Raw genomic sequence first — 72089 nt, 5'->3', positions numbered from 1 at the left:
GGATAGGATAGGATAGAGGACAGGATAGAGAATAGGATAGGCTAGAGGATAGGATAGAGGATAGGAGACGATAGTGGATAGGATAGAGGATAGGATAGGATAGAGGATAGGATAGAATAGATGATAGGATAGGATAGAGGATAGGATAGGATAGAGGATAGGATAGGATAGAGGATAGGATGGTGGATTGGATAGGATAGAGGATACGATATTATAGACCATAGGATAGGATAGAGTATAGGATAGGATAGAGGATAGGATAGGATATTGGATGGGATAGGATAGGATAGAGGATAGGATAGAGGATTGGATAGGATAGAGGATAGGATAGGATAGACGATAGGATCGGATAGAGAATAGGATAGGGCATTGGATAGGATAGAGGATAGGATAGGATAGAGGATAGGATAGCATACGGTATAGGATAGGATAGAGGATAGGATAGTATAGTGGATAGGATAGGATAGAGCAGACGATAGAGGATAGGATAGGATAGAGGATTGGATATAATAGAGGATAGGATAGGATAGATGATAGGATAGGAAAGAGGATACGATAGGATAGTGGATAGGATAGGATAGAGCAGACGATAGAGGATAGGATAGGATAGAGGATAGGATATAATAGAGGATAGGATAGGATAGATGATAGGATAGGAAAGAGGATACGATTGAGGATATTATAGGATAGAGGATAGAATATGATAGAGGATACGATATTATAGAGGATGGGATACGATAGAGAATAGGATAGGGGATCGGATAGGATAGGGGATTGGATAGGATAGAGGGTAGGATAGGATAGAGGATAGAATGGAGAATAGGACAGGATAGAGGATAGTATAGGGTAGAGGAAAGGATAGGGCATTGGATAGAATAGAGGATAGGAGACGATAGAGGATAGGATAGGATCGAGAATAGGATACGATAGAGAATAGGACAGGATAGCTGATATTATAGGATAGAGGATAGGATAGGATAGAGGATACGATATTATAGAGGATAGGATAAGATAGAGGATGGGATCGGATAGAGGATAGGATAGGATAGAGGATAGGATTGGATAGATGACAGGATAGAGAATAGGATAGGGTAGAGGATAGGATAGAGGATAAGAGACGAAAGAGGATAGGAGACGATAGAGAATAGGACAGGATAGCTGATATTATAGGATAGAGGATAGGATAGGATAGAGGATACGATATTATAGAGGATAGGATCGGATAGAGCATAGGATAGGAGATTGGATAGGATAGAGAATAGGAGACGGTAGAGGATTGGATAGGATAGAGGATAGGATAGGATAGACGATAGGATCGGATAGAGAATAGGATAGGGCATTGAATAGGATAGAGGATAGGATAGGATAGAGGATAGGATATAATAGAGGATAGGATAGGATAGATGATAGGATAGGAAAGAGGATACGATAGGATAGTGGATAGGATAGGATAGAGGATAGGATAGGATAGTAGATAGGATAGGATATAGCAGACGATAGTCGATAGGAAAGGATATAGGATAGGATAGGAGAAAGGATCGGATAGAGGATAGGATAGGATAGAGGATAGGATAGGATAGAGGACAGGATAGAGAATAGGATAGGGTAGAGGATAGGATAGAGGATAGGAGACGATAGAGGATAGGTGACGATAGAGGATAGGATAGGAAAGAGGATAGGATAGGATGGAGGATACGATATTATAGAGGATACAATAATAGATAGGATAGGATAGGATAGAGGATAGGATAGGATAGGGGTTTAGATAGGATAGAGGATAGGATAGGATAGAGGATAGGATCGGATAGAGGATAGGATAGGGGATTGGATAGGATAGAGGATACGATAGAGGATTTTATAGTATAAAGGAGTGGATAGGATTGAGAATAGTATAGGATAAAGGATACGATATTATAGAGGATAGGATAGGATAGACGATAGGATCGGATAGAGAATTGGATAGAGGATTGGATAGGATAGAGGATAGGATAGGATAGAGGATAGGATAGGATAGATGATAGGATACGATAGAGGATAGGATAGAGAATAGGATAGGCTAGAGGATAGGATAGAGGATAGGAGACGATAGAGGATAGGATAGGATAGAGGATAGGATAGGATTGAGAATAGGACAGGATAGCTGATATTATAGGATAGAGGATAGGATAGGATAGAGGATACGATATTATAGAGGATAGGATAAGATAGAGGATGTGATCGGATAGAGGATAGGATAGGATAGAGGATAGGATAGGATAGTAGATAGGATAGGATATAGCAGACGATAGTCTATAGGATAGGATATAGGATAGGATAGGAGAAAGGATAGGATAGAGGATGGGATAGGATAGAGGATAGAATGGAGAATAGGACAGGATAGAGGATAGTATAGTATAGAGGATAGGATAGGGGATTGGATAGAATAGAGGATAGGAGACGATAGAGGATAGGATAGGATAGAGGATAGGATAGGATTGAGAATAGGACAGGATAGCTGATATTATAGGATAGAGGATAGGATAGGATAGAGGATACGATATTATAGAGGATAGGATAAGATAGAGGATGTGATCGGATAGAGGATAGGATAGGATAGAGGATAGGATAGGATATTGGACAGGATAGAGAATAGGATAGGGTAGAGGATAGGATAGAGGATAGGATAGGATAGAGTATACGATAGGATATAGGATGGGATAGGATAGGATAGAGGATAGGATAGGGGATTGGATAGGATAGAGGATAGGATAGGGTAGAGGATAGGATAAGATGGTGGATAGGATAGGATAGAGCAGACGATAGAGGATAGGATAGGATTGAGGATAGGATAGGATAGTAGATAGGATAGGATATAGCAGACGATTGTCGATAGGATAGGATATAGGATAGGATAGGAGAAAGGATAGGATAGAGGATGGGATAGGATAGAGGATAGGAGACGATAGAGGATAGGATATAATGGAGGATAGGGTAGGATAGAGAATAGGATAGGATAGATGATATTATAGGATAGAGGATAGGATAGGATAGAGGATACGATATTATAGAGGATACGATAGGATTGAGGATAGGATAGGAAAGAGGATAGGATAGGATGGAGGATACGATATTATAGAGGATACAATAATAGATAGGATAGGATAGGATAGAGGATAGGACAGGATAGGGGTTTAGATAGGATAGCGGATAGGATAGGATAGAGGATAGGATCGGATAGAGGATAGGATAGGGGATTGGATAGGATAGAGGATACGATAGAGGATTTTATAGTATAAAGGAGTGGATAGGATTGAGAATAGTATAGGATAAAGGATACGATAGTATAGAGGATAGGATAGGATAGACGATAGGATCGGATAGAGAATTGGATAGAGGATTGGATAGCATAGAGGATAGGATAGGATAGATGATAGGATACGATAGAGGATAGGATACGATAGAGGATAGGATAGAGAATAGGATAGGCTAGAGGATAGGATAGAGGATAGGAGACGATAGGGGATAGGATATTGGATTGGATAGGATAGAGAATAGGATAGGATAGAGAATAGGATAGGGTAGAGGATAGGATAGGGTAGAGGATCGGATGGGATAGAGGATAGGATACGATTGAGGATATTATAGGATAGAGGATAGAATATGATAGAGGATACGATATTATAGAGGATGGGATACGATAGAGAATAGGATAGGGGATTGGATAGGATAGGGGATTGGATAGGATAGAGGATAGTATAGGATAGAGGATAGAATGGAGAATAGGACAGGATAGAGGATAGTATAGTATAGAGGATAGGATAGGGGATTGGATAGAATAGAGGATAGGAGACGATAGAGGATAGGATAGGATAGAGGATACGATAGGATTGAGAATAGGACAGGATAGCTGATATTATAGGATAGAGGTTAGGATAGGATAGAGGATACGATATTATAGAGGATAGGATAAGATAGAGGATGTGATCGGATAGAGGATAGGATAGGATAGAGGATAGGATAGGATATTGGACAGGATAGATAATAGGATAGGGTAGAGGATAGGATAGAGGATAGGATAGGATAGAGTATACGATAGGATATAGGATGGGATAGGGTAGGATAGAGGATAGGATAGGGGATTGGATAGGATAGAGGATAGGATAGGGTAGAGGATAGGATAAGATGGTGGATAGGATAGGATAGAGCAGACGATAGAGGATAGGATAGGATTGAGGATAGGATAGGATAGTAGATAGGATAGGATATAGCAGACGATAGTCGATAGGATAGGATATAGGATAGGATAGGAGAAAGGATAGGATAGGGGATGGGATAGGATAGAGGATAGGAGACGATAGAGGATAGGATAGGATGGAGGATAGGGTAGGATAGAGAATAGGATAGGATAGATGATATTATAGGATAGAGGATAGGATAGGATAGAGGATACGATATTATAGAGGATACGATAGGATTGAGGATAGGATAGGAAAGATGATAGGATAGGATGGAGGATACGATATTATAGAGGATACAATAATAGATAGGATAGGATAGGATAGAGGATAGGACAGGATAGGGGTTTAGATAGGATAGCGGATAGGATAGGATAGAGGATAGGATCGGATAGAGGATAGGATAGGGGATTGGATAGGATAGAGGATACGATAGAGGATTTTATAGTATAAAGGAGTGGATAGGATTGAGAATAGTATAGGATAAAGGATACGATAGTAAAGAGGATAGGATAGGATAGACGATAGGATCGGATAGAGAATTGGATAGAGGATTGGATAGGATAGAGGATAGGATAGGATAGAGGATAGGATAGGATAGATGATAGGATACGATAGAGGATAGGATACAGAATAGGATAGGCTAGAGGATAGGATAGAGGATAGGAGACGATAGGGGATAGGATATTGGATTGGATAGGATAGAGAATAGGATAGGATAGAGAATAGGATAGGGTAGAGGATAGGATAGGGTAGAGGATCGGATGGGATAGAGGATAGGATACGATTGAGGATATTATAGGATAGAGGATAGAATATGATAGAGGATACGATATTATAGAGGATGGGATACGATAGAGAATAGGATAGGGGATTGGATAGGGTAGGGGATTGGATAGGATAGAGGATAGTATAGGATAGAGGATAGAATGGAGAATAGGACAGGATAGAGGATAGTATAGTATAGAGGATAGGATAGGGGATTGGATAGAATAGAGGATAGGAGACGATAGAGGATAGGATAGGATAGAGGATACGATAGGATTGAGAATAGGACAGGATAGCTGATATTATAGGATAGAGGATAGGATAGGATAGAGGATACGATATTATAGAGGATAGGATAAGATAGAGGATGGGATCGGATAGAGGATAGTATAGTATAGAGGATAGGATAGGATATTGGACAGGATAGAGAATAGGATAGGGTAGAGGATAGGATAGAGGATAGGATAGGATAGAGTATACGATAGGATATAGGATGGGATAGGATAGGATAGAGGATAGGATAGGGGATTGGATAGGATAGAGGATAGGATAGGGTAGAGGATAGGATAGGATGGTGGGTAGGATAGGATAGAGCAGACGATAGAGGATAGGATAGGATTGAGGATAGGATAGGATAGACGATAGGAGCGGGTACACAATAGGATAGAGGATTGGATAAGATAGAGGATAGGATAGGATAGAGGATAGGATATTATAGAGGATAGGATAGGATAGAGGATACGATATTATAGAGGATAGGATACGTTAGAGAATAGGATAGGGGATTGGGTAGGATAGGGGATTGGATAGGATAGAGGATAGGATAGGATAGAGGATAAGATAGGATAGGATAGAGGATAGTATAGAGAATAAGATAGGTTAGAGAATAGGATAGGATAGAGGGTACGATAGGATAGAGGATAGGATAAGATAGTGAATAGGATAGGAAAGATGATATTATTGGATAGAGGGTACAATATGATAGAGGATACGATATTATAGAGGATAGGATAGGGGATTGGGTCGGATAGAGGATAGGATAGGATAAAGGATACGATATTATGGAGGATAGGATAGGATAGACGATAGGATCGGGTACACAATAGGATAGAGGATTGGATAGGATAGAGGATACGAAATTATAGAGGATAGGGTAGGATAGAGGATCGGATAGGATAGAGGATTGGATAGGATAGAGGATAGCATAGGATTGAGGATAGGATAGGTTAGAGGCTAGGATACGATAGAGGTTAGGATATAATACAGGATATGATAGGATAGAGGATAGGATGGGATTCAGGATAGGACGGGATAGAGGATAGGATAGAGGATTGGAGGGGATATGGGATAGGGTAAGATAGAGGATTGGATGGGATAGAATATAGGATAGAAGATAGGATAGGATAGAGGTTAGGATAGGATAGAGGATAGGGGATTGGATAGGATTGAGGATAGGATTGGAGAGAGGGTAGGATAGGATAAAGGATAGGATAGGATAGAGGATAGGATAGGATTGAGGATTGGATAGGAGAGAGGAAAGGGTAGGGTAAAGGATATGATAGGATAGAGAATAGGATAGGATAGAGAATAGGATAGGGTAGAGGATAGGATAGGGTAGAGGATCGGATGGGATAGAGGATAGGATACGATTGAGGATATTATAGGATAGAGGATAGAATATGATAGAGGATACGATATTATAGAGGATGGGATACGATAGAGAATAGGATAGGGGATTGGATAGGATAGGGGATTGGATAGGATAGAGGATAGTATAGGATAGAGGATAGAATGGAGAATAGGACAGGATAGAGGATAGTATAGTATAGAGGATAGGATAGGGGATTGGATAGAATAGAGGATAGGAGACGATAGAGGATAGGATAGGATAGAGGATACGATAGGATTGAGAATAGGACAGGATAGCTGATATTATAGGATAGAGGTTAGGATAGGATAGAGGATACGATATTATAGAGGATAGGATAAGATAGAGGATGTGATCGGATAGAGGATAGGATAGGATAGAGGATAGGATAGGATATTGGACAGGATAGATAATAGGATAGGGTAGAGGATAGGATAGAGGATAGGATAGGATAGAGTATACGATAGGATATAGGATGGGATAGGGTAGGATAGAGGATAGGATAGGGGATTGGATAGGATAGAGGATAGGATAGGGTAGAGGATAGGATAAGATGGTGGATAGGATAGGATAGAGCAGACGATAGAGGATAGGATAGGATTGAGGATAGGATAGGATAGTAGATAGGATAGGATATAGCAGACGATAGTCGATAGGATAGGATATAGGATAGGATAGGAGAAAGGATAGGATAGGGGATGGGATAGGATAGAGGATAGGAGACGATAGAGGATAGGATAGGATGGAGGATAGGGTAGGATAGAGAATAGGATAGGATAGATGATATTATAGGATAGAGGATAGGATAGGATAGAGGATACGATATTATAGAGGATACGATAGGATTGAGGATAGGATAGGAAAGATGATAGGATAGGATGGAGGATACGATATTATAGAGGATACAATAATAGATAGGATAGGATAGGATAGAGGATAGGACAGGATAGGGGTTTAGATAGGATAGCGGATAGGATAGGATAGAGGATAGGATCGGATAGAGGATAGGATAGGGGATTGGATAGGATAGAGGATACGATAGAGGATTTTATAGTATAAAGGAGTGGATAGGATTGAGAATAGTATAGGATAAAGGATACGATAGTAAAGAGGATAGGATAGGATAGACGATAGGATCGGATAGAGAATTGGATAGAGGATTGGATAGGATAGAGGATAGGATAGGATAGAGGATAGGATAGGATAGATGATAGGATACGATAGAGGATAGGATACAGAATAGGATAGGCTAGAGGATAGGATAGAGGATAGGAGACGATAGGGGATAGGATATTGGATTGGATAGGATAGAGAATAGGATAGGATAGAGAATAGGATAGGGTAGAGGATAGGATAGGGTAGAGGATCGGATGGGATAGAGGATAGGATACGATTGAGGATATTATAGGATAGAGGATAGAATATGATAGAGGATACGATATTATAGAGGATGGGATACGATAGAGAATAGGATAGGGGATTGGATAGGATAGGGGATTGGATAGGATAGAGGATAGTATAGGATAGAGGATAGAATGGAGAATAGGACAGGATAGAGGATAGTATAGTATAGAGGATAGGATAGGGGATTGGATAGAATAGAGGATAGGAGACGATAGAGGATAGGATAGGATAGAGGATACGATAGGATTGAGAATAGGACAGGATAGCTGATATTATAGGATAGAGGATAGGATAGGATAGAGGATACGATATTATAGAGGATAGGATAAGATAGAGGATGGGATCGGATAGAGGATAGTATAGTATAGAGGATAGGATAGGATATTGGACAGGATAGAGAATAGGATAGGGTAGAGGATAGGATAGAGGATAGGATAGGATAGAGTATACGATAGGATATAGGATGGGATAGGATAGGATAGAGGATAGGATAGGGGATTGGATAGGATAGAGGATAGGATAGGGTAGAGGATAGGATAGGATGGTGGGTAGGATAGGATAGAGCAGACGATAGAGGATAGGATAGGATTGAGGATAGGATAGGATAGACGATAGGAGCGGGTACACAATAGGATAGAGGATTGGATAAGATAGAGGATAGGATAGGATAGAGGATAGGATATTATAGAGGATAGGATAGGATAGAGGATACGATATTATAGAGGATAGGATACGGTAGAGAATAGGATAGGGGATTGGGTAGGATAGGGGATTGGATAGGATAGAGGATAGGATAGGATAGAGGATAAGATAGGATAGGATAGAGGATAGTATAGAGAATAAGATAGGTTAGAGAATAGGATAGGATAGAGGGTACGATAGGATAGAGGATAGGATAAGATAGTGAATAGGATAGGAAAGATGATATTATTGGATAGAGGGTACAATATGATAGAGGATACGATATTATAGAGGATAGGATAGGGGATTGGGTCGGATAGAGGATAGGATAGGATAAAGGATACGATATTATGGAGGATAGGATAGGATAGACGATAGGATCGGGTACACAATAGGATAGAGGATTGGATAGGATAGAGGATAGGATAGGATAGAGGATAGGATACGGTAGAGAATAGGATAGGGGATTGGGTAGGATAGGGGATTGGATAGGATAGAGGATAGGATAGGATAGAGGATAGGATAGGATAGAGGATAGGATAGGATAGAGGATACGATATTATAGAGGATAGGATAGGATAGGATAGAGGATATGATCGGATAGAGGATAGGATAGGTATGAGGATATTATAGGATAGAATATGATAGAGGATACGATATTATACAGGATACAATACGGTAGAGGATAGGATAGGGGATTCTATAGGATAGAGGATAGGATAGGATAGAGGATACGAAATTATAGAGGATAGGGTAGGATAGAGGATCGGATAGGATAGAGGATTGGATAGGATAGAGGATAGCATAGGATTGAGGATAGGATAGGTTAGAGGCTAGGATACGATAGAGGATAGGATATAATACAGGATATGATAGGATAGAGGATAGGATGGGATTCAGGATAGGACGGGATAGAGGATAGGATAGAGGATTGGAGGGGATATGGGATAGGGTAAGATAGAGGATTGGATGGGATAGAATATAGGATAGAAGATAGGATAGGATAGAGGTTAGGATAGGATAGAGGATAGGGGATTGGATAGGATTGAGGATAGGATTGGAGAGAGGGTAGGATAGGATAAAGAATAGGATAGGATAGAGGATAGGATAGGATTGAGGATTGGATAGGAGAGAGGAAAGGGTAGGGTAAAGGATATGATAGGATAGAGAATAGGATAGGATAGAGGATAGGAGACGATAGAGGATAGGAGAGGATAGAGGATAGGATAGAATACAGGATAGGATAGGATAGAGGATAGGAGACGATAGAGGATAGGAGAGGATAGAGGATATGATAGGATACAGGATAGGATATAATAGAGGATAGGATAGGATAGAGGATATGATAGGATGGAGGATAGGATAGGATTGAGTGTAGGATAGGATAGGATAGAGGATAGGATAGGATAGAGGATAGGATAGGATAGAGGATAGGATAGGATAGAGGATAGGATAGGATAGAGGATAGGATAGGATAGAGGATAGGATAGGATAGAGGATAGGATAGGATAGGATAAAGGATAGGATAGGGGATTGGATAGGATAGAGGATAGTATAGGATAGAGGATAGAATGGAGAATAGGACAGGATAGAGGATAGTATAGTATAGAGGATAGGATAGGGGATTGGATAGAATAGAGGATAGGAGACGATAGAGGATAGGATAGGATAGAGGATAGGATAGGATTGAGAATAGGACAGGATAGCTGATATTATAGGATAGAGGATAGGATAGGATAGAGGATACGATATTATAGAGGATAGGATAAGATAGAGGATGGGATCGGATAGAGGATAGTATAGTATAGAGGATAGGATAGGATATTGGACAGGATAGAGAATAGGATAGGGTAGAGGATAGGATAGGATAGAGTATACGATAGGATATAGGATGGGATAGGATAGGATAGAGGATAGGATAGGGGATTGGATAGGATAGAGGATAGGATAGGGTAGAGGATAGGATAGGATGGTGGATAGGATAGGATAGAGCAGACGATAGAGGATAGGATAGGATTGAGGATAGGATAGGATAGACGATAGGAGCGGGTACACAATAGGATAGAGGATTGGATAGGATAGAGGATAGGATAGGATAGAGGATAGGATACGGTAGAGAATAGGATAGGGGATTGGGTAGGATAGGGGATTGGATAGGATAGAGGATAGGATAGGATAGAGGATAGGATAGGATAGAGGATAGGATAGGATAGAGGAAAGGATAGGTTAGAGAATAGTATAGGTTAGAGGATAGAGGATAGGATAGGATAGACGATAGGATGGGATAGTGAATAGGATAGATTAGATGATATTATTGGATAGGGGATACAATATGACAGAGGATACGATATTATAGAGGATAGGATAGGGGATTGGATCGGATAGAGGATAGGAGACGATAGAGGATAGGATAGTATAGATGATATTATAGGATAGAGGATAGGATAGGGGATTGGATAGGATAGAGGATAGGAGACGATAGAGGATAGGATAGGGAATTGGATAGGGTAGAGGATAGGATAGGATAGAGGATAGGATAGGATAGAGGATACGATATTATAGAGGATAGGATACGGTAGAGAATAGGATAGGGGATTGGGTAGGATAGGAGATTGGATAGGATAGAGGATAGGATAGGATAGAGGATAGGATAGGTTAGAGAATAGTATAGGTTAGAGGATAGAGGATAGGATAGGATATTCGATAGGATGGGATAGTGAATAGGATAGATTAGATGATATTATTGGATAGGGGATACAATATGACAGAGGATACGATATTATAGAGGATAGGATAGGGGATTGGATCGGATAGAGGATAGGAGACGATAGAGGATAGGATAGTATAGATGATATTATAGGATAGAGGATAGGATAGGGGATTGGATAGGATAGAGGATAGGAGACGATAGAGGATAGGATAGGGAATTGGATAGGGTAGAGGATAGGATAGGATAGAGGATAGGATAGGATAGAGGATAGGATAAGATAGAGGATACGATATTAGAGGGGATAGGATAGGATAAAGGATACGATATTATAGAGGATAGGATAGGATAGACGATAGGATCGGGTAGACAATAGGATAGAGGATTGGATAGGATAGAGGATAGGATAGGATAGAGGAAAGAATAGGATAGCGGATACGATATTATAGAGGATAGGATACGGTAGAGGATAGGATAGAGGATTGGATAGGATAGAGGATAGGATAGGATAGAGGATAGGATAGGATAGAGGATAGGATAGGTTAGAGAATAGGATAGGATAGAGGATAGGATAGGATAGAGAATAGGATTGGATAGAGGATATGGTAGGATAGAGGATACGATAGGATAGAGGATAGGATAGGATAGACAATAGGATAGGATAGAGGATAGGATAGGATAGGGGATAGGATAGGATAGAGGATAGGATAGTATAGATGATAGGCTAGGATAGAGGATAGGATCGGATAGGGAATAGGATAGGATACAGGATAGTGTAGAAGAGAGGATAGGATAGGATAGAGGATAGGATAGGATTGAGGGTAGGCTAGGATAGTGGATAGGATAGGATAGAGGATACTATATTATGGAGGATAGGATAGGATAGAGGATTGGATCGGATAGAGGATAGGATAGGATAGAGGATAGGATAGGATAGAGGATAGGATAGGATAGAGGATATGATAGGATAGAGGATAGGATAGGATAGAGGATAGGATAGGATAGAGGATAGGATAGGATAGAGGATAGGATAGGATAGAGGATAGGATAGGATAGAGGATAGGATAGGATAGAGGATAGGATAGGATAGAGGATAGGATAGGATAGAGGATAGGATAGGATAGAGGATAGGATAGGATAGAGGATAGGATAGGATAGAGGATAGGATAGGATAGAGGATAGGATAGGATAGAGGATAGGATATGATAGAGGATAGGATAGGATACAGGATAGGATAGGATAGAGGATAGGATAGGATAGAGGATAGGATAGGATATAGGATAGGATAGGATAGAGCATAGGATAGGATAGAGCATAGGATAGGATGGAGGATACGATATTATAGAGGATAGGATCGGATAGAGCATAGGATAGGATGGAGGATACGATATTATAGAGGATAGGATCGGATAGAGCATAGGATAGGGGATTGGATAGGATAGAGGATAGGATAGGATAGGGGATTGGATAGGATAGAGGATAGGATAGGATAGAGGATAGGATAGGATAGAGGAGAGTATAGGAAAGAGGATAGGATAGGATAGAGGATAGGATAGGATAGAGGATAGGATAGGATAGAGGATAGGATAGGATAGAGGATAGGATAGGTTAGGATAAAGGATAGGATAGGATAGAGGATAGGATAGGATAGGATAGAGGATAGGATAGGATAGAGGATAAGATAGGATAGAGGATAGAATGGAGAATAGGATAGGATAGAGGATAGTATAGAGAATAAGATAGGTTAGAGAATAGGATAGGATAGAGGGTACGATAGGATAGAGGATAGGATAAGATAGTGAATAGGATAGGAAAGATGATATTATTGGATGGAGGGTACAATATGATAGAGGATACGATATTATAGGGGATAGGATAGGGGATTGGATCGGATAGAGGATAGGATAGGATAAAGGATACGATATTATGGAGGATAGGATAGGATAGACGATAGGATCGGGTACACAATAGGATAGAGGATTTTATAGGATAGAGGATAGGATAGGATAGAGGATAGGATACGGTAGAGAATAGGATAGGGGATTGGGTAGGTTAGGGGATTGGATAGGATAGAGGATAGGATAGGATAGGGGATAGGATAGGATAGAGGATAGGATAGGATAGAGGATAGGATAGGTTAGAGAATAGTATAGGTTAGAGGATAGAGGATAGGATAGGATATTCGATAGGATGGGATAGTGAATAGGATAGATTAGATGATATTATTGGATAGGGGATACAATATGACAGAGGATACGATATTATAGAGGATAGGATAGGGGATTGGATCGGATAGAGGATAGGAGACGATAGAGGATAGGATAGTATAGATGATATTATAGGATAGAGGATAGGATAGGGGATTGGATAGGATAGAGGATAGGAGACGATAGAGGATAGGATAGGGAATTGGATAGGGTAGAGGATAGGATAGGATAGAGGATAGGATAGGATAGGATAGAGGATACGATATTATAGAGGATAGGATACGGTAGAGAATAGGATAGGGTATTGGGTAGGATAGGAGATTGGATAGGATAGAGGATAGGATAGGATAGAGGATAGGATAGGATAGGATAAAGGATAGGATAGGATAGAGGATAGGATAGGATAGGATAAAGGATAGGATAGGATAGAGGATAGGATAGGATAGGATAGAGGATAGGATAGGATAGAGGATAAGATAGTATAGAGGATAGAATGGAGAATAGGATAGGATAGAGGATAGTATAGAGAATAAGATAGGTTAGGGAATAGGATAGGATAGAGGGTAGGAGAGGATAGAGGATAGGATAAGATAGTGAATAGGATAGGAAAGATGATATTATTGGATAGTGGGTACAATATGATAGAGGATACGATATTATAGAGGATAGGATAGGGGATTGGATCGGATAGAGGATAAGATAGGATAAAGGATACGATATTATGGAGGATAGGATAGGATAGACGATAGGAGCGGGTACACAATAGGATAGAGGATTGGATAGGATAGAGGATAGGATAGGATAGAGGATAGGATATTATAGAGGATAGGATAGGATAGAGGATACGATATTATAGAGGATAGGATAGGGGATTGGGTAGGATAGGGGATAGGATAGGATGGTGGATAGGATAGGATAGAGCAGACGATAGAGGATAGGATAGGATTGAGGATAGGATAGGATAGACGATAGGAGCGGGTACACAATAGGATAGAGGATTGGATAGGATAGAGGATAGGATAGGATAGAGGATAGGATACGGTAGAGAATAGGATAGGGGATTGGGTAGGATAGGGGATTGGATAGGATAGAGGATAGGATAGGATAGAGGATAGGATAGGATAGAGGATAGGATAGGATAGAGGAAAGGATAGGTTAGAGAATAGTATAGGTTAGAGGATAGAGGATAGGATAGGATAGACGATAGGATGGGATAGTGAATAGGATAGATTAGATGATATTATTGGATAGGGGATACAATATGACAGAGGATACGATATTATAGAGGATAGGATAGGGGATTGGATCGGATAGAGGATAGGAGACGATAGAGGATAGGATAGTATAGATGATATTATAGGATAGAGGATAGGATAGGGGATTGGATAGGATAGAGGATAGGAGACGATAGAGGATAGGATAGGGAATTGGATAGGGTAGAGGATAGGATAGGATAGAGGATAGGATAGGATAGAGGATACGATATTATAGAGGATAGGATACGGTAGAGAATAGGATAGGGGATTGGGTAGGATAGGAGATTGGATAGGATAGAGGATAGGATAGGATAGAGGATAGGATAGGTTAGAGAATAGTATAGGTTAGAGGATAGAGGATAGGATAGGATATTCGATAGGATGGGATAGTGAATAGGATAGATTAGATGATATTATTGGATAGGGGATACAATATGACAGAGGATACGATATTATAGAGGATAGGATAGGGGATTGGATCGGATAGAGGATAGGAGACGATAGAGGATAGGATAGTATAGATGATATTATAGGATAGAGGATAGGATAGGGGATTGGATAGGATAGAGGATAGGAGACGATAGAGGATAGGATAGGGAATTGGATAGGGTAGAGGATAGGATAGGATAGAGGATAGGATAGGATAGAGGATAGGATAAGATAGAGGATACGATATTAGAGGGGATAGGATAGGATAAAGGATACGATATTATAGAGGATAGGATAGGATAGACGATAGGATCGGGTAGACAATAGGATAGAGGATTGGATAGGATAGAGGATAGGATAGGATAGAGGAAAGAATAGGATAGCGGATACGATATTATAGAGGATAGGATACGGTAGAGGATAGGATAGAGGATTGGATAGGATAGAGGATAGGATAGGATAGAGGATAGGATAGGATAGAGGATAGGATAGGTTAGAGAATAGGATAGGATAGAGGATAGGATAGGATAGAGAATAGGATTGGATAGAGGATATGGTAGGATAGAGGATACGATAGGATAGAGGATAGGATAGGATAGACAATAGGATAGGATAGAGGATAGGATAGGATAGGGGATAGGATAGGATAGAGGATAGGATAGTATAGATGATAGGCTAGGATAGAGGATAGGATCGGATAGGGAATAGGATAGGATACAGGATAGTGTAGAAGAGAGGATAGGATAGGATAGAGGATAGGATAGGATTGAGGGTAGGCTAGGATAGTGGATAGGATAGGATAGAGGATACTATATTATGGAGGATAGGATAGGATAGATGATTGGATCGGATAGAGGATAGGATAGGATAGAGGATAGGATAGGATAGAGGATAGGATAGGATAGAGGATATGATAGGATAGAGGATAGGATAGGATAGAGGATAGGATAGGATAGAGGATAGGATAGGATAGAGGATAGGATAGGATAGAGGATAGGATAGGATAGAGGATAGGATAGGATAGAGGATAGGATAGGATAGAGGATAGGATAGGATAGAGGATAGGATAGGATAGAGGATAGGATAGGATAGAGGATAGGATAGGATAGAGGATAGGATAGGATAGAGGATAGGATAGGATAGAGGATAGGATATGATAGAGGATAGGATAGGATAGAGGATAGGATAGGATAGAGGATAGGATAGGATAGAGGATAGGATAGGATATAGGATAGGATAGGATAGAGCATAGGATAGGATAGAGCATAGGATAGGATGGAGGATACGATATTATAGAGGATAGGATCGGATAGAGCATAGGATAGGATGGAGGATACGATATTATAGAGGATAGGATCGGATAGAGCATAGGATAGGGGATTGGATAGGATAGAGGATAGGATAGGATAGGGGATTGGATAGGATAGAGGATAGGATAGGATAGAGGATAGGATAGGATAGAGGAGAGTATAGGAAAGAGGATAGGATAGGATAGAGGATAGGATAGGATAGAGGATAGGATAGGATAGAGGATAGGATAGGTTAGGATAAAGGATAGGATAGGATAGAGGATAGGATAGGATAGGATAGGGGATAGGATAGGATAGAGGATAAGATAGGATAGAGGATAGAATGGAGAATAGGATAGGATAGAGGATAGTATAGAGAATAAGATAGGTTAGAGAATAGGATAGGATAGAGGGTACGATAGGATAGAGGATAGGATAAGATAGTGAATAGGATAGGAAAGATGATATTATTGGATGGAGGGTACAATATGATAGAGGATACGATATTATAGGGGATAGGATAGGGGATTGGATCGGATAGAGGATAGGATAGGATAAAGGATACGATATTATGGAGGATAGGATAGGATAGACGATAGGATCGGGTACACAATAGGATAGAGGATTTTATAGGATAGAGGATAGGATAGGATAGAGGATAGGATACGGTAGAGAATAGGATAGGGGATTGGGTAGGTTAGGGGATTGGATAGGATAGAGGATAGGATAGGATAGGGGATAGGATAGGATAGAGGATAGGATAGGATAGAGGATAGGATAGGTTAGAGAATAGTATAGGTTAGAGGATAGAGGATAGGATAGGATATTCGATAGGATGGGATAGTGAATAGGATAGATTAGATGATATTATTGGATAGGGGATACAATATGACAGAGGATACGATATTATAGAGGATAGGATAGGGGATTGGATCGGATAGAGGATAGGAGACGATAGAGGATAGGATAGTATAGATGATATTATAGGATAGAGGATAGGATAGGGGATTGGATAGGATAGAGGATAGGAGACGATAGAGGATAGGATAGGGAATTGGATAGGGTAGAGGATAGGATAGGATAGAGGATAGGATAGGATAGGATAGAGGATACGATATTATAGAGGATAGGATACGGTAGAGAATAGGATAGGAGATTGGGTAGGATAGGAGATTGGATAGGATAGAGGATAGGATAGGATAGAGGATAGGATAGGATAGGATAAAGGATAGGATAGGATAGAGGATAGGATAGGATAGGATAAAGGATAGGATAGGATAGAGGATAGGATAGGGGATTGGATAGGATAGAAGATAGGATACGATAGAGGATAGGATAGGTTAGAGAATAGGATAGGATAGATGATATTATAGGAAAGAGGATATGATACGATGGAGGATACGATGGAGGATACGATATTATAGAGAATACGATATTATAGAGGATAGGATAGGATAGAGGATAGGATAGGATAGAGGATAGGATAGGGTAGAGGATAGGATAGGATAGAGGATAGGATAGGATAGCGGATAGGATAGGATAGAGGGTAGGATAGGATAGAGGATAGGATAGGATAGAGGATAGGATAGGATAGAGGATAGGATAGGATAGATGATATTGTAGGATAGAGGAAGGATAGGACAGAGGATACGATATTATAGAGGATAGGATAGCATAGCGGAAAGGGTAGGATAGAGGATAGGATCGGGGATTGGATAGGATAGAGGACAGGAGAAGATAGAGGATAGGATAAGTTAGAGGATAGGATAGGATAGAGGATAGGATAGAGGATTGGATAGGATAGAGGATACGTTAGGATAGAGGATAGGACAGAGAATAGGATAGGATAGAGGATACGATAGGGGATTGGATGGGATACAGGATAGGATACGGTAGAGGATAGGATAGGATAGGATAGAGAATAGGATATTATAGAGGATAGTATAGGATAGAGGATACGATATTATAGAGGATATCATAGGATAGAGGATAGGAGATTGGATAGGATAGAGGATAGGATAGGATAGAGGATAGGATAGGATAGAGGATAGGATATGATAGGATAGTGGATAGGATATGATAGAGGATAGAGGATAGGATAGGATAGAGGATAGGATAGGATAGAGGATAGGATAGGATAGAGGATAGGATAGGATAGAGGATAGGATAGGATAGAGGATAGGATAGGATAGAGGATAGGATAGGATAGAGGATAGGATAGGATAGAGGATACGATATTATAGAGGATAGTATAGGATAGAGGATACGATATTATAGAGGATATCATAGGATAGAGGATAGGAGATTGGATAGGATAGAGGATAGGATAGGATAGAGGATAGGATAGGATAGAGGATAGGATATGATAGAGGATAGGATAGGATAGAGGATAGGATAGGATACAGGATAGGATAGGATACAGGATAGGATAGGGGATTGGATAGGATAGAGAATAGGAGACGATAGAGGATAGGATAGGATAGAGGATAGGATAGGATAGAGAAGAGGATAGGGTAGATAATATTATAGGATAGATAATATTATAGGAAAGAGGATAGGATATGATAGAGGAAACGAAATTATAGAGGATAGGATAGGATAGAGGATTGGATAGGATAGAGGATTGGATAGGATAGAGGATTGGATAGGATATGATATAGGATAGGATAGGATAGAGGACAGGATAGAGAATAGGATAGGATAGAGGATAGGAGACGATATAGGATAGGATAGGGGATTGGATAGGATAGGGGACAGGAGACGATAGAGGATAGGATAGGATAGAGGATAGGATAGGGTAGAGAATAGGATAGGAGAGAGGAAAGGATAGGATAGAGGATAGGATAGGATAGAGGATACGATATTATAGAGGATAGTATAGGATAGAGGATACGATATTATAGAGGATATCATAGGATAGAGGATAGGAGATTGGATAGGATAGAGGATAGGATAGGATAGAGGATAGGATATGATAGGATAGTGGATAGGATATGATAGAGGATAGAGGATAGGATAGGATAGAGGATAGGATAGGATAGAGGATAGGATAGGATAGAGGATAGGATAGGATAGAGGATAGGATAGGATAGAGGATAGGATAGGATAGAGGATAGGATAGGATAGAGGATAGGATAGGATAGAGGATAGGATAGGATAGAGGATAGGATAGGATAGAGGATAGGATAGGATAGAGGATAGGATAGGATAGAGGATAGGATAGGATAGAGGATAGGGTAGGATAGAGGATAGGATAGGATAGAGGATAGGATAGGATAGAGGATAGGATAGGATAGAGGATAGGATAGGATAGAGGATAGGATAGGATAGAGGATAGGATAGGATAGAGGATAGGATAGGATAGAGGATAGGATAGGATAGAGGATAGGATAGGATAGAGGATAGGATAGGATAGAGGATAGGATAGGATAGAGGATAGGATAGGATAGAGGATAGGATAGGATAGAGGATAGGATAGGATAGAGGATAGGATAGGATAGAGGATAGGATAGGATAGAGGATAGGATAGGATAGAGGATAGGATAGGATAGAGGATAGGATAGGATAGAGGATAGGATAGGATAGATGATAGGATAGGAAAGAGGATACGATAGGATAGTGAATAGGATAGGATAGATGTTAATATTGTATAGAGGATAGGATATGATAGATGATACGATATTATAGAGGATAGGGTAGCATAGAGGATCGGATAGGGTAGGATAGAGGATAGGATAGGGGATTGGATAGGATAGAGGATAGGAGACGATTGAGGATAGGATAGGGAATTGGATAGGATAGAGGATAGGATAGGATAGAGGATAGGATAGGATAGAGGATAGGATAGGATAGAGGATAGGATAGGATAGGGGATAGGATAGGATAGAGGATAGGATAGGATAGATGATATTATTGGATAGAGGGTACAATATGATGGAGGATACGATATTATAGAGGATAGGATAGAGGATAGGATAGGATAGAGGATAGGATAGGATAGAGGATAGGATAGGACAGAGGATAGGATAGGATAGAGGATAGGATAGGATAGAGGATAGGATAGGATACAGGATAGGATAGGATACAGGATAGGATAGGGGATTGGATAGGATAGAGAATAGGGGACGATAGAGGATAGGATAGGATAGAGGATAGGATAGGATAGGGAATTGGATAGGATAGAGGATAGGATAGGATAGAGGATAGGATAGGATAGAGGATAGGATAGGACAGCGGATAGGATAGGATAGAGGATAGGATAGGATAGAGGATAGGATAGGATAGAGGATAGGATAGGATAGCCGATAGGATAGGATCGAGTAGAGGATAGGAATGATAGATAGGATAGGGTTGAGGATAGGATAGCATAGAGGATATTATAGGAAAGTATATAGGATATGATAGAGGATCGGATAGGATAGAGGATAGGATAGGATAAGATAGAGGATAGGATAGGGGATTGGGTAGGATAGAGGACAGGAGACGATAGAGGATAGGATAGGATAGAGGATAGGATAGGATAGAGGATAGGATAGGGTAGAGGATAGGATAGGATAGAGGATAGGATAGGAAAGAGGATAGGATAGGATAGACGATAGGAGAGGATACAGGATAGGATAGCATAGAGGATAGGATAGAGGATAGGATAAAGGACAGGAGACGATAGAGGATAGGATAGAATAGAGGATAGGATAGGATAGAGGATAGGATAGGGTAGAGGATAGGATAGGATAGAGGATAGGATAGGATAGAGGATGGGACAGAATACAGGATAGGATAGGATACAGGATAGGATAGGGGATTGGATAGGATAGAGAATAGGAGACGATAGAGGATAGGATAGGATAGAAGATATGATATAATAGAGAAGAGGATAGGGTAGATAATATTATAGGATAGATAATATTATAGGAAAGAGGATAGGATATGATAGAGGAAACCAAATTATAGAGGATAGGATAGCATAGAGGATCGGATAGGATACAGGATTGGATAGGATGGAGGATAGGATATGATATAGGATAGGATAGGATAGAGGACAGGATAGAGAATAGGATAGGCTAGAGGATAGGATAGAGGATAGGAGACGATATAGGATAGGATAGGGGATTGGATAGGATAGGGGACAGGAGACGATAGAGGATAGGATAGGATAGAGGATAGGATAGGGTAGAGAATAGGATAGGATAGAGGAAAGGATAGGATAGAGGATACGATATTGTAGAGGATAGGATAGGATAGAGGATACGATATTATAGAGGATAGGATAGGGTATTGGATCGGATAGAGGATAGGATAGGATAGAGGATAGGATAGGATAGAGGATAGGATAGGATACAGGATAGGATAGGATACAGGATAGGATAGGGGATTGGATAGGATAGAGAATAGGAGACGATAGAGGATAGGATAGGATAGAGGATAGGATAGGATAGAGAAGAGGATAGGGTAGATAATATTATAGGATAGATAATATTATAGGAAAGAGGATAGGATATGATAGAGGAAACGAAATTATAGAGGATAGGATAGGATAGAGGATTGGATAGGATAGAGGATTGGATAGGATAGAGGATTGGATAGGATATGATATAGGATAGGATAGGATAGAGGACAGGATAGAGAATAGGATAGGCTAGAGGATAGGATAGAGGATAGGAGACGATATAGGATAGGATAGGGGATTGGATAGGATAGGGGACAGGAGACGATAGAGGATAGGATAGGATAGAGGATAGGATAGGGTAGAGAATAGGATAGGAGAGAGGAAAGGATAGGATAGAGGATAGGATAGGATAGAGGATACGATATTATAGAGGATAGTATAGGATAGAGGATACGATATTATAGAGGATATCATAGGATAGAGGATAGGAGATTGGATAGGATAGAGGATAGGATAGGATAGAGGATAGGATAGGATAGAGGATAGGATATGATAGGATAGTGGATAGGATATGATAGAGGATAGAGGATAGGATAGGATAGAGGATAGGATAGGATAGAGGATAGGATAGGATAGAGGATAGGATAGGATAGAGGATAGGATAGGATAGAGGATAGGATAGGATAGAGGATAGGATAGGATAGAGGGTAGGATAGGATAGAGGATAGGATAGGATAGAGGATAGGATAGGATAGAGGATAGGATAGGATAGAGGATAGGATAGGATAGAGGATAGGATAGGATAGAGGATAGGATAGGATAGAGGATAGGATAGGATAGAGGATAGGATAGGATAGAGGATAGGATAGGATAGAGGATAGGATAGGATAGAGGATAGGATAGGATAGAGGATAGGATAGGATAGAGGATAGGATAGGATAGAGGATAGGATAGGATAGAGGATAGGATAGGATATAGGATAGGATAGGATAGAGGATAGGATAGGATAGAGGATAGGATAGGATAGATGATAGGATAGGATAGATGATATTATAGGAAAGAGGATAGGATACGATGGAGGATACGATATTATAGAGAATACGATCTTATAGAGGATAGGATAGGATAGAAGATAGAAAGATGATAGGATAGAGGATTGGACAGGATAGAGGATATTATAGGATAGAGGATTGGATAGGATAGCGGATAGGATAGGATGGAGTAGAGGATAGGAATGAGGATAGGATAGGGTTGAGGATAGGATAGCATAGAGGATATTATAGGAAAGAGGATAGGATATGATAGAGGATCGGATAGGATAGAGGATAGGATAGGATAAGATAGAGGATAGGATAGGGGATTGGGTAGGATAGAGGACAGGAGACGATAGAGAATAGGATAGGATAGAGGATAGGATAGGATAGAGTATAGGATAGGGTAGAGGATAGGATAGGATAGAGGATACGATATTATAGATGATAGAATAGGATTGAGTATTGGATAGGATAGAGAATAGGATAGGGGATTGGATAGGATAGAGGATAGGATAGGATAGAGGACAGGATAGGGGATTGGATAGGATAGAGGATATTATAGGATAGAGTATAGGATAGGATAGCGGGTAGAATTGGATAGAGTATAGAATAGGATGGAGGAGAGGATACAGGATTGGATAGGATAGAGGATAGGATAGGGCATTAGATAGGATAGAGGATAGGATAGGATAGAGGATAGGATAGGATAGAGGATAGGATAGGATAGGATAGAGGATAGGATAGGATAGAGTATAGGATAGGATAGAGGATAGGATAGGATAGTGGATAGGATAGGATAGGATAGAGGATAGGATAGAGGATAGAGGATAGGATAGGATAGAGGATAGGATAGGATAGAGGATAGGATAGGATAGAGGATAGGATAGGATAGAGGATGGGATAGGATAGAGGATAGGATAGGATAGACGATAGGATAGGATAGACGATAGGATACGATAGACGATAGGATAGGATAGACGATAGGATAGGATAGACGATAGGATACGATAGACGATAGGATAGGATAGAGAATAGGATAGGAAAGAGGATAGGATACGATGGAGGATACGATATTATAGAGAATACGATCTTATAGAGGATAGGATTGGATAGATGATAGGATAGAGGATAGGATAGAGGATTGGACTGGATAGAGGATATTATAGGATAGAGGATAGGATAGGATAGCGGATAGGATAGGATCGAGTAGAGGATAGGAATGATAGATAGGATAGGGTTGAGGATAGGATAGCATAGAGGATATTATAGGAAAGAATATAGGATATGATAGAGGATCGGATAGGATAGAGGATAGGATAGGATAAAATAGAGGATAGGATAGGGGATTGGGTAGGATAGAGGACAGGAGACGATAGAGGATAGGATAGGATAGAGGATAGGATAGGATAGAGGATAGGATAGGGTAGAGGATAGGATAGGATAGAGGATACGATATTATAGAGGATAGGATAGGATAGAGGATAGGATAGGATAGAGGATTGGATAGGATACAGGATAGGAGACGATAGAGGATAGGATAGGATAGAGGATAGGACGGGATAGATGATAGGATAGGATAGAGGATAGGATAGGGGATTGGATAGGATAGAGGATAGGATAGGATAGATGATATTATAGGAAAGAGGATAGGATACGATGGAGGATACGATATTATAGAGAATACGATCTTATAGAGGATATGATAGGATAGAAGATAGGATAGAGGATAGGATAGAGGATTGGACAGGATAGAGGATATTATAGGATAGAGGATAGGATAGGATAGCGGATAGGATAGGATGGAGTAGAGGATAGGAATGAGGATAGGATAGGGTTGAGGATAGGATTTCATAGAGGAAATTATAGGAAAGAATATGGGATATGATAGAGGATCGAATATTATAGAGGATAGGATCGGGAATTGGATAGGATAGGCGATTTGATAGGAAAGAGGACAGGAGACGATAGAGGATAGGATAGGATAGGATAGAGAATAGGATATTATAGATGATATTATAGGATAGAGGACAGGATAGGATACAGGATAGGATAGGATAGAGGATACGATAGGATAGAGGATAGGATAGGATACAGAATAGGATAGCATAGAGGATAGGATAGGATAGAGGATAGGATAGGATAGAGGATAGGATAGAGGATAGGATAGGATAGAGGATAGGATAGGATAGAGGATAGGATAGGATAGAGGATAGGATAGGATAGAGGATAGGATATGATAGAGGATAGGATAGGATAGATGATATTGTAGGATAGAGGAAGGATAGGACAGAGGATACGATATTATAGAGGATAGGATAGCATAGCGGAAAGGGTAGGATAGAGGATAGGATCGGGGATTGGATAGGATAGGGGATTGGATAGGATAGAGGACAGGAGAAGATAGAGGATATGATAAGTTAGAGGATAGGATAGGATAGAGGATTGGATAGGATAGAGGATAGGATAGGATAGAGGATAGGATAGGATAGAGGATAGGATAGGAGAGAAGGATAGGATACGATAGAGAATTGGATAGGGGATTGGATAGGATAGGGGATTGGATAGGATAGAGGATAGAATAGGAGAGAGGATAGAATGGAGATTAGGATAGGATAGAGGATAGGATAGGGGATTGGATAGGATAGAGGATAGGATAGGAGAGAGGATAGAATGGAGATTAGGATAGGATAGAGGATAGGATAGGGGATTGGATAGGATAGAGGATAGGAGACGATAGAGGATAGGATAGGATAGAGGATAGGATAGGGGATTGGATTGGATAGAGGATAGGATAGGATAGAGGATGGGATAGGATTGGATAGAGGATACGATATTATAGAGGATAGGATAAGATTGAGGATGGGATCGGATAGAGGATAGGATAGGATAGAGGATAGAATAGGATAGAGGACAGGATAGAGAATAGGATAGGGTAGAGGATAGGATAGAGGATAGGATTGGATAGAGGATACGATATTATAGAGGATAAGATAGGATAGAGGATAGGATCGGATAGAGGATATGATAGGGGAATGGATAGGATAGAGGATATGATAGGATAGAGGATACGATAGAGGATTGGATAGTATAAAGGAAATGATTTGATAGAGGACAGGAGACGATAGAGGATAGGATAGGATAGAGGATAGGATAGGTTAGCGGATAGGATAGGATAGAGAATACGACAGGATAGCTGATATTATAGGATAGAGGATAGGATAGGATAGAGTATAGGATAGGATAGAGGATAGGATAGGATAGTGGATAGGATAGGATAGGATAGAGGATAGGATAGAGGATAGAGGATAGGATAGGATAGAGGATAGGATTGGATAGAGGATAGGATAGGATAGAGGATAGGATAGGATAGAGGATAGGATAGGATAGAGGATAGGATAGGATAGACGATAGGATAGGATAGACGATAGGATACGATAGACGATAGGATAGGATAGAGAATAGGATAGGAAAGAGGATAGGATACGATGGAGGATACGATATTATAGAGAATACGATCTTATAGAGGATAGGATTGGATAGATGATAGGATAGAGGATAGGATAGAGGATTGGACTGGATAGAGGATATTATAGGATAGAGGATAGGATAGGATAGCGGATAGGATAGGATCGAGTAGAGGATAGGAATGATAGATAGGATAGGGTTGAGGATAGGATAGCATAGAGGATATTATAGGAAAGAATATAGGATATGATAGAGGATCGGATAGGATAGAGGATAGGATAGGATAAAATAGAGGATAGGATAGGGGATTGGGTAGGATAGAGGACAGGAGACGATAGAGGATAGGATAGGATAGAGGATAGGATAGTATAGAGGATAGGATAGGGTAGAGGATAGGATAGGATAGAGGATACGATATTATAGAGGATAGGATAGGATAGAGGATAGGATAGGATAGAGGATAGGATAGGGTAGAGGATAGGATAGGATAGAGGATAGGATAGGATAGAGGATAGGATAGGATAGACGATAGGAGAGGATAGAGGATAGGATAGCATAGAGGATAGGATAGAGGATAGGATAGAGGATTGGATAGGATACAGGATAGGAGACGATAGAGGATAGGATAGGATAGAGGATAGGACGGGATAGATGATAGGATAGGATAGAGGATAGGATAGGGGATTGGATAGGATAGAGGATAGGATAGGATAGATGATATTATAGGAAAGAGGATAGGATACGATGGAGGATACGATATTATAGAGAATACGATCTTATAGAGGATATGATAGGATAGAAGATAGGATAGAGGATAGGATAGAGGATTGGACAGGATAGAGGATATTATAGGATAGAGGATAGGATAGGATAGCGGATAGGATAGGATGGAGTAGAGGATAGGAATGAGGATAGGATAGGGTTGAGGATAGGATTTCATAGAGGAAATTATAGGAAAGAATATGGGATATGATAGAGGATCGAATATTATAGAGGATAGGATCGGGAATTGGATAGGATAGGCGATTTGATAGGAAAGAGGACAGGAGACGATAGAGGATAGGATAGGATAGGATAGAGAATAGGATATTATAGATGATATTATAGGATAGAGGACAGGATAGGATACAGGATAGGATAGGATAGAGGATACGATAGGATAGAGGATAGGATAGGATACAGAATAGGATAGCATAGAGGATAGGATAGGATAGAGGATAGGATAGGATAGAGGATAGGATAGAGGATAGGATAGGATAGAGGATAGGATAGGATAGAGGATAGGATAGGATAGAGGATAGGATAGGATAGAGGATAGGATATGATAGAGGATAGGATAGGATAGATGATATTGTAGGATAGAGGAAGGATAGGACAGAGGATACGATATTATAGAGGATAGGATAGCATAGCGGAAAGGGTAGGATAGAGGATAGGATCGGGGATTGGATAGGATAGGGGATTGGATAGGATAGAGGACAGGAGAAGATAGAGGATATGATAAGTTAGAGGATAGGATAGGATAGAGGATTGGATAGGATAGAGGATAGGATAGGATAGAGGATAGGATAGGATAGAGGATAGGATAGGAGAGAAGGATAGGATACGATAGAGAATTGGATAGGGGATTGGATAGGATAGGGGATTGGATAGGATAGAGGATAGAATAGGAGAGAGGATAGAATGGAGATTAGGATAGGATAGAGGATAGGATAGGGGATTGGATAGGATAGAGGATAGGATAGGAGAGAGGATAGAATGGAGATTAGGATAGGATAGAGGATAGGATAGGGGATTGGATAGGATAGAGGATAGGAGACGATAGAGGATAGGATAGGATAGAGGATAGGATAGGGGATTGGATTGGATAGAGGATAGGATAGGATAGAGGATGGGATAGGATTGGATAGAGGATACGATATTATAGAGGATAGGATAAGATTGAGGATGGGATCGGATAGAGGATAGGATAGGATAGAGGATAGAATAGGATAGAGGACAGGATAGAGAATAGGATAGGGTAGAGGATAGGATAGAGGATAGGATTGGATAGAGGATACGATATTATAGAGGATAAGATAGGATAGAGGATAGGATCGGATAGAGGATATGATAGGGGAATGGATAGGATAGAGGATATGATAGGATAGAGGATACGATAGAGGATTGGATAGTATAAAGGAAATGATTTGATAGAGGACAGGAGACGATAGAGGATAGGATAGGATAGAGGATAGGATAGGTTAGCGGATAGGATAGGATAGAGAATACGACAGGATAGCTGATATTATAGGATAGAGGATAGGATAGGATAGAGTATAGGATAGGATAGAGGATAGGATAGGATAGTGGATAGGATAGGATAGGATAGAGGATAGGATAGAGGATAGAGGATAGGATAGGATAGAGGATAGGATTGGATAGAGGATAGGATAGGATAGAGGATAGGATAGGATAGAGGATAGGATAGGATAGAGGATAGGATAGGATAGACGATAGGATAGGATAGACGATAGGATACGATAGACGATAGGATAGGATAGAGAATAGGATAGGAAAGAGGATAGGATACGATGGAGGATACGATATTATAGAGAATACGATCTTATAGAGGATAGGATTGGATAGAAGATAGGATAGAGGATAGGATAGGATAGAGGATAGGATAGGGGATTGGATAGGATAGGGGATAGGATAGGATAGAGGATGGGATAGGATAGAGGATAGGATAGGATAGAGGTTAAGATAGGATAGAGGATAGGATAGGGTAGAGGATAGGATAGGATAGAGGATACGATATTATAGAGGATACAATACGGTAGAGGATAGGATAGGGGATTCTATAGGATAGAGGATAGGATAGGGTAGAGGATAGGATAGGGGATTGGGTAGGATAGAGGACAGGAGACGATAGAGGATAGGATAGGATAGAGGATAGGATAGGATAGAGAATAGGATAGGGTAGAGGATAGGATAGGATAGAGGATACGATATTATACAGGATAGGATAGGATAGAGGATAGGATACGATAGAGGATAGGATAGAGTAGAGGATAGGATATGATAGAGGACAGGAAAGGATAGAGGATAGGATAGGTTAGAGGATAGGATAGGATAGAGGATAGGATCGTATAGAGGATAGGATAGGGGATTGGACAGATTAGAGGATAGGATAGGATATAGGATAGGATAGGATAGGATAGGATAGAGGATAGGATAGGATAGAGGACAGGACAGAGGATAGGATATAATACAGGATATTATAGGATAGTGGATAGGATAGGATTGAGGATAGGACGGGATAGAGGATAGGATAGGATAGAGGATAGGATAGGGGATTGGATAGGATAGAGGATAGGATAGGATAGATGATATTATAGGAAAGAGGATAGGATACGATGGAGGATACGATATTATAGAGAATACGATCTTATAGAGGATAGGATAGGATAGAAGATAGGATAGAGGATAGGATAGAGGATTGGACAGGATAGAGGATATTATAGGAAAGAGGATAGGATAGGATAGCGGATAGGATAGGATGGAGTAGAGGATAGGAATGAGGATAGGATAGGGTTGAGGATAGGATAGCATAGAGGATATTATAGGAAAGAATATAGGATATGATAGAGGATCGAATAGGATAGAGGATAGGATCGGGAATTGGATAGGATAGGCGAATTGATAGGATAGAGGACAGGAGACGATAGAGGATAGGATAGGATAGGATAGAGAATAGGATATTATAGATGATATTATAGGATAGAGGACAGGATAGGATAGAGGATAGGATAGGATAGAGGATACGATAGGATAGAGGATACGATAGGATAGAGGATAGGATAGGATACAGGATAGGATAGCATAGAGGATAGGATAGGATAGAGGATAGGATAGGATAGAGGATAGGATAGAGGATAGGATAGGATAGAGGATAGGATAGGATAGAGGATAGGATAGGATAGAGGATAGGATATAATAGAGGATAAGATAGGATAGAGGATAGGATAGGATAGGATAGAGGATAGGATATAGGATGGGATAGGATAGGATAGAGGATAGGATAGGGGATTGGATAGGATAGAGGGTAGGATAGGGTAGAGGATAGGATAGGATAGAGGATAGGATAGGAAAGAGGATAGGATAGGATAGAGGATAGGATAGGATAGAGGATACGATATTATAGAGGATAGGATAGAATATACGATAGGATCGGATAGAGAATAGGATAGGGCATTGGATAGGACAGAGGATAGGATAGGATAGAGGATAGGATAGGATAGAGGATAGGATACGATGGAGGATACGATATTATAGAGAATACGATCTTATAGAGGATAGGATTGGATAGAAGATAGGATAGAGGATAGGATAGAGGATTGGTCTGGATAGAGGATATTATAGGATAGAGGATAGGATAGGATAGCGTATAGGATAGGATCGAGTAGAGGATAGGAATGATAGATAGGATAGGGTTGAGGATAGGATAGCACAGAGGAAATTATAGGAACGAATATAGGATATGATAGAGGATCGGATAGGATAGAGGATAGGATATAATAAGATAGAGGATAGGATAGGGGATTGGGTAGGATAGAGGACAGGAGACGATAGAGGATAGGATAGGATAGAGGATAGAATAGGATAGAGGATAGGATAGGATAGAGGATAGGAGAGGATAGAGGATAGGATAGGGTAGAGGATAGGATAGGATAGAGGATAGGATAGGATGGAGGATGGGATAGGATAGAGGATACGATAGGATAGAGGATAGGATAGGGTAGAGGATACGATATTATAGAGGATAGGATAGGATAGAGGATAGGATAGGATAGAGGATAGGATAGGGGATTGGATAGGATACAGGATAGGATAGGATGGAGGATGGGATAGGATAGAGGATAGGATAGGATAGAGGATACGATAGGATAGAGGATAGGATAGGGTAGAGGATAGGATAGGATAGAGCATACAATATTATAGAGGATACAATACGGTAGAGGATAGGATAGGGGATTCTATAGGATAGAGGATAGCATAGGGTAGAGGATAGGATAGGGGATTGGGTAGGATAGAGGACAGGAGACGATAGAGGATAGGATAGGATAGAAGATAGGATAGGATAGAGGATAGGATAGGGTAGAGGATAGGATAGGATAGAGGATACGATATTATAGAGGATAGGATAGGATAGAGGATAGGATAGGATAGAGGATAGGATAGAGTAGAGGATAGGATATGATAGAGGACAGGCTAGGATAGAGGATAGGATAGGGTAGAGGATAGGATAGGATAGAGGATACGATATTATAGAGGATACAATACGGTAGAGGATAGGATAGGGGATTCTATAGGATAGAGGATAGGATAGGTTAGATGATACGAAATTATAGAGGATAGGATAGGATAGAGGATAGGATAGGATAGGATAGGATAGGATAGGATAGAGGATAGGATAGGATAGGATAGGATAGAGGACAGGACAGAGGATAGGATATAATACAGGATATTATAGGATAGAGGATAGGATAGGATTGAGGATAGGACGGGATAGAGGATAGGATAGGATAGAGGATAGGATAGGGGATTGGATAGGATAGAGGATAGGATAGGATAGATGATATTATAGGAAAGAGGATAGGATACGATGGAGGATACGATATTATAGAGAATACGATCTTATAGAGGATAGGATAGGATAGAAGATAGGATAGAGGATAGGATAGAGGATTGGACAGGATAGAGGATATTATAGGATAGAGGATAGGATAGGACAGAGGAAACGATATTATAGAGGATAGGATATGATAGAGGATAAGATCGGATAGAGGATAGGATAGAGGATAGGATAGGATAGAGGATAGGATAGTATAGATGATATTGTAGGATAGAGGAAGGATAGGACAGAGGATACGATATTATAGAGGATAGGATAGCATAGCGGAAAGGGTAGGATAGAGGATAGGATCGGGGATTGGATAGGATAGGGGATTGGATAGGATAGAGGACAGGAGAAGATAGAGGATAGGATAAGTTAGAGGATAGGATAGGATAGAGGATAGGATAGAGGATTGGATAGGATAGAGGATACGTTAGGATAGAGGATAGGACAGAGAATAGGATAGGATATAGGATACGATAGGGGATTGGATCGGATACAGGATAGGATACGGTAGAGGATAGGATAGGATAGGATAGAGAATAGGATAGGATAGACGATATTATAGGATAGAGGACAGGATAAGATAGAGGATAGGATAGGATAGAGGATAGGATAGGATAGAGGATAGGATAGGGGAGAAGGATAGGATAGGATAGAGGATAGGATAGGATAGAGGATAGGATAGGATGGAGGATAGAATAGGATAGAGGATAGGATAGGATAGGGGATAGGATACGATAGAGGATAGGATAGGATAGAGAATAGGATATAGGATTGGATAGGATACTATAGAGGATAGGATAGGATAGAATTGAGAATAGGATAGGATAGAGAATAGGATATAGGATTGGATAGGATACTATAGAGGATAGGATACTATAGAATTGAGAATAGGATAGGATAGATGATATTATAGGATAGAGGACAGGATAGGACAGAGGAAACGATATTATAGAGGATAGGATATGATAGAGGATAAGATCGGATAGAGGATAGAATAGGGGATTGGATAGGATAGAGGATAGGATTAGATAGAAGACAGGATAGGATAGGATGGCGGAAAGGATAGAATAGAGTATAGTATAGGATAGAGGATAAGATAGGATAGAGGGTAGGATAAGTTAGAGGATAGGATGGGATAGAGGATAGGATAGAGGATAGGATAGAGGATTGAATAGGATAGAGGATACGATAGGATAGAGGATAGGATAGAGAATAGGATAGGATAGAGGATAGGCTAGGGGATTGGATCGGATACAGGATAGGAGACGGTAGACGATAGGATAGGATAGAGGATAGGATAGGATAGAGGATAGGATAGGATAGAGGATAGGATAGGATAGAGGATAGGATAGGATAGAGGATAGGATAGGATAGAGGATAGGATAGGAGAGAAGGATAGGATAGGATAGAGGATAGGATAGGATAGATGATATTATAGAATAGAGGACATTATAGGACAGAGGAAACGATATTATAGAGGATAGCATAGGATAGAGGACAGGATCGGATAGAGGATAGGATAGGGGATTGGATAGGATAGAGGATAGGATTCGATAGAGGACAGGATAGTATAGGATGGCGGAAAGGATAGGATAGAGTATAGAATAGGACAGAGGATAAGATAGGATAGAGGATAGGATAAGTTAGAGGATAGGATAGGATAGAGGATTGGATAGGATAGAGGATACGATAGGATAGAGGATAGGATAGAGAATAGGATACGGTAGAGGATAGGATAGGATAGGATAGAGGATAGGGTAGGATAGAGGATAGGATAGGATAGAGGATAGTATAGGATAGAGGATAGGATAGGATAGAGGATAGGATAGGATAGATGATAGGATAGGATAGAGGATAGGATAGGATAGAGGATAGGATAGGATAGAGGATAGGATAGGATAGAGGATATTATAGGAAAGGGGATAGGATATGATAGAGGATACGATATTATAGAGGATAGGATAGGATAGAGGATAGGATAGGATAGAGGATAGGATAGGATAGAGGATACGATAGGATAGGATAGAGGAAAGGGTAGGATAGAGGATAGGATCGGGGATTGGATAGGATAGGGGATTGGATAGGATAGAGGACAGGAGACGATAGAGGATAGGATAGGATAGAGGATAGGATTCGATAGAGGACAGGATAGGATATGATGGCGGAAAGGATAGGATAGAGTATAGAATAGGACAGAGGATAAGATAGGATAGAGGATAGGATAAGTTAGAGGATAGGATAGGATAGAGGATAGGATATAGGATTGGATAGGATAGAGGATACGATAGGATAGAGGATAGGATAGAGAATAGGATAGGATAGAGGATACGATAGGGGATTGGATCGGATACAGGATAGGATACGGTAGAGGATAGGATAGGATAGGATAGAGAATAGGATAGGATAGATGATATTATAGGATAGAGGACAGGATAGGATAGAGGATAGGATAGGATAGAGGATAGGATAGGATAGAGGATAGGATAGGAGAGAAGGATAGGATAGGATAGAGGATAGGATAGGATAGAGGATAGGATAGGATAGAGGATAGGATAGGATAGGATAGAGGATAGGATAGGATAGAGGAAAGGGTAGGATATAGGATAGGATCGGGGATTGGATAGGATAGAGGATTGGATAGGGTAGAGGACAGGAGACGATAGAGGATAGGATAGGATAGAGGATAGGATAGAATAGAGGATAGGATAGGATAGAGGATAGGATAGGAGAGAAGGATAGGATAGGATAGGATAGAGGATAGGATAGGATAGAGGATAGGATAGGATAGAGGATAGGATTGGATAGAGGATAGGATGGGATAGAGGATAGGATAGGATAGAGGATAGGATAGGATAGAGGATAGGGTAGGATAGAGGATATGATAGGATAGGCGATTGGATCGGATACAGGATAGGATACGATAGAGGCTAGGATAGGATAGAGGATAGGATAGGATAGAGGAAAGGGTAGGATAGAGGATAGGATCGGGGATTGGATAGGATAGGGGATTGGATAGGATAGAGGACAGGAGACGATAGAGGATAGGATAGGATAGAGGATAGAATAGGATAGAGGATAGGATAGGATAGGGTATAGGATAGGATAGAGGATAGGATAGGATAGAGGATAGGATAGGATAGAGGATAGGATAGGATAGAGGAAAGGGTAGGATAGAGGATAGGATCGGGGAGTGGATAGGATAGGAGATTGGATAGGATAGAGGATAGGATACGATAGAGGATAGAATAGGATATAGGATAGGATAGGATAGGGGATAGGATACGATAGTGGATAGGATAGGATAGAGAATAGGATATAGGATTGGATAGGATAGAGGATAGGATACGATAGAGTATAGGTTAGGATAGGATAGAGAATAGGATAGGATAGATGATATTATAGAATAGAGGACATTATAGGACAGAGGAAACGATATTATAGAGGATAGCATAGGATAGAGGACAGGATCGGATAGAGGATAGGATAGGGGATTGGATAGGATAGAGGATAGGATTCGATAGAAGACAGGATAGGATAGGATGGCGGAAAGGATAGGATAGAGTATAGAATAGGACAGAGGATAAGATAGGATAGAGGATAGGATAAGTTAGAGGATAGGATTGGATAGAGGATTGGATAGGATAGAGGATACGATAGGATAGAGGATAGGATAGAGAATAGGATACGGTAGAGGATAGGATAGGATAGGATAGAGGATAGGATAGGATAGAGGATAGGATAGGATAGAGGATAGTATAGGATAGAGGATAGGATAGGATAGAGGATAGGATAGGATAGAGGATAGGATAGGATAGAGGATAGGATAGGATAGAGGATAGGATAGGATAGAGGATAGGATAGGATAGAGGATAGGATAGGAAAGGGGATAGGATATGATAGAGGATACGATATTATAGAGGATAGGATAGGATAGAGGATAGGATAGGATAGAGGATAGGATAGGATAGAGGATACGATAGGATAGAGAAAAGGTTAGGATAGATGATGTTATAGGATACAGGATAGGATAGGATAGAAGATACGATATTATAGATGATAGCATAGGATCGAGTATTGGATAGCATAGAGAATTTGACGGGATAGAGGATAGGATACGATAGAGGATAGGATAGGATAGAGGATTGGATAGGATAGAGGATACTATAGGATTGAGGATAGGATAAAGAATAGGATAGGATAGAGGATAGGAGGCGTCAGAGCATAGGAGACGATAGAGGATAGGATTGAGGATAGGATAGAGGATATTATAGGATAGAGAATAGGATAGGATAGGATGGAGTATAGCATAGAATTGAGGATAGCATAGGATTGAGGATAGGATGGGATAGAGGATAGCACAGACAATAGGATAGGATAGAGGATAGGATAGGAGATTGGATAGGATACAGGCTAGGAGACGATATAGAATAGGATAGGATAGATGGTATTATAGGAAAGAGGATACGATATAATAGACGATAGGATAGGATAGAGGATAGAGGATTGAGGATAGGATTGGGGAGAGGATAGGATATGATAGAGGATACGATATTATAGAGAATAGGATAGGATGGAGGATCGGATAGGATAGGATAGAGGATAAGATAGGGGATTGGATGGGATACAGGATAGGAGACGATAGAGGATAGGATAAGATAGAGGATAGGATAGGGGATTGGGTAGGATAGAGGACAGGAGACGATAGAAGGTAGGTTAGGATAGAGGATAGGATAGGATAGGATAGAGGATAGGAAAGGATAGAGGATATAAAAGGATAGGGGATAGGATAGGATAGAGGATATGATAGGATAGGTGATAGGATAGGATAGAGGATAGGGCATTGGATAGGATAGAGGATAGGATAGAGGATAGGATAGGATAGATGATATTGCAGGATAGAGGACAGCATAGGATAGAGGATAGGATAGGATAGCGGATTGGATAGGATAGAGGATAGGATAGGATAGAGGATAGGATAGCGGATTGGATAGGATAGAGGATAGGATACGATAGAGGATAGGATAGGATAGAGGATAGGATAGGATAGAGGATAGGTTCGGCTAGAGGATAGAATAGGATAGAGGATAGGATCGGATAGAGGATAGGATAGGATAGATGATAGGGTCGGATAGATGATAGGATAGGGGATTGGATACGATAGACGATAGGATAGGATAGAGGATTGGATAGGATAGAGGATAGGATAGGATAGCGGAAAGGATAGGATAGAGTATAGAATAGGATAGGGAATAGGATAGGGTAGATGATATTATTGGATAGAGGATAGGATGTGATACAGGATACGATATTATACAGGATAGGATAGGATAGAGGATAGGATAGGATAGAGGATCGGATTAGATAGAGGATTGGATAGGATAGAGGATAGGATACGATAGAGGATAGGATAGGATTGAGGATACGATAGGATAGAGGACAGGATAGGATACAGGATACGATATTATAGAGGATATGATAGGATAGAGAAGAGGATAGGATAGATGATGTTATAGGATAGATGATAGGATAGGATAGAGGATACGATATTATAGATGATAGAATAGGATCGAGTATTGGATAGGATAGAGAATAGGATAGGGGATTGGACAGGATAGAGGATAGGATAGGATAGAGGATAGGATAGGATAGAGGATTGGATAGGATAGAGGTTACGATAGGATAGAGGATAGGATAGAGAGTAGGATAGGATAGAGGATAGGAGACGATAGAGGATAGGATTGGATAGAGAATAGGATAGAGGATAGGATAGGGGATTGGATAGGATAGAGGATATTATAGGATAGAGGATATGATAAGATAGCGGATAGGATAGGCCGGAGTATAGAATAGAATTGAGGATAGGATAGGATAGAATATAGGATAGGATAAAGAATAGGATAGGATAGATGATATTAAAGGATAGAGGATAGAATATGATTGAGGATACGATATTATAGAGGATAGGATAGGATAGAGGATAGGATGGGATAGAGGATAGGGTAGGATAGAGGGTAGGATAGGATAGAGGGCAGGATAGGTTAGAGGACAGGATAGGGGATTGGATAGGATAGAGGATAGGAGACGATAGAGGATAGGATAGGGGATTGAATAGGAAAGAGGACAGGAGACGATAGAAGGTAGGTTAGGATAGAGGATAGGATAGGATAGGATAGAGGATAGGAAAGGATAAAGGATATAAAGGGATAGGGGATAGGATAGGATAGAGGATATGATAAGATAGGTGATAGGATAGGATAGAGGATAGGGGATTAGATAGGATAGAGGATAGGATAGAGGATAGGATAGGATAGATGATATTGCAGGATAGAGGACAGCATAGGATAGAGGATAGGATAGGATAGCGGATTGGATAGGATAGAGGATATGATAGAGGATAGGATAGAGGATTGGATAGGATAGAGGATAGGATAGAGAATAGGATAGGATAGAGGATAGGATAGGGGATTGAATCGGATACAGGATAGGAGACGGATGAGGATAGGATAGGATAGGATAGATGATATTGCAGGATAGAGGACAGGATAGGATAAAGGATAGGATAGGATATAGAATAGGATAGGAAAGACGATAGGATAGGATAGAGAATGGGATAGGATAGAGGATAGGATAGGATAGAGGATAGCACAGACAATAGGATAGGATAGAGGATAGGATAGGAGATTGGATAGGATACAGGCTAGGAGACGATATAGAATAGGATGGGATAGATGGTATTATAGGAAAGAGGATACGATATAATAGACGATAGGATAGGATAGAGGATAGAGGATTGAGGATAGGATTGGAGAGAGGATACGATATAATAGAGAATAGGATAGGATGGAGGATCGGATAGGATACGATAGAGGATAGGATAGGGGATAGGATAGGATAGAGGATAGGATAGGATAGAGGATAGGATAGGATACAGGATAGGATAGGATAGAGGATAGGATAGGATAGAGGATAGGATAGGATAGAGGATAGGATAGGATAGAGGATAGGATAGGATAGAGGATAGGATAGGATAGAGGATAGGATAGGATAGGATAGAGGATAGGATAGGATAGGATAGAGGATAGGATAGGATAGGATAGAGGATAGGATAGGATAGGATAGAGGATAGGATAGGATAGAAGATCGGATAGGATAAGATAGAGTATAGGATAGGGGATTGGGTAGGATAGAGGACAGGAGACGATAGAAGATAGGATAGGATAGAGGATAGGATATAATAGACTATAGGATAGGAAAGAGGATAGGAGAGGATAGAGGATAGGATAGGGGATTGGATAGGATACTGGATAGGATAGGATTGAGGATAGGATAGGAAAGAGGATAAGAGAGGAAAGAGATTCGGATAGGGTAGATGATGTTATAGGAAAGAGGACAGGATATGATAGAGGATACGATATTATAGAGAATAGGATAGGATGGAGGATCGGATAGGATAGGTTAGAGGATAGGATAGGGGATTGGGTAGGATATAGGACAGGAGACGATAGAGGATAGGATAGGATAGAGGATAGGATAGGATAGAGGATAGGATAGGATAGACGATAGGATAGGATAGAGGATAGGAGAGAGGATAGGATAGGATAGATGATAGGATATGATAGAGGATACGATATTATAGAGGATAGGATAGGATAGAGGATCGGATAGGATAGAGGATACGATACGATAGAGGATAGGATAGAGAATAGGATAGGATAGAGGATAGGATAGGGGATTGGATCGGATACAAGATAGGATACGATAGAGGATAGGATAGGATAGAGGATAGGATAGGATAGAGGATAGGATAGGATAGAGGATAGGATAGGATAGAGGATAGGATAGGATAGAGGATAGGATATCATAGAGGATAGGATAGAGGATTGGATAGGATAGAGGATACGATACGATAGAGGATAGGATAGAGAATAGGATAGGATAGAGGATAGGATAGGGGATTGGATCGGATACAAGATAGGATACGATAGAGGATAGGATAGGATAGAGGATAGGATATGATAGAGGATAGGATAGAGAATAGGATAGGATAGATGATAGGATAGGGGATTGGATCGGATACAAGATAGGATACGATAGAGGATAGGTTAGGATAGAGGATAGGTTAGGATAGAGGATAGGATAGGATAGAGGATAGGATAGGATAGAAGATAGGATAGGATAGAAAATATAATAGGACAGATGATATTATAGGATAGAGGATAGGATAGGATGGAGGATAGGATAGGATAGATGATAAGACAGGATAGCGGAAAGGATAGGGTGGAGTATAGGATAGGATAGAGGATAGGATAGGATAGAGAATAGGATGCAGAGCAAAGTGAACTACCAAGGAGTAAGGTGCTAAGAGTCAAAAGTTTCAGTAAATTCAGTCTGAATGCGCAGTCTGAATTGCAGTCTGAATTATAAGATAGTGGATAGGATAGGATTGAGGATAGGATAGGATTGAGGATAGAATACAGGATAGGGTAGGGCAGAGGATATGATAGGGTAGAGGATAGCATAGGATAGATGATATTATGGGATAGAGGATAGTATAGGATAGAGGAAACGATATTATAGAGGATAGGATAGGGTAGAGGATAGGATAGGATAGAGGATATTATAGGATAGTGGATAGGATAGGATAGAGGATATGATAGGATAGAGTATTGGATAGGGCAGATGATGGGATAGGATAGTGGATACGATAGGATACAGGATAGGATAGAGGATAGGATAGCATAGAGGATAGGATAGGATTGACGATTGGATAGGATAGAGGATATGATAGGATAGAGTATAATATAGGGCAGATGATGGGATAGGATACAGGATACGATAGGATAGAGCATAGGATAGTGGATAGGATAGCATGGAGGATAGGATAGGATTAAGGATAGGATAGGATAGAGGATAGGATACGTTAAAGGATAGGATAGTATGGAAGATAGGATAGGATTGAGGATAGGATAGGATAGAGGATAGGAAAGGATAGAGGATAGGATAGGATAGAGGATAGGATAGGATAGAGGATAGGATGGGGGGACCGAGGGGATATGGGCTTAGTAGTGGTGACTCGGATCCACTACTAGGTATGCCACAGTGGTGGTGGTCATATTCCTAAAACCCTCTACGCTCCATCTCCTCGTGGTGGTCCCTGGGAACACACATAGTTGTGTGTTGCTAACGGAGCAAGGGGTATTCCGCGGGAAGTAGTCCCAATGATGAGTGAGGCGATGCCGGCGGGATCTTCGGATCCTGGCAGGGCCTCCCTTGCCGGTAAGGCTCACACGGAGGGATGAAAACCGCGGACCAATGGGTCCTGCGATAACGACCGGGGAGGTCGCCGTAGGGTCCCATGCCGTAAACCGGTGGTCATGTTTTACCGGAACGGTGGTCTTGCCTTAATCGGCCGGGCCGCGAGGATGATAACCTCTATAAAATATCCCTAATGCCCTAAGCTTAGGTGCGCGGTGAGATGGTACGCCCTGGCTACAGGGCGCGGCTGGTGGGGTACATCAGCCACTAGCGCACCAACGTCTGGATACCTGGCGAACTCCAGTTGAAATTAGCCTTACCCGGGCAAGGAGGCTCTACCCGGGCGGACGTGTTTTTTCCTACCAATCTCGTGGGACCAGACATGGAATCTAAGAATAAAAACCTTGATGTTGTGGGGGAGGCTGCCGATACGGCAGCAGCGACGGCGGGGGAAGAGACGGCAGTGGTCACTGCCGGGGAGGAGATGGCAGTGGTTACTGCCGGGGAGGACGCGGCCGCGGTCATCGCGGACGAGGACTCGGATGGGGGTGAAACAATCATCTCCATCTCGAGCTCCGTCGGTTCCATCACGACGCGCGTGGGCGCGGAGAAGCGGGGCGCGACATCTGGGGTCTCTGTCCCCAAGCGTGCCCGGTTAGAGGGGGGGGGGCAGCACACCCGTGGCTGGTCGGTGCCGCAGGCGGACCCCGGGGAGGGCACGTCGGGGACGCCCATCATGGACCTGGCCCTCGGCGGCCGCGCCGAGAGGAGTCAGACGAGGAGGGTCGATGACCTCATCAGGATGGGTGGGAGGATGCCGACGGCGCAGCTGGTGGGGGAGGTGGAGGAGGCGATGTTGATGGTGGAGAGAGTCTCCACCGTCTCAAAGGGCCTCAAGGGGGACCTGGCTAAAGACTTGCGGGATTGTTCTGCAGTCGCCAGGGTCCACTGCACCACCTTGATGCAGCGGTGCTTTACCGGGATGGCGTGGCAGGGGAGCCAGGAGGTAGCCCGCCTCCGCGAGCAGAACGCGGACCTCGCGAAGGAGGCTGGTGACCTCCGGGCGAGGCTCCGGTCAATGGAGGCCGGGCGGCCGGCGAACATCGACAGCGTTCGCCGGGCGGGGCATGCGCCAATAGAGGAGGCGCCCCCCGCCTCCTCGACAGCGGGGGTCCGTACGCGGGGGACGGAGGCGATAGGGTCGTCGGGGGAAGGAGCGGGAAGCCCGCCGCCGGGAGGGACGGTGGCCTGGGACGCACCCCCAGAACGGGAGCAGTGGCCATCACCATCCCCGAGAGCTGCAAGCTCACTTACTCGGAGGTGATGGCCAGGGCAAAAGTGAGGGTGGACCTCAAGGCTATCGGGATCGAGTCGGGGGTGCTTCCCAGGCGGTCGAAAACCGGAGGGATCCACCTGGAGGTCAGGGGCACGGGGTGCCAGGAGAAGGCACGGGTCCTCTCCGGGAGGATCGCCGAGGCGCTTGGGGGGACCGGGGTTAAGGTCTCCCAGGCGGTCAAGCGCGGCGAGGTGCGCGTGGCGGGCCTGGACGACTCGGTGTCGTCCGTTGACGTAGCGGCGGCGCTGGCGGCGGCGGGGGGTGTTCCGCGGCGGAGTTCCGGGTCGGCGAGATCCGCAGACCCGCCTCGGAGCAGGCGCTGGGCTCCTGTTGGGCCCAGGGCCCCCTCGCGGCCGTCAAGAAAGTGGTGGCGGGGGGCCTGCTGCTGGTCGGCTGGTCCTCGGCCCGCGTCCTGGCGCTGAGGGAGCGGCCCCTCCAATGCTTCCGTTGCTTGGAGACGGGGCACACGCGGGCGACATGTAAGAGCGCGGTCGACAGAGGCGTGTTGTGCTACCGCTGCGAGGCGGCGGAGCACCGGGCTTCGGCCTGCAAGGTCGCCCCCAGGTGTCCGCTCTGCGCGGACCTGGGGAGACCATCGGGCCATAGATTCGGGGCCAAAGCGTGTGCTCCGGCTCCCAAGAGGGGCCGCGCGGCGACGAAAGAGAAAGGCGCGTCTGGGGCTGCATCCGCGCAGCGGCCGCAGACGGCGCCGGGGGCCCAGCCCCCCCCCTCCCTCCCCAGGGAGGGGAGTCTGCAGAGCCCATGTCAGAGTAGGTACTTTTAATCCTACTCCGGTTCTGCAGGCGAACCTCAACCACTCGCGCGCGGCACAGGACCTGTTTGTCCAAGCCGTGCGCGAGTGGGGGGCTGGGCTGGCAGTTGCGGCGGAGCCGTACGCCGTCCCCGAACACCCCTTCTGGGTGGGGGACGAGAGCGGCTCCGTAGTAATAGTGGCGGGAAGCCGCCCCGGGTCCCCGTCGGTCTCCCTTCTGGAGCGGGGCGAGGGATTCGTGGCGGTGCAATGGGGGGACATCGCGGTTGTGGGGATCTACATCTCACCGAGCTGTGGCCTCGATCAATTTCGGGGTTCCTGGGCGGGCTGAACAGCTGCATCGCGCGGTGCAGCGCCCTCCCGGTTCTCGTTCTGGGAGACTTCAATGCCCACGCGGTATCGTGGGGGAGTAGCAGGACGACCACTAGGGGTAGCGAGGTGTTAACCTGGGCGGCCGGCCTATATCTCCGGTTGATTAACCGGGGATCCACGCCAACGTGCGTGCGTCCGCAGGGGGTCTCGATTATCGACCTGACATGGGGGACTCCCACGGCCGTGCGCCGGGTGTCGGGATGGAAGGTGGCCGAGGAGATTGAGATTGCGTCAGACCATACGCCCATCGTCATGAACGTGTGGCCCACCCTCCACACGCGGGATTCCCGGCCGGGCCGGGGGGACCGACGGCCGCGATGGGCCTTGAAGCGGCTGGACGCGGACGCGTTCGGGGCCTCGGTAGCCGCGGCGACATGGACGGGGCCGGCCCTGTCTGAGCTGACGCCTGCGCAAGGGGCGAGGCGGCTGCGGGAGGTAATGACGGCGGTGTGCGACACCGCCATGCCCCGCATTCGGTTCGCCCCCAGGAGGGCGTACCGGTGGTCCGCCGGCATTGCGGAGCTCCGGCGTGCCTGGAATGCCGCGCGGCGCCGGTACGGCCGAGAAACCACAAGATTCAGAACTTCCAATTCCGCTGTGATTCAACGGTCAGCAGCTGCATTTCTTCGGAAGTCTTTCATCATTCTCCACTCTATGCGACGCTCGCGATGCCTTGTAGATCGTCTTAGTAGACTCCCATCAGTTCTGCAGACATCCAACCACTCCGCTGGTAATCGCATAAGAATGAGATCTACGTCTAGAGGTTCCTGTGACGACTCGGACTGTAGGTAAAATGACGTGTGTTCGGTTTTCTACTAAGTACTTTATTAAGCCGACGGAGTAGGTAAGGCGCGTCTACAAAATCTGACCCGCTGTCTCGGATGGTCGCTATTTATATTTTCGTCGGCAAAGGCGTTACCTTTTTGCGAAGGTACCGGGGTGTAGCCTACTACTTTGAGGCCGTCAGAGTGGTAGTTTTATTTTTTATTGCTTCCGCCTGTTCGGCGGGCGAAGGGAAATCCCTGTCGCTCGGTTAGGCGACTATAAACACTTTGGGACTTTCCTTGACCGTGCTGGCCGCGTGGCCAGGCGGTCCCGTAGCGGTGCACAGGCTGGCGATGCTTCTGTTATTGCACACGTAAAACCAATAAAGAAGTAAAGTCATTTTTTACTTTGCAGATGCCGAGGACGGTTTTATGGCCTAATCCTTGACGTCTGTAAGCGGACCGTCCTAATGGTTATTACGGTCGCCAACCGTGAGCCGCTACATTCCAAAAGTCAGGTCACGCAAAAGAAAACCTTGAGGTGCTCCGTATTGTCGCTGTGGGGATAAGAACTTCCGTGCTTCTGCACTGTAGATTTTTGATTGGATCAACGTATTCAGGTTTGAGTTACAGAACACTATGGAAAATACGTTATTAAATAAATCTTAAAATAAATACCTCTGTTAGATTTTGTTAATCCTTATGTTCCCGAAGGATCTTCAGGTTGTCCGATTTGTAGAGTGGAAGGGTCTTTTCAGGAAGCTAAATCGTGTAATTTAGAAAGATGCTTTATTAAATGTTCTCTGCCAAGTCTGAACGTGAACTGAACTCGCTTAACGGACAACTCAAAACGAAAACTAGTGTCGGCGGTTTTTCACTCTGACCTTATAGCTCGAGTCGTCGTCGATCAGTTATTGTGTCGAAAAACACGGGGCGACGACCGCGCGCCACAACATTGTCTGAGGAACGACAATCCTTCCTCACGCAACGGACACACGCTTGTATACAAGGCAGCGCAAGGTGTTTCTTTTACAGATTAAACCTCTTCACCTTATTTTGTATAATACATGCCTTTATTTCTGTACATATACACGTGGTAGGAGAGCGTGGTTAGATAAAGAAGAAAAATACATCGAGAATAGAATAGATTGGAGGGCGCGCAGGAAGCAGTTGAGAGAGCGCGTTGAATTTATTTCTAACAACCTCGATTTTATTTGTAACATTTAATTTAGAAACACTAAGAAACTTCGTTGCAATCCAAAATCTAAAGATGCAGATTGATCGAAATGTTTAATTCTTTGTAAATTCTCTTGCCTCCTTACTGGAAAGGTTTTAGGGAAAAATATTGAATGGATACATTGTAGTGTCGTTGTTCATCTTGGCTTGCAAGAACGTCAAATGCTTACAAATTATAGCTATCTGCGGATTACACAACGATATGTTAACAATAATTAGAGTATTTGCTACAAGTAGCACGTCACGATACAATTGAATTATATATTACATTCTTATACACCTTCTACGCCTTAAACTTACTGAACATACTTTGGCCGCACTGTAGAACACCGTCAGAGTTTTTAGTCTCGCATGAGGTGCAGCCCTTTTCACCTTCGCGGGAACCGGCACCTCCCTCTGCACTGCCACTCTCGATTTGTCAACAGCATACCCTGTGAATCGCTCATTTCTTCTCCGCATTGTGCGTTGCTCATAGTGTCTGGCGGTTCGTCTAAGGTGTGGATCAGCCTTGCAGACATTCAACCACTTCCGTGACACTTGAGCTGCGCAAAGCAGAGACTTAGGATCCAAGTTGCGTAGAACCAATTGCGATACCTCCGGCGGTAGTTCTGAAATGAAATCCACCTTGGCAGATTCCAGCAGTCCTAGCGCACGAAGGAAAGACCTGAAATACTCCATGTTGTCACTCTTAAGTCAGAACGTCGAATGTAGCACTCCTGAAAAATTGGGGTATATATACCCTGGTTCCGCCCCAGTGATCGTTCCGGAACAATGATTCGACCAATCAGGTGCGAGCATTAATTTTTTATCGGTGCAGGTTCAGCCTACCGTCAACACGATATTTCGAACATTATATACAGGGTGGCCCACATAACTCTGAACAGCTCAATATCTCGAAAACTATGTCATCGATTTTAAAGTTCTTAGTCTTAAATTGCATGGAACTGAAGGGCCTATCTGACTACATAAACGTGAAGTGGCCTCCCTTCCCCTTTAACGGGGGAGGGGAGGTACCTTTGTAATTTTAAATGGAACCCTCTATAAAATGTTACATATTTAGATTCTACAGGAAAAAACAAGTCAATTTTGTCTGAAACATTTTTTTGTCAGATACTTCCATGATGAGATATAACAGTTTGAAGTTTCGAGTTGTAGGTACTTGAAGCGCTCGGAAAAAGCGTTACGGAATTATACGCGCTTGAGTCCTTTGCTTATTCGTGAAGAAATAAAATATACTTTAAATTAAATGTTCAAAATGTCCACCACGGGCTTGTAAACATTTATTTACTCGAAACATCAAAGTTGTTCTAACATTTTTTAACATTTCGGGAGTCACTGAAGCGCAAGCGTCACGTATTCTTTGTTTCATATCCTCTTTTGTCGTCGCTGGTTCAAACATAACTTTGTCCTTTACATATACCCATAAGAAAAAATCTAATGGTGTTAGATCGGGGGATCGAGGAGGCCATTGACGAGGTCCCCCACGACCTATCCATTTGTTCCCAAATTTTTCGTTCAAAAATTGCCTGGTGATGATTGCAAAATGCGGAGGAGCGCCGTCTTGTTGGAACCACATTTCTCTTCTAACGTGCAGTGGCACATCTTCCAAAAGCGCAGGCAAATGATTTTTTAAAAAATCACAATAACTTGCAGATGTTACAGTTTCTTGGAAAAAATAAGGTCCAATCACAAAATCTCCTATTAGGCTACACCAAACATTTAAAGACTATCGATGTTGAAAGGGAACCCATCGCATCCAATTTGGGTTTTCCACGGCCCAATAATGCAGATTATGTCTATTTACATGCCCTGTATTCATAAAAGTGGCCTCATCGGAAAAAAGTATTTTGCACAAAAAGTCATTTTCCACAACACCCTGCAGCCACTCACAAAATCTTACGCGGCGATCGTAATCTGCTATCGAAAGCTCTTGTGATAAAACCATGTGATATGGATGAAACTTTTGCCGTTTCAAAATTCGTTGAATTGATGAACAACTAATATGTGATGTTTGTGCAAGTGTACGTTGACTAATATGAGGATTTAATGTAATTGCAGCAAGAATACTGGCACTATTATTTTCATTAGTGACAGCTTTAGGTTTATTGCGAGTTTTTTTACACAATTCACCGTGCTCGCGAAGCCGCTTTTCTAAATTATGATATGTTGCATGACATTTTTTGAGCCCATTACGTTCAAAAAACATCACTGCTGCACGCCGATAATTTTTTTGGCATTCACCTAACGTTAATAATCCGTGCTTCTGCACTGTAGATTTTTGATTGGATCAACGTATTCAGGTTTCAGTGACAGAACACTGTGGAAAATACGTTATTAAATAAATCTTAAAATAAATACCTCTGTTAGATTTTGTTAATCCTTATGTTCCCGAAGGATCTTCAGGTTGTCCTATTAAACCTCTTCACCTTATTTTGTATAATACATGCCTTTATTTCTGTACATATACACGTGGTAGCAGAGCGTGGTTAGATAAAGAAGAAAAATACATCGAGAATAGAATAGACTAGAGGGCGCGCAGGAAGCAGTTGAGTGAGCGCGGTGAATTTTTTCTAACACCCCCTCTCAACGTGGACACTTATCAATGGCATTCAGTCCTAAGCCGCGCATTAATTTAGCGTGATTGACATTGCAGAGACTCTTAGTTAACAAGTCTGCCAGCATGTCTTGCGTTGCGATATATTCAACATCGACCCCCCCCCCCCCTCCTTGATATATCTCGCGGATATAGTGATAGCGGATATCGATGTGCTTGGTTCGCGAATGGAATACTGGATTCTTTATCAACTTTTGGGCTCCTTGTTTATCGCAATATACGATGGTTCCCCCATGGTCAACTTCGGACATCGCAAGTTCGCTCAAGAGGCTTCGCAGGTAAACCGCTTCCTTGATTGCCTCAGTTAGCGCCATGTACTCATCCTCCACACTCGACAGTGCAACGCATCTCTGTCTTCTAGACTCCCACGTGATGGGTGCGTCTGCTAATCTCAATATGGTGCCTGTTTGGGATTTCCTATCATCCATGTTGCTTCCCCAGTCTGAGTCCACAAATCCGTGAAAATCGCATCCCGTCTTTTTGTAAGTGATACCGTGCGATATCGTCCTTTAAGGTAACGTAGTACCCTTTTCGCGGATGTCCAGTGCTCCCCTCCTGGATTTTCATTAAATCGGCTCAACATACTTACAGCATATGCTATGTCCGGCCTCGTGGATACTGCCGCATACATAAGTGAGCCCACCTGTTCAGTATTGGCATAAAAAGGGAGAATTCAAACGAAGGTATTCCGACCGTTGATGATGGTTCCAAAATTGTTTTCGCGTTACGAACGCGCGATTGAGCGGCTGTTGTCTCGCTCGCGTAAACAGCCGTGTCACCGGCGACAAACACCTCCGTTTGAATCTCACCTCGCGCGCAACGGTGAACCGAATTCACCCATTAGAACAATGCGATCAACCGTCTTTCCGACGTTTCGTGCGTTCTGGTGCGCGAACGAGATCTCAGAATACGTTCTGACTTCGCAGCGCTCGCTTGCACTAAGACTCACTCGTGACTTCATCTACGTTCAATTATTCATTTTCTCGCGGCATCGTCTCTTCCTATCTCGCTACAGTTTGTATCGCGATTTCCGTCACATTTCTTTGTTTGTGCCAGCGTTGTGGCCTAGTCGTGTCGAAAAACATTAAAGTGACTTGCAACAAATTTCGCGTCTCGTGCATATCACCTGCAGTCTCCACCACTTCCCTCAGCGCTCAATTCTGAGCGGTCCCGGCCTCAGGCACTCGAACAATCGGTCCTCCCATAGATATCGGGCATTCGCGCCGGGTCGCCGAAAAAATGATGCAGTCTCTTTCGCGCCGCCTTCAAACGAGTCCCTCAGTCGCCACTGAGTATCGCGACTTTCTTAATGAGTACGAGCGTCTAGGGCATATGCGTCTCGCTCGAGACTCGGATGCATCGTCTCATCAATGTGTTTTTATTCCGCATCATCCCGTCCTTCGAGCTGGCAGCGCTACGACCCACCTTCGCGTCGTGTTCAACGCCTCCAGTCTCACATCCAACGGCTCTTCGTTGAACGACCATCTTCTCGCCGGTCCGAAATTGCAAAGCGACCTCGCCGCGGTCATTCTTCGATGGCGTAAATTCCGATACGTTTACACTGCCGATATCGCAAAAATGTATCGCCAAATTCTCCTCGACGACCGCGATGTCGATTACCAACGCATTCTGTGGCAGCCAGCACCTTCCGCCCCGTGCCGAGAATATCAACTTCTCACAGTCACATACGGAATGACGTGTGCTCCTTATCTCGCCCTTCGCGTCCTTCAACGTCTTAATGAGGACGAAGGGCATCGTGTTCCTCTCGCGAAATCGATCCTCCAAGATCATATATATGTTGACGACGTTCTGTTTGGAGGCGATGACACCGAGTCCCTTCGCCAGTCTCGTAACCAACTGACCGCTCTCCTCGATTGCGGGAAATTCAGGCTACGAAAATGGGCAAGCAATTCGTCCGCGTTGCTGGCCGATCTCGATCCAGCGGATCACGGTCTTGCGTGTACCAAAACTCTCGCCCCTGATGATCAGCTCAAAGTTCTTGGAGTCAGCTGGAGTCCGAGTCTGGACGCCTTTCAATTTCGCGCAATCGTGGCTGATCCACTGCCGTCGACCAAGAGGTCGATTCTTTCCACGATCGCCAAACTCTACGATCCGTTAGGCTGGGTCACCCCCGCAACCGTCCTCGCTAAGATCTTTCTTCAGGATTTGTGGCGCCTCCGCATTAGCTGGGACGATGAATTACCGAATGCGCTTCTCGACAAGTGGCGATCAATCTGCGAGTGCCTGCCACTCCTCAACTCGTTAAAACTTCCTCGGTGTATTGGCTCCTCATTGTCTTCTTCTCGTATCGAGCTTCACGGCTTCGCCGATGCCTCGACGGTCGCTTACGCTGCCGTCGTGTATGCAAAATGTACCTCGCCCTCCGGCGAAGTCACGATTTCTTTGCTCGCCGGAAAATCTAAAGTAGCTCCTCTTAACCCATTGACAATTCCTCGATTAAAATTGCAAGGGACACTTCTTCTCTCGCGGCTCATGGAATTCATCCTGTCGACCTTCGGCACGCGAAATATCTCCTGCGTGTGCTGGACAGATTCGACTGTTGTCCTGAATTGGGTCCAACAGCATCCCTCACGCTGGAAGAGCTTTGTGGCCAACCGAGTGTCGAGTATTCAAGCCCGGCTCCCGCACACGGATTGGCGACACGTCTCCACAGAAGACAATCCTGCCGATTGCGCTTCCCGTGGTCTCCTCAGCGACGACCTTCTTCGGTCATCTCTCTGGTGGCAAGGTCCCGCATGGTTGACCCGTGATCGCTCCGAATGGCCACAGCTTCAGGTTCGTCTCGACAACCGCAACCCGTTAGAGGCGAAAGTCATACCGGCTCATGTCGCCGTCCCAACTCAACAGTGGGAACATTTTTCGATTCGTGTGCGCGTGTCGACGTAATAATTCGGAGACTCTTCAAGCTCCATCTCGCGGCTATGGCCTCGCGCTTTCGGCTGATGAGTGCTGCAACACGAAGTTATGGTGGATCCGTCGAATCCAAGCCAGTCTATTTCCATCGGAGAGCAAGGTCCTTCTCCAGAACAAACCGCTACCGTCGAAGAACCCTCTCAGCTCGCTCAATCCTTTCCTCGATAAAAAAGGGATTCTTCGCGTGGGAGGTCGGCTGCACCGTGCTCCCTTACCATTTAACTCTAAGCATCCCATTATTCTCGCGGCGCATCCTCTCGTTCGACTCATCATCGAACACGCGCATATTCGTTCGCTACACGCCGGACTTCAGCTCACCTTGAGCACCCTCCGCCAAACCTTCTGGATCCTACGTGCGCGAAATCTTGCGAGATCAGTGATTCACGCATGCGTCACATGCGTTCGAGAACGAGCTGCACATCCCAACCAACTCATGGGACAGCTTCCGGAACCTCGGGTCTCTCCTCCCGCGAAATGCTTTGCCCATTGTGGCCTGGACTACGCCGGCCCCGTTCAGGTTCGGGCATCTGCGGGTCGAGGCATCACTTCTCGCAAAGCGCACATCGCGCTGTTTATATGCCTAGCCACCAAGGCGATCCACCTCGAGCTGGTCGCGGATTATTCGACCCCCGCGTTTCTCAACGCCTACTGTCGTTTTTGTTCTCGTCGAGGAATTCCCGAAGCGATGTACTCCGACAACGGCACCACGTTTATCGGGGCTAATCGCGAACTCTCGCTCGCGCATCGCGCAAGTCTGAATCATCCCGACTTTTTAAATAAAACTGCCACCGACGGTGTTGCATGGCACTTCATACCCCCGTCGGCCCCGCACTTCGGAGGCTTGTGGGAGGCCGGCGTGAAAAGCGTAAAGCATCATCTGCGTCGCATTTTAAAGGATCGCACTCTCACCTTCGAAGAATTTACCACTCTTCTCTGTGCTATCGAAGCGTGTCTCAATTCTCGCCCGATCTCGCCGCAGTCCGACTCGTACGACGACTACGAATCGTTAACTCCCGGCCATTTTTAATCGGTTCGGCGCTCACGGTGCCCCCTCAGCCATCGACTCTAATTCTTGCCGAAAATCACCTCTCGCGCTGGCAACTTGTTCGGCACATGACCGAACGATTTTGGAAGCTCTGGAGAGACGATTACGTAGAGAAATGAGCGATTCACAGGGTATGCTGTTGACGAATCGAGAGTGGCAGTGCAGAGGGAGATGCCGGTTCCCGCGAAGGTGAAAAGGGCTGCACCTCATGCGAGACTAAAAACTCAGACGGTGTTCCAGAAGATTTCTCAAACTCGAGACTACAGTGCGGACAAAGTATGTTCAGTAAGTTTAAGGCGTTGTTCGAGATTCGAACGATAACGGCTTGATCTAATTTCTGTTCGACACCAAGCTATAAATAGCCCGTTGTTGTTCTGGTCTCGTACATGTTGTCTTCGTCGATGCGATCGCTTCTGTTTCGTCCTTTCTTTGTGTCGCTCCTTCTCCGTCCTTCGTTCGTCTCTCTGCTATTGTTTCCCCAAATTTCAAACCACCCGTTTCTTCTAGATCCACCGATCGCGCCGACGGAGACAACGGTTTCTCGTCTGATCGACATTCGACCATACGCTTTCGGCTCGTACGCGTCTCGTTCACGCTCTCGGTACTCTAGCTTCAATCACGTTTTCGCGGCCGCTCCGCACGGATTCAAGCTCGAGCTTCCCGTACCTTCGAAAGTCCAAGTACGACTGTTCACAGTTTTCTACCATTATTGTTCGTCCCTTTCTATAATCTTCTTTCATCCGCGTCGCGAATCGTCTCGTCCCGCGTGCAAGATTTCCGTTCTTCCGCGGTCAAGATCATCCGTCGCGCCGCGAGCAAGATTTCCATTATCGCCGTTCCTCCGTGTTTGTCCGAGCGTCAGTGTACTGTGAGTTTTGTCTTTGAAATAAATAACCGTTGGTTCCGTGCATTTTCGTTTCTTGCGACATCCATTCGTCTCCTCCGGAACTTCATCCTTCTTTCCGGTGCTCTCATTCCGCGTCCACCGCTGGACGGTCCCGGCACTCGGCAATTCGCCGAACATAAATTTGGTCCTTCGAGCCGGATCGTGAGTGAGTGGAAAGGACACGAACGTGACTATGGCGGAACTCATCGCCACGCAAGAAACTCTTAAACGAGCCATCGAGCGGTCTCTTTCCAACCTGAAGAAGCTGGGCAAGACGAACTGGACAGTGGCTGGGATACACACGCGTATGAACCATCTCAAAACCCAGTGGGCGACTTTCGAAGCCAACGATGTGAAGATCTCCGCTGCCATCCCACCAGAGGATCGACCCTCCATGGCCTACTTCAAGGACAACTATCTCGTGACCACGGAGGAGACGTTCCTGCAGACTCTCACCTTCATGAACTCTGCCCTCGCCGATCTTACTCCGAAAGAAGTGAGTCACACCGCGTCGACCGACACTCCAGGTGCGTTCGCTCCGCCCGTCGCGCATCTTCCTCCGATTCCTCTCCAGCCGTTCGATGGCCGGTGCGAGGAATGGGAAGCCTTTCGGGACCGCTTTCAGTCGCTTATAATCGCGAACTCTTCTTTAAATAATTTTTCGCGTATGCATTACCTCGTTTCGTCGCTCGCCGGACGCGCACTCGGGTGCATCAGTAACCTTTCCGTTACTCAGGATAATTTTGCGATCGCTTGGAAAACGCTCACGTCGCGGTACGATAACCCTCGGCGCCTTCTCGCGAAATACCTAACCACATTGTTAGATCTGCATGCGCTCAATCGCGAATCTGCATCGGACTTGCAAAACTTGCGCGATCGCCTCGCTATGACCGTCTCGTCGCTCCGAAATCTTGGTAGAAGCGCTGCCGAGCTTTGGGACGACTTCCTTCTTCATCTTGCGGTACAAAAGCTCGATCCCGCGACGCGAAAGGCCTGGACTCTTCGGGCAGGCGACGACACGAAGTTTCCCTCCTTCGAAGAGTTCCAGACGTTTATCGATACGCGGGTGCGCGCGCTCGAAGACTTCGATTCCGGCGCGTCCGGCAAGATAGGAGCCTCCTCGTCACTTTCTGCGTCTCGCCCTTCGCGCAATCCCGCTCACTCTCACCTCGCGACAGCGTCGAAAAATTCGCAAGGAGCCTGTCCCTTATGTAAAGCTCATCATTATTTAGGCTATTGCTCCTCGTTTCTCGCGAAGAGCCCCCGGCAAAGACTTGAGATTGTTAAGCGGTTATCGTGCTGCCCGAATTGTCTCAGTTATAATCACGCGATTTCGTCGTGTGCCAGTAAACACACTTGCCGCATGTGTCAGAAGCGTCATCACTCGCTCTTGCACGACGAGTCGACCCCTGGGGCTCGGTCTTCCGCTGAGTCGTCCGGTACTCGCGAGTCCGTCTCCGCTGAAATCAATTCGCATTCAGCAACCGCAGGTTCAGCGGCTACCGGGTCGTCCATACTCTTAGCTACCGCGCGAATTCAAGTAAGCGTTCCCTCCGGTCGCAGCGTGATAATTCGTGCGTTAATTGACCAAGGCTCCGAAGCCAGTTTTGTGGCCGAGTCGGTTGTCCAGCTTTTGCGAGCGAAACGTAACCGTGTCGTCGCGTCGATTTCTGCCGTCGGCGGCGTTCACGCTGGGACTGTACGCCACGCAACCCATCTTCTGGTGTCGAATCGCACTTCTTCCGCGCCTTGTGTTCCGACCACGGCGTTGGTGCTCGGGTCAATGTCCACGTACAAACCCTCGCGAGTCCGAAATTGGCGTACTCTCGCGCATTTAGCCGATCTTTCTTGGGCTGATCACGACCCGTCTAGTTCTGACCCCATACAAATGATTCTCGGAGCCGACGTGTACCCTAGCATCATTCAACACGCGCAAAATACTATTTTTGGATGGGTCATTTCTGGACCCCTTCATAATTCATTGGACCGCGGTTTCTTCCGTCGTTCCGAACCCGTCTCAAATACAACGCAACTGTTCTCCACGCACCACTGCGTTCACGATAATTCTCTCGATGCGGACCTCCGCCGATTTTGGGAAATCGAGGAAATCCCACATGCCTCTCTTCTAACTCCCGCTGAGAAACGGTGTGAGCAATATTTTCGAGACTCTACGACTCGCACAACGAACGGTCGTTATATTGTTCGTCTTCCCTTCCGCTCAAACCCTCCGCTGAGGATCGGGCACTCGCGTTCGACAGCAGAACGGATCATGCTCCATCTCAACCGCAGATTTGAGTCAAATCCGAACCTTGCCTCAGAATATCGCGACTTCATGCAAGAATATGAACGGCTTGGCCACATGCGCTCCGCTGTGTCTTCGTCAAGTGATTCTCAATCGGTCTATATCCCTCATCATCCCGTTCTCCGCGAAGGTAGCAGCACGACGCACCTGCGCGTCGTGTTCAACGCCTCGAGTGTTACCACGAACGGATCATCGTTAAACGATCATCTTCTACCTGGTCCTAAACTACAAACGAATCTCTCTTCGGTCATTCTCCGCTGGCGCGCGTTTCGTTTTGTGTACACCGCGGATATTGCCAAGATGTACCGGCAGATCCTAGTGGATCCTCGGGATGTCAGTTACCAGCGTATCCTGTGGGCTCCTCACTCGGCGGACTCTATTCAAGAGTACGAATTGCTGACCGTCACGTATGGGATGACTTGCGCCCCATATCTCGCTCTTCGGGTACTCCAACGTTTGGTTGAGGATGAAGGCGACCGTTTCCTTTTAGCGTCTCCGATTCTCCGATCAAACACTTACATCGACGACCTTCTTTTCGGACACGATGATATCGCGTCTCTTCGGCATTGTCGAGATCAACTCATCAAATTGCTCCATTGTGGGAAATTTCACCTCCGGAAATGGGCCAGTAATCATCCTTCTCTCCTCTCTGACATTGACCCTTCCGATCATGGTCTAGCGTGCACGAAAGATCTGGCTCAAGATGATCAAGTAAAGGTTCTTGGAATCTGCTGGAATCCTTCCCAGGATACTTTTCAATTCAAGACATCCCTCTCGGACTCGTGTCCGTCAACCAAGCGTTCTATTTTGTCGACCATTGCCAAAATTTATGACCCTTTGGGATGGATCACTCCTGCTACTATTCTCGCGAAAGTTTTCATTCAAGAACTTTGGCGCCTCCGCGTTGGTTGGGACGAACCCATCCCGGTTCACAAACTCAGCAAATGGCGAACTCTTTACTCTCAATTGGCTCACCTTGACAAAGTGCAACTTCCCCGATGGATTGGTCTAATATCTACTACATCGCGAGTGGAGCTTCACGGTTTCTCCGATGCCTCAACAGTTGCGTATTCAGCCGTGGTTTATGCAAAATGCATCTCGTCCTCCGGCGAAATCACAATTTCCTTTCTCGCCGGCAAATCGAAGGTAGCTCCGCTAAATCCTTTGACGATACCACGGTTAGAATTGCAAGGTGCTTGTCTTATGATTCGCCTTATCGAATTTGTTCTCGAGTCATTCGACTCTCGACCAATACCTTGCGTGTGTTGGACTGACTCGACGGTCGTGCTTAACTGGATATCCCAGCATCCTTCGCGATGGAAGACTTTCGTCGCTAACCGCGTCGCTACAATTCAGACTCGCCTCCCTCAAGCTGAGTGGCGGCACGTCCCCACCGAATGCAATCCCGCCGATTGTGCCTCTCGAGGTCTCCTGAGCGACGATCTTCTAGGTTCCGATCTCTGGTGGCATGGTCCATCCTGGCTGCGTCGCGAGCGTTCCGAATGGCCGAACCGTCCACTCTTGGTCACCGACGACGTTCAACCGGAAGCCAAAGTCGTGTCGGCACATGTGGTTACCACTTTTCCACGGTGGGATCTGGAGAGCCGCTTCTCTTCGTGGCCGAAGCTCATCCGCGTCACCGCGTACATGTTTCGCTTCCTTCAAGCTTGTCGCAAAGGACCGTCGGCTCCTCGACCATCTCCGGTCGGTCGTGCTCTCACCGCAGCGGAATGTAATTCGGCGAAACTTTGGTGGCTCAAATACCTCCAATCAACTCTATTTCCTGTAGAGCTAGACGCACTCCGCCGCAAACGATATCTTTCAAGGAACTGTTCCATCTTATCTCTCGACCCATTCCTCGATAACGATGGGCTCCTTCGCGTCGGTGGTCGTCTACACCGCGCTCCACTACCGTTCAATTCAAAGCATCCGATTATTTTATCTTCTCATCCGCTTGTTCGGTTGATAATTGAACAGGCACATTTGCGCTCGTTGCACGGTGGCCTTCAACTCACTCTCAGCACTCTACGTCAGACTTTCTGGATTCTCCGCGCTCGCAGTTTAGTCAAAGCTGCAATTCATTCATGTGTTGTATGCGTGCGAGAAAGAGCTGCTGTCCCCGAGCAGCTGATGGGACGGCTACCGGAATCCCGGGTCTCTCCTCAAACAAAATGTTTTTCCCACTGCGGTGTGGACTATGCTGGACCAATTCAAGTTCGCGCTTCCGCCGGTCGTGGGATCACATCAAGGAAAGCCTATATCTCCTTGTTTGTTTGCTTGGCTACGAAAGCGATCCACCTCGAGTTGGTTTCCGACTATTCGACCCGCGCCTTTCTTAACGCCTACGTTCGATTTTGTGCACGACGCGGAATCCCTTCTGCCATTTATTCGGACAATGGGACCACGTTCGTCGGCGCTTCGCGGGAATTAACGCGCGCGTTTCGGGAGTCCCTGACAAATCCCGAGTTCTTAAACAAAGCCGCTAGCGATGGTGTCACCTGGCACTTTATTCCTCCTTCCGCTCCGCATTTCGGAGGGTTGTGGGAGGCCGGGGTGAAGAGTCTTAAACACCATTTAAAGCGAGTCGTCGGACCTCGCACCTTTACCTTTGAAGAATTCAGTACCCTTCTGTGCTCCATCGAGGCGTGCTTAAATTCGCGACCCATAGCGCCTTTGCGAGATTCTGTCGATGACTTTGACGTGTTAACCCCCGGTCATTTTCTAATTGGCTCTGCGCTCTCGGTCCCCCCACAACCTTCGCTTCTCGAGATTTCCGAAAATCGTCTGGCTCGTTGGCAGCTAGTCCGGCATACGACGGAGCGCTTTTGGAAAATTTGGATGAGCGATTATCTAAACACCCTCCAACAACGAAGCAAATGGCGTCGTGAACAACCGCCTCTGCGGACTGGTCAATTAGTTTTGCTGCGCAACTCGAATCTCCCTCCGTGCAAGTGGGAGCTTGGTCGGATCAAGCAACTCCATCCCGGCGACGACGGTCATGTCCGCGTGGTCACCGTCAAGACCTCGTCTACCGAATTGATGCGACCGATTGTAAAATTATGTCCGCTTCCCATCGATAGCGCTTCTCCATCAATGTAAAAAAAAAAAATGTCCATATATCGATATAGTTAGTTCTAAGTTTTGCGTTAAAATTAAGTTTCTGCGTTAATTTTAAGACTTCTGAAACTGAGGTTTCAGGGCTGGCGGTATGTTCGAGATTCGAACGATAACGGCTTGATCTAATTTCTGTTCGACACCAAGCTATAAATAGCCCGTTGTTGTTCTGGTCTCGTACATGTTGTCTTCGTCGATGCGATCGCTTCTGTTTCGTCCTTTCTTTGTGTCGCTCCTTCTCCGTCCTTCGTTCGTCTCTCTGCTATTGTTTCCCCAAATTTCAAACCACCCGTTTCTTCTAGATCCACCGATCGCGCCGACGGAGACAACGGTTTCTCGTCTGATCGACATTCGACCATACGCTTTCGGCTCGTACGCGTCTCGTTCACGCTCTCGGTACTCTAGCTTCAATCACGTTTTCGCGGCCGCTCCGCACGGATTCAAGCTCGAGCTTCCCGTACCTTCGAAAGTCCAAGTACGACTGTTCACAGTTTTCTACCATTATTGTTCGTCCCTTTCTATAATCTTCTTTCATCCGCGTCGCGAATCGTCTCGTCCCGCGTGCAAGATTTCCGTTCTTCCGCGGTCAAGATCATCCGTCGCGCCGCGAGCAAGATTTCCATTATCGCCGTTCCTCCGTGTTTGTCCGAGCGTCAGTGTACTGTGAGTTTTGTCTTTGAAATAAATAACCGTTGGTTCCGTGCATTTTCGTTTCTTGCGACATCCATTCGTCTCCTCCGGAACTTCATCCTTCTTTCCGGTGCTCTCATTCCGCGTCCACCGCTGGACGGTCCCGGCACTCGGCAATTCGCCGAACAGGCGTAGTACGTGTATAAGAATGTAATATATAATTCAACTGTATCGTGACGTGCTACTTGTAGCAAATGCTCTAATTATTGTTAACATATCGTTGTGTAATCCGCAGATAACTATAATTTGTAAGCATTTGACGATCTTGCAAGCCAAGATGAACAACGACACTACAATGTATCCATTCAATATTTTTCCCTAACACCTTTTCAGTAAGGAGACCAGAGAATTTACAAAGAAATAAACATTTCGATCAATCTGCATCTTTAGAGTTTGGATTGCAACGAAGTTTGTTAGTGTTTCTAAATTGAATGTTACAAATAAAATCGAGGTTGTTAGAAATATATTCAACGCGCTCACTCAACTGCTTCCCGCGCGCCCTCCAATCTATTCTTTTCTCGATGTATTTTTCTTCTTTATCTAACCACGCTCTCCTACCGCGTGTATATGTACAGAAATAAAGGCATGTATTATACAAAATAAGGTGAAGAGGTTTAATAGGACAACCTGAAGATCCTTCGGGAACATAAGGATTAACAAAATCAAACAGGTTATGGGCCCAGTAGCGTAAATTCGTTACGAACGGAAAACCTACCCTCAAGTGCCAATTTAACCTACAAAGTGCCACGTGTTCGCGATCAAGAACCTATTATACAAATAGTTAATCATGAGTCACAACACTCAAATAGACAAATTAACTAAAGATAATTATGATACGTGGAAAGAACGAATGGAGGCAATTCTTACGAAAAATGGTCTCTGGTGCTACGTCGATGGATCGAGACCGAAACCTGCTGAAAGGGAGAACAATGCCGACCAAATTGCAAATTGGGTAAGGAACGACAAAAAGGCGAAAGCTGATATAGTTCTCTCGTTAAGTGCATCCGAAATATGCCACGTGAAGAATCTTCAAACGTCAAGTGACGCTTGGACTGCGCTGGAAAGGGTATACGCTTCGAAAGGACCAGCAAAGAGGGCGACACTATTGAAGAAGCTGCTTTTCACAAGGCTCACGGAGGACGGTAGTATGGCAGATCACTTAAACAAATTATTTGATATTGTAGATAAATTGCAGCAAATGGACATACCAATTGCAAATGACCTGTTAACCATCGTAATTCTGTACAGTATCCCAAGAAGTTATGAAGGTTTCAGGTGTGCAATAGAATCCAGAGATACATTGCCTGATCCATACGCGTTGAAAATAAAAATTTTAGAAGAAGCTGAAGCAAGAAGCAGGCTCAATGAAGAAGACACGCATGATGCCCTTTACGTCAGGCAAGGAAATCCAAAATACACAAATAGTAAAACTAATAAAGAAGAAATGGCTGTTAAATATAAAAGCAACGACAGTACTTCAACGTACAAGCCTTACAAGAGCACATTTTGCAAAAAGCCTGGTCACAACGCCAGTGACTGCTGGAAGAAGAAATCTAATAGGCAACACCAAGCTAGTTATTGTGAAAAGGATTGCGAAGCCTTTATGACTCATGGCGATTATCAAAATGCATTGGCGCTGTCAGCACTTGGCGCTATCATCACTCGCAAGGATGTGTGGTGCTTGGACAGTGGGGCTACGTCACACATGTGCAATAACAAATCCTTGTTTTCAGAATTAAATACTGTCACAGGAAAAGATGTTGGATTGGACGTAAATAAAAGTGCAGAAATTAAGGGCATTGGAACGGTGTGCCTTACGCTGTCAAATGGAAAGGAAGTTATTAATGTGAGGTGCAAAAATACACTGTATGTGCCCGATTTGAAAACAAACCTGCTATCGGTGGCCAGCTTAACCAAAAATGGAAAGAAGGTTATATTTGTGGACGACAAAGCAACAATAAGGAATGCTGAAGGGCAAATAGTTGCAGTAGCCCCAAAGGTAGGAAACTTATATTTTCTGAAACCTTCACCAATCTCATTCAAGGCAACTACGCGTGAAATAGAAGAGACAGCGAACATGGCAGAAACCTCTAATGAACTATGGCATTTGAGATATGGACATCTCAATGCAGCAGACTTGAAGAGTTTAATATCCAAACAAATGGTGAAGGGTTTGACGATGAACCTGAACAATAATATGCTCACCAGTGAAACCTGCATAAAGGGTAAGCAAACTAAAATTCCATTCACTCCATCGACCCATAAGAGCAAACAACCACTTGAATTGATACATTCAGATGTTTGTGGGCTGATGCGTACCACATCTATTGGTGGGGCAAAATATTTTGCTAGCTTTATAGACGACAAAACAAGGTGGACGAAGATATGCTTCTTAAAGTCAAAGGATCAAGTGAAAGAAGCTTTTAAAGAATTCAAGGCTCTAGCTGAAAATGAAATTGGTAAAAAGATCAAGACCTTAAGAACGGATAATAGACTCGAATATTGCGGTAAGGAGTTCAACAAACAACTAAGTGAGTGGGGAATTAAGCATGAAAGAACTGTTGCATACACGCCACAACAAAGTGGTGTCGCTGAGAGGTTGAATAGAACACTCGTCGAAATGGCAAGATGTATATTAATACACGCTGATCTACCAAAGAAATTCTGGGCATAAGCGATAAATACCTCGATGCGCATAAGGAACTGATCTGCTACTAAGGCTTTGAAGGATGTCACACAGTACGAATGTTGGTTTGGAAAGAAGCCTGACGTATCACATTTTAGGATTTTTGGATGCAAAGCATACACTTTAGAAAATACGCCTAGGATAGGATAGAGGATTGGATACGATAGGGGACATTACAGGAAAGAGGAAAGGATATGCTAGAGGATACGATATTATAGAGGATAGGATAGGATAGAAGATCGGATAGGATAGAGGATTGGATAGGATAGAGGATAGGATAGGATAGAGGATAGGATAGGATAGAGGGTAGGATAGGATAGAGGATAGGATAGGATAGAGGATAGGATATAGGATAGAGGATAGGATATAGGATTGGATAGGATAGAGGATTGGATAGGATAGAGGGTAGGATAGGATAAAGGATAGGATAGAGGATTGGATAGTATAAAGGATAGGAGAGGATAGAGGATAGGATAGGATTGAGAATAGGATAGGATAGTGGATAGGATAGCATAGAGCAGACGATAGAGGAAAGGTTAGGATAGAGGATAGGATAGGATAGAGAATAGGATAGGATATATGATATTATTGGATAGAGGATACGATATTGTAGAGGATAGGATAGGATAGAGGATAGGATAGGATATATGATATTATTGGATAGAGGATACGATATTGTAGAGGATAGGATAGGATAGAGGATAGGATAGAGGATAGGATAGGGGATTGGATAGGATAGAGCATAGGATACGATAGAGGATAGGATAGGATAGGATACAGAATAGGATAGGATAGATGATAGGATAGGGGATTGGTTAGGATAGAGGACAGGAGATGATAGAGGATAGGATAGAGGATAGGATAGGATAGAGGATAGGATACGATAGAGGATAGGATAGGATAGAGGATAGGATATAGGATTGGATAAGATAGAGGATTGGATACGATAGAGGATAGGATAGGATGGAGTATAGGATAGGTTTGAGGATAGGATAGGGTTGAGGATAGGATAGGGTGGAGGTTAGGATAGGATAGAGGATAGGAGACGATAGAGGTTAGGATAGGATAGAGGATAGGAGACGATAGAGGTTAGGATACGGTAGAGGATAGGATAGGATAGAGCATATAATAGGATAGATGATATTAAAGGCAAGAGGATAGGATATGATAGAGGCTACGATATTATACAGGATAGGATAGGATAGAGGATCGGATAGGATAGGATAGAGGATAGGATAGGGGATTAGATAGGATAGACGACAGTAGACGATAGAGGATAAGATAGGGGATTGGATAGGATAGAGGACAGGAGACGATAGAGGATAGGATAGGATAGAGGATCGGATAGGATAGGATAGGATAGATGATAGGATAGGGGATTGGATAGGATAGAGGACAGGAGATGATAGAGGATAGGATAGGATAGAGGATAGGATAGTATAGAGGATAGGATAGGATAGAGGATAGGATAGGATAGAGGATAGGATATAGGATTGGATAGGATAGAGGATTGGATACGATAGAGGATAGGATAGGATGGAGTATAGGATAGGATTGAGGATAGGATAGGGTTGAGGATAGGATAGGGTGGAGGATAGGATAGGATAGAGGATAGGATATAGGATTGGATAGGATAGAGGATAGGATACGATACGGGATAGGATAGAGGATAGGATACGATACGGGATAGGATAGGATAGGATAGGATAGAGAATAGAATAGGAAAGATGATATTATAGGATTGAGGACAGGATAGGATAGTGGATTGGATAGGGTAGAGCAGACGATAGAGGATAGGATAGGATAGAGGATAGGATAGGATAGAGAATATAATAGGATAGATGATATTATATGATAGAGGATAGAATATGATAGAGGATACGATATTATAGAGGATACGATAGGATAGAGGATAGGATAGGATAGAGGATAGGATAGGGGATTGGATAGGATAGAGGATAGGAGACGATAGAGGATAGGATACGGTAGTAGATAGGATAGGATAGAGAACAGGACAGGGTAGATGATATTATAGGCAAGAGGATAGGATATGATAGAGGATACGATATTATATAGGATAGGATAGGATAGAGGATAGGATAGGGTAGAGGATAGGATAGGGGATTGGATAGGTTAGAGGATAGGAGACGATAGAGGATAGGATACGGTAGAGGATAGGATAGGATAGAGAACAGGTCAGGGTAGATGATATTATAGGCAAGAGGATAGGATATGATAGAGGATACGATATTATAGAGGATAGGATACGATAGACGATCGGATAGGATAGGATAGAGGACAGTAGACGATAGAGGATAGGATAGGATAGAGGATAGGATAGGATAGAAGATACGATATTATAGAGCATAGGATAGGATAGCGGATAGGACAGGATAGAGGATAGGATAGGATTAAGGATAGGATAAGAAAGAGGATAGGATAGGATAGAGGATACGATATTATAGATGTTAGAATAGGATCGAGTATTGGATAGGATAGAGAATAGGGTAGGGGATTGGATAGGATAGAGGATAGGATATAGGATTGGATAGGATAGAGGATAGGATACGATAGAGGATACGATAGGATAGGATAGAGGATACGATAGGATAGGATAGAGAATAGGATAGGATAGATGATATTGTAGGATAGAGGATAGGATAGGATAGAGGATACAATATAGGATTGGATAGGATAGAGGATAGGATAGGAAAGAGGATAGGATAGGATAGAGAATGGGATAGGATAGAGGATAGGATAGGATAGAGGATAGGATAGGATTGAGGATAGGATAGGATTGAGGATAGGATAGGATAGATGATAGGATAGGATAGAGGATAGGATAGGATAGAGGATAGGATAGGATAGAGGATAGGATAGGATAGAGGATAGGATAGCATAGAGGATAGGATAGGATAGAGGATAGGATAGGATAGAGGATAGGATAGGATAGAGGATAGGATAGGATAGAGGATAGGATAGGATAGGATAGAGGATAGGATAGGATAGATGATATTGTAGGATAGAGGAAGGATAGTAGAGGATACCATAGGATAGATGATATTATGGGATAGAGGATAGTATAGGATACAGGATAAGATATTATAGAGGATAGGATAGGGTAGAGGATAGGATAGGATAGAGAATATTATAGGATAGTGGATAGGATAGGATAGAGGATAGGTTAGGATGGAGGATAGGATACGATAGAGGATAGGATAGGATAAAGGATAGAGGATAGGATAGAGGATAGGATAGGATAGAGGATACGATATTATAGAGGATAGGATAGAGGATAGGACAGGATGGAGGATAGGATAGGTTAGAGGCTCGGATAGGATAGAGGATTGGATAGGATAGAGGATACGATCTTCTAGAGGATAGGATAGGATAGAGGAAAGGATTGGATAGTGAATAGGATAGAGGATAGGATAGAGGATTGGATAGGATAGAGGATATTATAGGATAGAGGATATGATAGGATAGCGGATAGGATAGGATGAAGTATAGAATAGAATTGAGGATAGGATAAAGAATATTATAGGATAGATGATATTATAGGATAGAGGATAGAATATGATAGAGGATACGATATTATAGAGCATAGGATAGGATAGAAGATAGGATAGGATAGGTGATAGGATAGGATAGAGGATAGAGGATTGGATAGGATAGAGGATAGGATATAATACAGGATATGATAGGATAGAGGATAGGATAGGATTGAGGATAGGATAGGATAGAGGATAGGATAGGATAGAGGATAGGAGAGGATAGAGGATAGGATAGCATAGAGGATAGGATTGAGGATAGGATAGGATAGAGGATTGGATAGGATACAGGATAGGAGACGATAGAGGATAGGATATGATAGAGCTTAGGAAAGGGGATTAGATAGGATAGAGGATAGGATACGATAGAGGATAGGATAGGATAGGGGATAGGATAGGATAGAGGATAGGATAGGATAGAGTATAGGATAGGATAGAGGATAGGATAGGATAGAGAATAGGATAGGAAAGAGGATAGGATAGGATAGTGGATAGGATAGGATAGAGGATATGATAGGATAGAGTATGGGATAGGGAAGAGGATGGGATAGGATAGAGAATAGCGTAGGATAGATGATATTATAGGATAGAGGATAGGATAGGATTCGATTGAGGATAGCATATGATAGAGGATAGGATAGAGTATAGGATAGAGGATTGGAAAGGATAGAGGATAGAGGATAAGATAGGATAGAGGATAGGATAGGATAGAGGATAGGATAGGATAGAGGATAGGATAGGATTGAGGATAGGATAGGATAGAAGATAGGATAGGATATAGGATAGGATAGAAGATAGGATAGGATATAGGATAGGATAGAAGATAGGATAGGATATAGGATAGGATAGGATAGAGGATAGGATAGGATAGAGGATAGGATAGGATAGAGGATAGGATAGGATAGAGGATAGGATAGGATAGAGGATAGGATAGGATAGAGGATAAGATATTATAGAGGATAGGATAGGGTAGAGGATAGGATAGGATAGAGGATAGGATAGAGGATGGGATAGGATAGAGGATACGATAGGATAGAGGATAGGATAGGATAGAGGATAGGATAGGATAGAGGATAGGATAGGATAGAAGATAGGATAGGATAGGATAGAGGATAAGATATTATAGAGGATAGGATAGGGTAGAGGATAGGATAGGATAGAGGATTGGATAGGATAGACGATAGGATAGGATAGAGGATAGGATATGATAGAGGATAGGATAGGATAGAGTATAGGATATGATAGAGGATAGGATGGGATAGATGATAGGATAGGATAGAGGATAGGGTAGGATAGAGGATAGGATAGGATAGAGTATAGGATAGGATAGAGGATAGGATGGGATAGAGGATAGGATAGGATAGAGGATAGGGTAGGATAGAGGATAGGATAGGATAGGGGATTGGATCGGATACAGGATAGGATACGATAGAGGATAGGATAGGATAGAGGATAGGATAGGATAGAGGATAGGATAGGATAGAGGATAGGATACGGTAGAGGATAGGATAGGATAGAGGATAGGATAGAGGATAGGATAGAGGATGGGATAGGATAGAGGATAGAGGATAGGATAGGACAGAGGATAGGACAGGATAGAGGATAGGATAGGATAGAGGATAGGATAGGATTGAGGATAGGATAGGATAGAAGATAGGATAGGATATAGGATAGGATAGGATAGCACGGAGGATAGGATACGATAGATGATATGATAGGATAGGATAGAGGATAGGATAGCATGGAGGATAGGATAGGATTAAGGATAGGATAGGTTAGAGGATAGGATAGGATAGAGGATAGGATAGGATAGAGGATAGGAAATGATAGAGGATAGGATAGGATAGAGGATAGGATAAAGGATTGGATAGGATAGAGGACAGGATACGATAGAGTATAGGATAGGATAGAGGATAGGATAGGATAGAGAATAGGATAGGAAAGAGGATAGGATAGGATAGTGGATAGGATAGGATAGAGGATATGATAGGATAGAGTATGGGATAGGGAAGAGGATGGGATAGGATAGAGAATAGCGTAGGATAGATGATATTATAGGATAGAGGATAGGATAGGATAGTGGATAGGATAGGATAGAGGATATGATAGGATAGAGTATGGGATAGGGAAGAGGATGGGATAGGATAGAGAATAGCGTAGGATAGATGATATTATAGGATAGAGGATAGGCTAGGATTCGATTGAGGATAGCATATGATAGAGGATAGGATAGAGTATAGGATAGAGGATTGGAAAGGATAGAGGATAGAGGATAGGATAGGATAGAGGATAGGATAGGATAGAGGATAGGATAGGATAGAGGATAGGATAGGATTGAGGATAGGATAGGATAGAAGATAGGATAGGATATAGGATAGGATAGAAGATAGGATAGGATATAGGATAGGATAGGATAGAGGATAGGATAGGGTAGAGGATAGGATAGGATAGAGGATAGGATAGAGGATGGGATAGGATAGAGGATACGATAGGATAGAGGATAGGATAGAGGATAGGATAGGATAGAGGATAGGATAGGATAGAGGATAGGATAGGATAGAAGATAGGATAGGATAGGATAGAGGATAAGATATTAAATAGGATAGGATAGGGTAGAGGATAGGATAGGATAGAGGATTGGATAGGATAGAAGATAGGATAGGATAGAGGATAGGATATGATAGAGGATAGGATAGGATAGAGTATAGGATAGGATAGAGGATAGGATGGGATAGAGGATAGGATAGGATAGAGGATAGGGTAGGATAGAGGATAGGATAGGATAGGGGATTGGATCGGATACAGGATAGGATACGATAGAGGATAGGATAGGATAGAGGATAGGATAGGATAGAGGATAGGATAGGATAGAGGATAGGATACGATAGAGGATAGGATAGGATAGAGGATAGGATAGAGGATAGGATAGAGGATGGGATAGGATAGAGGATAGAGGATAGGATAGGACAGAGGATAGGACAGGATAGAGGATAGGATAGGATAGAGGATAGGATAGGATTGAGGATAGGATAGGATAGAAGATAGGATAGGATATAGGATAGGATAGGATAGCACGGAGGATAGGATACGATAGATGATATGATAGGATAGGATAGAGGATAGGATAGCATGGAGGATAGGATAGGATTAAGGATAGGATAGGTTAGAGGATAGGATAGGATAGAGGATAGGATAGGATAGAGGATAGGAAATGATAGAGGATAGGATAGGATAGAGGATAGGATAGGATAGAGGATAGGATAGGATAGAAGATAGGATAGGATAGAGGATAGGATAGGATAGAGGATAGGATAGGATAAAGGATAGGATAGAATAGAGGATAGGATAGGATAGAGGATAGGATAGAGGATGGGATAGGATAGAGGATACGATAGGATAGAGGATAGGATAGAGGATAGGATAGAGGATAGGATAGGATAGAGGATAGGATAGGATAGAGGATAGGATAGGATAGAGGATAGGATAGGATAGAGGATAGGATAGGATAGAAGATAGGATAGAGGATAGGATAGGATAGAGTATAGGATAGGATAGAGGATAGGATAGGATATAGGATAGGATGGGATTGAGGATAGGATAGGATAGAAGATAGGATAGGATATAGGATAGAATAGGATAGAGGATAGGATAGGATAGAGGATAGGATAGGATAGGATAGGATAGAGGATAGGATAGGATAGAGGATAGGATAGGATAGAGGATAGGATAGGGGATTGGATAGGATAGAGGATAGGATAGGATAGAGGATAGGATAGGATAGAGGATAGGATAGGATAGAGGATATGATAGGATAGATGATAGGATATGATAGAGTATAGGATAGGGGATTGGATTGGATAGAGGCTAGGATAGGATAGAGGATAGGATATAATACAGGATATGATTGGACAGAGGATAGGATATAATACAGGATATGATTGGACAGAGGATAGGATAGGATAGATGATATTATAGGATAGAGGACAGGATAGGATAGAGGATACGATCTTATAGAGGATAGGATAGGATAGAGGAAAGGATAGGATAGTGGAAAGGATTGGATAGAGAATAGGATAGAGGATAGGATAGAGGATTGGATAGGATAGAGGATATTATAGGATAGAGGATAGGATATGATAGAGGATACGATATTATAGAGGATAGGATGGAGTATAGGATGGAATTGAGGATAGGATAGGGTTGAGGATTGGATAGGATAGAGGATAGGATTGGATAGAGGATAGGATTGGATAGAGGATAGGATAGGGGATTGGATAGGATAGACGAGAGGATAGGACAGGATAGCGGAAAGGATAGGATAGAGTATAGAATAGGATAGACGATATGATAGGAAAGATGATAGGATATGTTAGAGTATAGGATAGGTGATTGGATAGGATAGAGGATAGGATAGGATAGAGAATACTATAGGATAGAGGATAGGATAGGATAGAGGACAGGATAGGCTAGAGGATAGGATAGGATAGAGGATAGGACACAGGATAGGGTAGGACAGAGGATAGGATAGGGTGGAGGATAGCATAGGAGAGATGATATGATGGGATAGAGGATAGTATAGGATAGAGGATAAGATATTATAGAGGATAGGATAGGGTAGAGTATAGGATAGGATAGTGGATATTATAGGATAGTGGATAGGATAGGATAGAGGATATGATAGGATAGAGTATAGGATAGGGCAGAGTATGGGATAGGATAGAGGATACGATAGGATGGAGGATAGGATAGAGGATAGGATAGGAAAGAGGATAGGATAGGATAGAGGGTAGGATAGGATAGACGATAGGATAGGATTGAGGATAGGATAGATGATAGGATAGAGGATAGGATAGGGTAGAGGATAGGATAGGATAGAGGATAGGATAGGATTGAGGATAGGATAGGATAGAAGATAGGATTGGATATAGGATAGGATAGGATAGGATAGAGGATAGGATAGGATAGGATAGGATAGAGGATAGGATAGGATAGAGGATAGGATAGGATAGAGGATAGGATAGGATAGAGGATAGGATAGGATAGAGGATAGGATAGGATAGAGGATAGGATAGGATAGAGGATAGGATAGGGGATTGGATAGGATAGAGGATTGGATAGGATAGAGGATAGGATAGGATAGAGGATATGATAGGATAGATGATATTATAGGATAGAGGATAGGATAGAGGATAGGATAGAGGATAGGACAGGATAGAGGATAGGACAGGATAGAGGATAGGATAGCATAGAAGATAGGATAGGATTGAGTATAGGATAAGATAGAGGATAGGATACAGGATAGGGTAGGACAGAGGATAGGATAGGGTAGAGGATAGCATAGGATAGATGATATTATGGGATAGAGGATAGTATAGGATAGAGGATAGGATAGCATGGAGGATAGGATAGGATTAAGGATAGGATAGGATAGAGGATAGGATAGGATAGAGGATAGGAAATGATAGAGGATAGTATAGGATAGAGGATAGGATAAAGGATTGGATAGGATAGAGGACAGGATACGATAGAGTATAGGATAGGATAGAGGATAGGATAGGATAGAGAATAGGATAGGAAAGAGGATAGGATAGGATAGTGGATAGGATAGGATAGAGGATATGATAGGATAGAGTATGGGATAGGGAAGAGGATGGGATAGGATAGAGAATAGCGTAGGATAGATGATATTATAGGATAGAGGATAGGATAGGATTCGATTGAGGATAGCATATGATAGAGGATAGGATAGAGTATAGGATAGAGGATAGAGGATAGGATAGGATAGAGGATAGGATAGGATAGAGGGTAGGATAGGATAGAGGATAGGATAGGATTGAGGATAGGATAGGATAGAAGATAGGATAGGATATAGGATAGGATAGAAGATAGGATAGGATATAGGATAGGATAGGATAGAGGATAGGATAGGATAGAGGATAGGATAGGATAGAGGATAGGATAGGATAGAGGATAGGATAGGATAGAGGATAAGATATTATAGAGGATAGGATAGGGTAGAGGATAGGATAGGATAGAGGATAGGATAGAGGATGGGATAGGATAGAGGATACGATAGGATAGAGGATAGGATAGAGGATAGGATAGGATAGAGGATAAGATATTATAGAGGATAGGATAGGGTAGAGGATAGGATAGGATAGAGGATAGGATAGAGGATGGGATAGGATAGAGGATACGATAGGATAGAGGATAGGATAGAGGATAGGATAGGATAGAGGATAGGATAGGATAGAGGATAGGATAGAGGATAGGATAGGATAGAGGATAGGATAGGATAGAGGATAGGATAGGATAGAAGATAGGATAGGATAGAGGATAGGATAGGATAGAGGATAGGATAGGATAAAGGATAGGATAG

General features: G+C 43.3%; 1 protein-coding gene across 1 annotated transcript; it reads left to right on the top strand.

The window, feature by feature from the left end:
• The first annotated feature begins 53560 nt into the window (after positions 1-53560).
• Positions 53561-58008, top strand: LOC143363332 (uncharacterized). Its single transcript, XM_076803927.1, has 2 exons — positions 53561-57823; positions 57919-58008. Exons 1-2 carry the CDS (start codon positions 53561-53563, stop codon positions 58006-58008), a joined length of 4353 nt encoding a protein of 1450 aa, XP_076660042.1.
• The last annotated feature ends 14081 nt before the right edge of the window (positions 58009-72089 follow it).

The sequence above is a fragment of the Halictus rubicundus genome, unplaced genomic scaffold (assembly GCF_050948215.1).
Source record: "Halictus rubicundus isolate RS-2024b unplaced genomic scaffold, iyHalRubi1_principal scaffold0034, whole genome shotgun sequence".
In the NCBI taxonomy this organism is placed as follows: Eukaryota; Metazoa; Arthropoda; class Insecta; order Hymenoptera; family Halictidae; genus Halictus; species Halictus rubicundus.
The sequence above is the reverse complement of the archived record's forward strand: the minus strand, read 5'-3'. Positions and strand labels throughout refer to the sequence as shown.

Coding starts and splice junctions, on each gene's coding strand:
- LOC143363332 (XM_076803927.1), top strand. CDS start 53,561: ATGGCGGAACTCATCGCCACGCAAGAAACTCTTAAACGAGCCATCGAG. Junction 57,824..57,918: donor GACGGCTACCGGAATCCCGG/GTCTCTCCTCAA, acceptor GATCACATCAAG/GAAAGCCTATATCTCCTTGT.